The following is a 72,089-nucleotide window of genomic DNA, read 5'->3' on the forward strand; positions in this document are numbered from 1 at the left end:
CATTCACTCCAAGGCCCCAACATTTTCACGTAAGAGATCAAAGGAAAGGAATACTATAAAAATACTATAAAAAAGAAGAAGAAGGATGCTGGAAAGGGGCACTTGAACAAAAGTCATTGGAAGTAACTAGAAATTAAATAAAAATTGGGGGGCACCTGGGTGTCTCAATCAGTTTATTGCCTGTTTCTATTCTTACTAGGACTTGAATCCCCACTTTACACATGCCTCAGAATGCACACAATATATGTCCTGCTTGTAAGGGGCAAGGATTTAATGATTTTTTTAGAATAGAGAACATCTAAGGGAGGACCAGGTAAGAATGACCAGATGAGACCATCATAGGCTATTCCAAACCACTGGAACTAAATATCTCGATGCCAAGATCCCCTGGCTCCAAGGAGTAACACCAGTTCCTGGACGCCTGAAAGGACACAGACCATGATCTTCAATAAAAAACCCTAGACCCCAAGCAAAGGAAAGACTAAGACTCCCTACCTTCCATTCTGAGTCTCCCGGCCACTTTTTCTGTACCTGCTTTCTCTCTGTACCTTCAATAAACTCTGCTTTTACCTCCTGCTGGCTCACATTTTATTTTATCCTGCGTATAATCAGGAACCCTCTTGACTGGTCCTGCGTGTTCCCCACTGGATCCCGACCTGGCCTGCTGGCGTCAATGATTTCTCACTGGCTGGGTCATGATAATTTATTTATTACTTTTATTTTTGATAAGTACTTTATTATCTTAAAAGGTAAGTTTTTAAAACAGTAGTAGTGTGCCAATAATACCTTTTCTTTGGTAATTTCTTTTTTTAAAAGTTTTTATCTAAATCTAGTTAGTTAGCAGATACTGTAATATTGGTTTCAGGAGTATAATTTAGTGGTTCCTCACATTAATACCAAGTGCTCATCACAACAAGTGCTCTCCTTAATACCCATCACCCATTTGGTCCATCCTGTACCTCCCCTCCAGCAGCCCTCAGTTTGTTCTCCATAGTTAAGAGTTTTTTATGGTTTGCCTCCCTCTCTTTTTTATTCCCTTCCCCTATGTTCATCTGTTTTATTTATTAAATTCCACACATGAGTGAAATCATATAGTATTTATCCTTCTCTGACTTGTTTTCCTTAGCATAATACATCGTAGCTTCAAGCACATCATCACAAATGACAAGATTTCATTCTTTTTGATGGCTGACTAATATTCCATTGTATATATATACAAACCACATCTTCTTTATTCATTTATCAGTTGATGGATGTTTGGGCTCTTTCCATAATTCAACTATTGTTGATAATGCTGCTATATATATCAGATGCATGTATCTCTTTGAGTTAGTATTTCTTTATCCTTTAGGTAAATACCTAGTCATGCAATTGCTGGGTCATAGGGTAGCTCTATTTTGAACTTTTTGAGGAAACTCCATTCTGTTTTTTTGAGTGGCTGCACCAGTTTGCATTCCCACAGTGTGAGAGGGCTCTCTTCCTCCACATCCTCGCCAATATCTGTTGTTTCTTGTGTTGTTAATTTTTGCCGTTCAGACAAGTGTGAGGTGATTATCTCATTGTAGTTTTGATTTACATTTCCCTGATGACGAGTGATGTTGAGCATGTTTTCACATGTCCATTGGCCATCTGTATATCCTTTTTGAAAAAGTGTGTGTTCGTTTCCTCTGCCCATTTTTAATTGGGTTATTCATTTTTTGGTGCTAAGTTTTAGAAGTTCTTTACACATTTCGGATACTAACCTTTTATCAGATGTCACTTGCAGATATCTTCTCCCATTCCAAGGTTGCCTTTTAGTTTTATTGATTGTTTCCTTCATTGTGCAGAAGCTTTTTATCTTGAGAAAGTCCCAATAGTTCATTTTTGTTTTTGTTTCCCTTGCCTCTAGAGATGTTTCTACTAAGAAGTTGCTAAGGCTGATGTCAAAGAGATTGCTGCCTGTGTTCTCCTATAGGATTTTGATGGTTCCCTGTCCGATAGTTAGGTCTTTTAATCTATTTTGAATTTATTTTTGTGTATGGTGTAAGAAAGTGGTCCAGTTTCATTCTTCTGCATGTAACTTCCCACTGTGGTTAATTTCTTACTGACTGAGCTTACTGCTGGGCAAGGAGAAATTCTTCCTTAGTCCTACTGGAGTAGTAAAATAAGCTTATTCTTGTTGGAGTCTACTACTGAGGAGGAGTAGTGGGGCAGGAAAGCTCCCTACTTTGTCCTCCTGACTTCATTTTCACTGAGGTTTCCTTTATTCACTTATACAGTAGTATAGATGGAAAAATACAGTAGGCCACATTGCAAATAGCCTTGTAAGCTAAGACTTGTCGTATGAATGCCATTAGATAGACAATGTGCAGAAACAAAGATGGACATTTTCAGTGTACTTAGGTCAGGTCCTGCATTAAAACTCAGCATAGGTTAATTCGCTCAAACTCCCCATATCACTGTAAAGTAAAACTCATTATAACCCGTTTGCCATAAAAAAATCTGAAAATCATAAAGTTTATATGACCAGTGCACAATTGGTATTTAAATACTTCTCTCTGCAGAACGCAGATCTGACTGATTGTAAAACTCAGCTCTTCCTATGTTGTGCAGCAGACTTGAATAGTCTTTTAAGCAGGGGAAGGTGGCTATGAAATGTCCTCATGAGGGCGCCTGGGTGGCTCAGTCAGTTAAGCATCTGCCTTTGGCTCAGCTCGTGATGCTGGGATCCCAAATTGATCCCCATGTAGGGTTCCCTGATCGGGTGGGCGTCTGCTTCTCCCTCTCCCTCTGTAACTCCCCTATCTCGTGCTCTCTATCTCTAACAAATAGATAAATAGAAAGATTCTGGTGATTTTACAGGTAAATAATTATACTGCATAGATGCTATGAATATTGCACAGGTGATGATTTATTATTATTCAGAGCAATAAAGAGAACGAGAGTCCCACATTTCATAAAACATAGGAATTAGGCTGGATGCCTGATGAACTTGTAGTTCTAGTGAATGGATTGAAAAGCAACGTGGGAGATGGTGTTAGTTGCATCTGTCAAAGTACAAGAAGAAGATGATGAGCTCGAGAAAGGATTAACTTGCTGGCAAGCAGAAGTAAAAGGAATAGAGAAACTTCAGGAATCTGTGGACTTGTAATGTAACCAAACGCACTTGGTGATTTTGCTCTTCAGAAGATTGGTGCTCTTTGACCTTAGGAAAATGTTAACCTTAATCAGTTGTTGAGACTGGGTTTGCCAAATAATCTGAAGAGAAATCTGCCTCTCCAGGTATCTCCTTCCTGAGAGTAAGTCCTGGTTCAGAGAGGCATAGTTCATATACAAGTATAAAAAATATGGAGTCCAGGTTTATGTGTTTCTTTTCTGTGATTTGTTTGTGAAAGTCCGCTACCAGGAGAGAGATAGCCTCTGGAGGAATAAGAACATTCTCTCCTGTGGACTGGAGAGACTCTTTCAGGTTTTATTTCACAGCGATCAGCAGACTTTTCTTCTAAGGTTGGCGTTTCCTCTTCTTCGGCTGAGGTAACTACAGGGTTGGAAGGACCCCGAGCTAAATGCTACAAGACAGGCTACACAGCACAAGTTTAGGCATGCTCCTTAGGAAGAAGATAACAGGATCAGGGAAAAACCTGCTTTTGTACAGACATGTACTTTGGTAAAAATTACAAGCCAATAAGTGAAGGCATAGTAATAGGATGACAAGCACCTCAGAGCCCTGATATCCAGCAGCCTTCTGCCAGGCAAAAAAAAAATCACCTACTCTTGACAGGTGATCTCAGATCAAGAAACTACAGATGGTGTTTCACAATAAAGTCCTTGGCTGCATACAAGCTTTCATAGAATATATATATATATGTACATACACACATATACATATATATACATATACATATGTGTGTGTATATACATATATATATATTCTTGTGAAATGTATGACATCCATACAAATGTCATGGTGAAGACCAGAATCCTGACCCTAATTGGGTAGGTTAGGGAAACTATCATTTGACCCTTTAACTCTCAGTTTCTGCATCCAAAACACAGGGGACAGAGGTGGAAAGGAATATATTTTTTTCCCCAAAGATTTTATGTATTTATTTGAGAGAGAAAGGCAGAGATAGTGAGAGAGAGCATGAGCAGGGAGGAGAGAGAAAAGTAGGCTTCCCGCCAAGCAGGGGCCTGACATAGGACTCGATCCCAGGACCCTGGGATCATGACCTGAGCAGAAAGCAGCTGCTTAACCAACTGAGCCACCCAGGCACCCCAGAATACAGATATTTTTTAAAACATGCAGAATTGTAAGGATTCAATGAGATGATAGATATAAAGTACTTAGGAATGGATGGTCCTGATAGGTATTAAATTTCAGTATTATTTCAGTCTATACTCAATTCATTAAGAATGGAACCACTGCCATGAACTCATGAGACCTAAACTCATTCATTCGTTTGTTTGATGGAACACTCCTCAGACATCACCCATTGCTACTAGAGGAGCGAGGATAAATCGGCCATACTTTCTACCTTCCAAAACTTGCTTTCTGTCAAGAGAGCAAGACATGCAAGTCAGTAGCTGTAGGCACTATGATGGCACCCTAACGGTCCACATATGGAATGCTATGGAAGTACAGACAGAAGGCTTGAAGAAAAGCTCCCCAACACCGTGGTCACTGGCTCCACTTTCCCTTGTGGCTGACCCTCAAATAACACAGGTTTGAATTGTATGAGTCCGCTTACACGTGGATTTTTTTCAGTCAGTAGAATACAGCACTGTAAATGTATTTTCTCTTCCTTAGGATTTTAATCACTTTTTCTTTTCCCTAGCTTACTTTATGGTAAGGATATAGTACTAACACATATAATGTACAACATATGTGTCAGGCAACTGTTTATGTTATCGATCAGGCTTCTGTCAACAGTAGGCTATTCGTAAAGTTTTTGGGTAGGGGTCAAACTTATATGCAATTTTTTTACAATAAGGGTCGTTAATGCCCCAATCTTTGCATTGTTCAAGAGTTAACTTTATTTAGGTAAGGCCTGGAAGAGCAGAAAAAAAGGTACAAGTTCCTCCTTTCTACTTTCTTGTCTAGTGATTTCTTGTCCTTTGTCAACTGTTGCCTATGATTTCTGAGAAAGGGGACAGGGACATGAAGAAACTAGTATGTGTTAAGCATTTCAATATGCTATTTACTTTATATATAATTGAATTTATGGGAGATATAGAAACATATGACTTCAAATGAAGAAAATAAAAAATAAATTAACTCTGTGAGGTGCCTGGGAGTCTCAGTGTCTTAAACATCAGACTCTTGATTTTTGCTCAGGTCAGGATCTCAGGGTTATGTGGTTGAACCCCATGTCAGGTTCTGGAAGGACATAGAACCTGCTTAAGATTCTCACTTACCCTTTCTCTCTGCCCTCTCCTCCCCTCACTCTCTCTAAAATATTTTTTAAAAAACTTAACCTCGTGATAGTTACTGTGTTTATATACTTCGCTAATTCCTACTATTCCCATCCTTCTGGTGATGTGTCTCCACTCTCTGAAAGTAGGGATATACCCCCTGACTCATAGTAATTGATTGATTGGATAGAAAAGGATAGAGCATTTGAAATAATTTCACTGGATATTTTTGTTGGAGGTATAAGGGGAGACTTCCTTTTCTTTTCTTTTTTTTTCCAATTTATTTATTTTCAGAAAAACAGTATTCATTATTTATTCACCACACCCAGTGCTCCATGCAAGCTGTGCCCTCTATAATACCCACCACCTGGTACCCCAACCTCCCACCCCCCCGCCACTGCAAACCCCTCAGATTGTTTTTCAGAGTCCATAGTCTCTCATGGTTCATCTCCCCTTCCAATTTACCCAAAAGCACATACCCTCCCCAATGTCCATAACCCTACCCCCTTTCTCCCAACCCCCCTCCCCCCAGCAACCCACAGTTTGTTTCGTGAGATTAAGAGTCACTTATGGTTTGTCTCCCTCCCTATCCCATCTTGTTTCATGGATTCTTCTCCTACCCACTTAAGCCCCCATGTTGCATCACCACTTCCTCATATCAGGGAGATCATATGATAGTTGTCTTTCTCCGCTTGACTTATTTCGCTAAGCATGATATGCTCTAGTTCCATCCATGTTGTCGCAAATGGCAAGATTTCGTTTCTTTTGATGGCTGCATAGTATTCCATTGTGTATATATACCACATCTTCTTTATCCATTCATCTGTTGATGGACATCTAGGTTCTTTCCATAGTTTGGCTATTGTGGACATTGCTGCTATAAACATTCGGGTGCACGTGCCCCTTTGGATCACTACGTTTGTATCTTTAGGGTAAATTCCCAGTAGTGCAATTGCTGGGTCATAGGGCAGTTCTATTTTCAACATTTTGAGGAACCTCCATGCTGTTTTCCAGAGTGGTTGCACCAGCTTGCATTCCCACCAACAGTGTAGGAGGGTTCCCCTTTCTCTGCATCCTCGCCAGCATCTGTCATTTCCTGACTTGTTGATTTTAGCCATTCTGACTGGTGTGAGGTGATATCTCATTGTGGTTTTGATTTGTATTTCCCTGAGGCCGAGTGATATGGAGCACTTTTTCATGTGTCTGTTGGCCATCTGGATGTCTTCTTTGCAGAAACGTCTGTTCATGTCCTCTGCCCATTTCTTGATTGGATTATTTGTTCTTTGGGTGTTGAGTTTGTTAAGTTCTTTATAGATTTTGGACACTAGTCCTTTATCTGATATGTCGTTTGCAAATATCTTCTCCCATTCTGTCAGTTGTCTTTTGGTTTTGTTAACTGTTTCCTTTGCTGTGCAAAAGCTTTTGATTTTTATGAAATCCCAAAAGTTCATTTTTGCCTTTGCTTCCCTTGCCTTTGGCGATGTTCTTAGGAAGATGTTGCTGCAGCTGAGGTCGAAGAGGTTGCTGCCTGTGTTCTCCTCAAGGATTTTGATGGATTCCTTTCTCACATTGAGGTCCTTAATCCATTTTGAATCTATTTTTGTGTGTGGTGTAAGGAAATGGTCCAATTTCATTTTTCTGCACATGGCTGTCCAATTTTCCCAACACCATTTATTGAAGAGGCTGTCTTTTTTCCATTGGACATTCTTTCCTGCTTTGTCGAAGATTAGTTGACCATAGAGTTGAGGGTCTATTTCTGGGCTCTCTATTCTGTTCCACTGGTCTATGTGTCTGTTTTTGTGCCAGTACCATGCTGTCTTGATGATGACAGCTTTGTAATAAAGCTTGAAGTCCGGAATTGCATTCCAAGGCTCAGTACTGCTGGCTACTCTGTCCATGCCACATTGTGGTAGGAGATAAAGAGATAAAGATGGAGAGAAAAGACATCCCAGTGAGATCAAATCCCCTGTGTTAGTCCCTGAGATTTCTGAGTCAGGTCTAATAGCTTTGGCTTCTGGTTTCCGTGAAGCATCAATATCTTTCTAACCAATGTTCTTTTGTAGAAAGTTGATTTTATAATACTTGCCCCTGAAATAGTCCTAAATAATGCAGATTTTATAGCTACTGAGAACGGAGGCAGATTTGCACCCAGGTCTGCCTGATGCCGTAGCATGTCTCATGCCCATATATTGGATTTTCCTACAGGTATGTTGGCTGTTTGACTTGCTCACCCTGGTTTCCTTCTGAACATTTGCCTTTCAGTTCTCTTTCTTACAAGTGATACACTTATCTAGATAATGCTAAAGTGAATGATGGAATTATTTATTCTCCACACCAAGGAGAAAGAAAAATATTTTAGATCAATTAAAGGAAGGCAATATAGATATTGACTGTGTGTGTGAGTTCTTATATTCATCTGCCTGAGTTCAGATCTTGGCTTATTACCTAGGTAGCTAGCGTTCCTCAAATTTTCCTCAGCTGTAAAATGGGGATAAGATAGAACCTACCTAAAGGTTGTTATGAAGATTAAATGAATGAATGCCTTTAAAGCATTGTAACAATACCCTGTGCATGCAAGTTCCTCAATAAACACCAGTTATGATTATTATTACTATATTACTATGATTTTTTATTTGTCTTTTATTTGCCTGGGATGAATGCCTAACAATACATTTGTTGAGTCATACGATAATTACGTGTTTCTTTTATAATTAACTGCAAAACTGTTTTTCAGAGTGCCTGCTTGATTTTTACATTCCCATTAGCTATATCTTACCCTAGCCAACATTTGCCATCTTGGTACTTCAGCCATTCTGATAGGGGAGTAGTGATATCTCACTGTGGTTTCGATTTGCATTTCCCCAGTGGCTAATGATATTGAGTATCTTTTCATGTGCTTATTTGCCATCTGTATGTTGTGTTTGCTGAAACATCTGTACATGTTCTTTGTTCACTTCCTAAATTTTTTTTTTTTTTTACTGTTGAGTTTTGAGAGTTCTTCATATGTTCTAGACATTAGTTCTTTGTCAGATATATGGTATGCAAATGTATTTTACTAATTGGTGGCTTGTCTTTTTATCCTTTTAATAGATTCATAAAGAAAAAAATTAAGTTTTAATGAATTTAAAAGGTTTTAAATTCTGTTTTATCGGTTTTTCTTTAACAGTTTTTTTCAATCTAAGAGCTTTTTGTCTGGCCATACCTAGGTTACAATAGTTTTCTCACATGTTTTCTGCAAAAATTTTAATAGTTTTATTCTTTACAAAGACTCAAGTCCCTAAGTTGAGGTATATTTTGTATCAAATATGAAACATATCTGAAGTTCAGTATTTTTCCCATGGATATCCAACTACTCCACACCATTTGTTAAAAAAGACTATCCTCCAGGGCGCCTGGGTGGCTCAGTGGGTTAAGCTGCTGCCTTTGGCTCAGGTCATGATCTCACGGTCCTGGGATCGAGTCCTGCATTGGGCTCTCTGCTCAGCAGGGAGCCTGCTTCCCTCTCTCTCTCTCTGCCTGCTTCTCCATCTACTTGTGATTTCTCTCTGTCAGATAAATAAATAAAATCTTTAGAGAAAAAAAAAAAAAGACTATCCTCCATTGATTGTTTTGCACCTCTGGCAAAAATCAGTTGAGAGTATTTGTATATGTATGGATTCTCTAATGTGTTCTCTTTATCTCTGTGTCTCTTTCTGACCCTAATGGGCTGTTTTTTTTTTTTTTTAATATTTTATTTGTTTATTTGACACACACAGAGAGAAATCACAAGTAGGCAGAGAGGCAGGGAGAGAGAGAGGGGGAAGCAGGCTCCCCGCTGAGCAGAGAGCCCAATGCGGGACTCAAACCCAGGACCCTGGGGGGGGACTCAAAATCATGACCCAAGCTGAAGGCAGAGGCTTAACTCACTGAGCCACCCAGGGGCCCAACCTAATGGGCTGTTTTTTATTTATCATGAGCCTTAATATCAGGTCAAGTGATCAGGTCAAGCTTAAGGCAGATGCTTAACCAACTGAGCCATCCAGGAACTCCAATAAATAAAAGCTTTTTTAAAAATTAGCATTTTAGGGACACCTAAATGAAACTTTGGCTCAGGTCATGGTCCTGGGATGGAGCCCCACATTGGGATCTCTGCTCTGGAAGAGCCTGCTTCTTTCCTTTCCCCCTGCTTTTACTCTCTGCTTCTGTGCCAAATAAATAAATAAACTCTTTAAAAAAATAAAAAAAATAAGAAATTAGCATTTTATAATTTTTAACAAAGAGATACTGGGCACATTTTAACTATATATGCAAGCACTTTATTTTCTTTTCTGTGATGGTAATGGTATTGTACTTTAAAAAAAAAAAAGATTTATTTATTTATATATTTTGAGAGAGAGAGAGAGAGAGTGTGTACACTCGAGAGTGAGAACAGGAGGAGGGGCAGAGGGAGAGAATCTCAAGCAGACTTCCTGCTGTTCCCAGAGTCCAATGTGGGGCTCAAGCTCAAGACCCCAAGATCATAACCTAAGACAAAACTAAGAGTCGGTCACTCAAACCACTAAGCCCCCAAGCAATTCCTGTCATGGTATTGTATTTTTAATTTCAATTTCTATATGTTTACCATATGTTATTATATAGAAATGTGATTGATTTTTATGGGTTGACCATGTTTCCTGTGACCTTGCTAAGTTCACTTGGTCACTACAGGGTTTTATTTAAAATATTTTGAGATTTTATACATTTAGACACTATAGAGATCAATCACTTGCCTGGGGTCACACAGAGGATCAGGTGGAATGTGAATCCAACTCCTGTGAGTACAAAGCTGGAAGCTTAGCTGCCAGGCTAAGATGCAACATTGTTTCTTCATGAGAGGCCTACCTGGGTTCTGAGAAAGCAAAGATGTTGACTTAGTAAATGGATTTATGCCTTTTTATCTTCTCCACCCCGCCCTTCCTTCTTAGTTCCTTTCTTGAAAATTAATTGACCATCTATACATGGATTTATTTTGAGTTCTCTATCCTGTTCCACTGATCTTGTATGTCTTTAATGTCAAGATCATTCTGTTTTTTTGTTTTGTTTTGTTTTGACTATAGGTTTGTAATATAGTTTGAATAACAGAAAGTGTGATACCTCCAGCTTTGTTCATTCTCAAGATTGCTTTGAGTATTTGGGTCTTTTGAGGTTCAATACAAATTTGGAGATTATTCTATTTCTGTGAAAAATGCCTTTGAAATTTTAATAAGGATTGCATTGAATCTGTAGATTGCTTTAGGTATAATGAACATTTGAAAGATATTAATTCTTCTAATCCATGAATGTTAATATCTTTCCATTAATTTTTATCTTCTTTAGTTTCTTTCATCAATGTCTTATAGTTTTCAATGCATAGAGCTTTTTACATAATTGGCTAAATTTATTCTGAATACTTTTAAATACTATTATAAGTGGGTTTTTGTTTCTTAATTTCTTTTTCTGATTGTTTTTGGTGTATAGAAATGGACCTAATTTTTGCATACTGATTTTGTATGCTGCAACTTAATCCTTTTATTAGTTCTAACAGGTTTTTTGGTGGAGTCTTTAAGGTTTTCTACATAATCTCATGTCATCTGCAAATAGAGGCAATTTTACTTCCTCTCTGGTATGGATTTTGTAACTTCTTTTTTATTTTATCATTATTTAATATCTCTCTTTGTATCTAATAACTTTATTTGCTCTGAAGTCCTCTTTAACTGATATTAATATAGCTAATCCTGCTTTTTTAAAAAAGATTTTATTTATTTATTTGACACAGAGATCACAAGTAGACAGAGAGGCAGGCAGCCATCTTTTTATTTCTACTTACCAGCATTGTTATATTTCAACTGAGTTTCTTATGAGTAACATATAATTGAGTTTGTGTGTGTGTGCATGTGTGTGTGTGAGAGAGAGAGGCAGAAAAAGAGATTTATCCACTTTGGCAATTTTTGTCTATTGATTGATGTATTTAAATAATTTAAATTCAAAGTAACTATTGATATATTAGTACTTAAGTCTATCATTTTATTTTTTGCTTTCTCTTTGTCTAGTTCTTATTTCTGTTTTTCCTTTCTTGCCTTCCTATACATTACTTCAAGATTTTTTTATTCTATCTTTATTTTTTTTTAAAGCTACACATTTCATGCTAACATTGTTTTATTTTTTTTTTAAATTTATTTATGTATTTATTTGAAAGAGAGAGAGAGTGCACAGGAGCGGGGGGAGAGGCAGAGGGAGAGGGAAAGGCAGACTCGATGCTGAGTAGGGAGCCCAATGCAGGACTCAATCCCAGGACCCTGGGATCATGACCTGAGTGGAAGGCAGACAGTTAGTGGACGGAGCCACCCAGGCATTTTTAAATGTATCTCTTTGTATACTTTTCACAATGGTTGCTCTGGGCATTACAGTATACATTGTGACTTAAAGCAGTCTATAGTGACAATCTTTTATCACTTAAATGAAATGCAGAAACCTCATTTTCATGTAGATCTTTTTAGTTTCCTCCAATTTTAAAGATTATTATCTTAAGAATTAATTTTTGTTTCAGCTATAAAATGTGATTTTTAAAACTCATAAAGAAAAAAATTCAGTGTATAACATGTACCCCTATTCCTGCTCTGTTGTTTCTTCTCTCTTCCTGATGCTTTAGGATTCTTTCTTTTATCATTTCCTTTCTGTTTAAACTGTCTTTAGTCACTGCTTAAGAGTAGTTCTGCTAGTGACAAAGTCTTCAGTTTTCCTTTGCTTTGGCCATTTCCTGTCCCTGATTCCACCCTTCAGTTTTATATCTCTTGGTGAATGTAAGGATTCTCAGGCCCAAATAGAAGAACTTTTACCCTCCTGGTTATTGTTGGTCATTCCCATTTGTTCTATGGGATAAATGAGCTTACTTAGCAAATGAGCCAACCTCCACCTTTACTGCTAGAGTAGGAGTCAAGAAACAACTGGTGTGGGTCTTCTGTTGTGTGGAGGGACATACGATGTTGTGCAACAGTGTTCTCCAGTCCTGCAGTCTCATCCAGTTCATTTTTTCCTTACCGGCTTTCAGATTTCTCCTTCAGTCCTCTTGAATTTATTTGCTTGATTTATGGTTACATGTAGAAAGGAAAAGGAGGGAGAAATAGGCCTATAACATCTTCTGAAGACCAGAGTCACAAATTTGACTCAAAGTCCTTACTAGCTTTAATGATGCTCATTACTAAAAACAAACAAACACAGCACTGGAAATATTTTTAAAGATTTTTTTTTTTTTTTTTTTTTTTATTTGACAGACAGAGATCACAAGTAGGCAGAGAGGCAGGCAGAGAGAGAGAGAGAGAGAGAGAGAGAGGGAAGCAGGCTCCCCGCTGAGCAGAGAGCCCGATGCGGGACTCGATCCCAGGACCCTGAGATCATGACCCGAGCCGAAGGCAGCGGCTTAACCCACTGAGCCACCCAGGAAATATTTTTAGGTTCAGCCTCATGTTAAGTCCTTAAATCACTGTGCCCCCCACACACACACACACATTTCACAGAAAATGGGAGGGTTCCCAAAAGTCTAAAACACACTGACCATAAGGAAACTGCTTTCTTTACCAAAATTTGACATACAAGTTTTGAGGTATCTTAACCTTATTCCCAGATACAAATTGTAAAGTTTACCTTATTCACCAGCTGCTCTTCATTTTCCCTTCTGGATGTTGTTTCTTTCTTTATGCTTGGAGTCTTTCTTCTCTAGCAAGCAATATACATGAGTATAACCTTGTTAGTGATTGCAAATCCTGGTGATAGTGGTTGCTGGGAACATTGATGTTCCCTTTGCTTTTCCTGTTAGAATGTTTGCATTCCACATTCTTTCCTTTTGTGTTATTTCTGGTTGACTGTAGCTCAATCAATTAAACTAAAGTATTAGTTTAAATTATGCTTACCTTTCAGCTAAGGTATTAGTTTAAGTTAGCTTTAATTGTGTACACATTGTGCCTTCTAGAAAAGATTTGTATTATAATAAACCTTTTCAGTGTCTCAGCCTCAAAGAATAGTTAATGCAGATATTTAGTACTTTGTGACCAGATAATGGCAAAAATTTGGGGGGTCTCTGTTTTCTTAATTATAGAGAAAAGAGTTGAATTAATTGCTTTGTAAAGTTATTCCAGTATTATGATTCTAATTGAATAGATGTGAATGTGCATAATTAATCACATCATTCTTCCCATTCTTACAATGATAAGAAAAACTTTAATCTCCTTCAAATTAAATTAATAATGATTAAGGAAAGGCCCAGCCATGCTGCATCTGCTAAGGATTTAGCAAATGAATGCTTCTGGGGTATATTGTGGATGCTGTTGTTATAATGTGCCAGGAATGACCAGATGGATAGGAAGATGGATGATCCTCTGTGCTTCTAAGAGTATTTTATGTCTTTTATTTTGCTTTCTAGCTGATACATGACCACATTCCATAGTTAGAATATACTTTTGCCAGAGAAACACGTTGTAATAGCTATCCTATTTTTCATGTTATTAGTACCTAGAGTTTGCCACTAAAGTATTAAGTACTTAATTAAGTATTCAAGTACCTAAGTACTTAAGTTAATGTAAATTTAATTAATTTAAATTAAGTACCTAAATTAATACTTTAAGTACTAAAGTATTAAGTACTTAATACTGAAGTATTAAGGAAATGCTAGTACCTCTTTGGCGCTTTCCACTAAGTCTCAGATATGCAGGAAATTTGTTTATTGTCATTCAGTTCATAAATGTCTCATAATATTTGAAGACATAATTGGTAGTCTTATGCTATTAATTAAATTTATTGTATGATTCTTATCCTTGCATTTTTTTAAGACAAAGGGGGATTTAAAAAAAGAAAAAAGGAAAAGGGAGGGACACCTGGGTGGCTCAGTTGGCTAACTTTTGCCTTGGGCTCAGGTCAAAATCTGAGTCCTAGGAGAGTGCCTCACTCAGTGGGGAATCTGCTTCTCCCTCTCCTTCTGCCTCCTCCCTGCTCATGCTCCCTCTCTCTCTTAAATAAATAAATAAATAAATAAAATCTTAAAAAAAAGGAAAAGGGAGAGAAACATGATCAGGAAAGAGGAGGTAGACAATTCTATCTTCTCAAGGTGAAAGCAACCTTGACAAGCTAAATGATTGAGCTCAGCTTTCTGACTGTGAAATGGAAGAACAATGAGGCAGAAATTCTGGACTCCAGTGAATGCTCCATAATTCTCTCTTGTGATGGGGTCAAATCTGACACAAATGGAAAATGTAGAGAACACTATCTTCCTTTGTTTTCCTCATCTAATTGGATGCTTTAATCTAGGTGATCTAAACCATAGATCTATTTCTGTCTGTTATCTAATTTCTTTAAAACTTCAGAATCTTTTGGTTTATATGACTTGGTTTGGTGCAACCACAAGGGTTACAAACGATGAAGATGTCGTCTCTAGAACCATGGTGATGAGCTGTTTCCTCAGCAACTGCAGACATAGCAAGGGGGAGAAAATAATTGAGTCTAACTAGATATTTAAATAGGATTTTGAGCTTTTATTGAGTTCTCAGATGTCTTCTTCATTCAGTTGTACAAATATTTAATTGCATTTTCCCCTTCTCTGAATTTTAATCTTTTTTGTTTTGCAAAGCTTGAGTGATTTCTGAGCATCACATTCTACTTCTGCATAGATAAGAGCTACTTCACAAAGTTCTATGAAGGGACATTGTGTAATATTTCTCTCAGTTTATTGAATGCTGGGAGTGGACAAAAGTAGCTAGGATTGCTTTTCAAATCTTTAGCTGGCTAATATTTCATGGTGTACTTTGTTTTTGTGTTTTACTATTGGCTGTTTGCCCTTATAAACAAACCACTTTAAAAATCCAATTTGTTTAAATCTTATTATTCCAGTCTCTTTATTATATTAACAAAACTCAGTTTTGCACGCTAGTCTCCAATTAAGACACCCTGAAGATGTATTTAAATATAAACTGTTATCAAGATGATTATTAAAGCAACGTAGAAACAACATCAAGTATTCTTTTTTGACCATAGTATAAATACGCTTTCTTTCTATATATTTGCTTTTAATTGGCATGTAAATTTTAATATTCGTTTAGTGAAGCAGTTTCTTTTATCATTAAAAGAATCTTCATATAGCAAATTAGAGACCTACAGAGACAAAAAGTGAATTACTTTTTCTATCCAAATAAAATTATTTTGTTAGCACATGTGAATTTTTATTCACTTTCCACATGCAAATGCAATTGACAGAATTGTAGTCACTAAGAAACTGCTTTTGAAATCCTATTGTAAACATTTCTCCTTCTCTTGAGAGACTCCATAATTATGAATTCCAATCCTATTCTGTGTTGTCATGCCGTAATTTACTATGCTGTTCCTTCTTTTAAAACATTTGTGTTATTTTCTTTCTATCTGCTATCTACTCTCTATAGTATATTTTTATATACTTATTTATATACATTTATATATGTTTATATTTTTATCTTATATCTATCATATACTTTTATATTTTTATGCTAAGATTGTATTACTGAAGGATCCTGGGCTTCTATGTATGTATGAGTATGTGTGAGTATCTGGGTTTTCTGTTTAATTAGTTCATTGTTAATTAGTTCAATTAGTTCATGAATTCCTAGTTGATGAATAACAGAACCAAAATTTATAAATTCCTACATCACTTCTGCTGTATATTTTTGTGTTTTTTTCTAGAAAAGATTGTATTTTTAAAGAATGTTTTTAAAACTTGTATGATTCTGGAGGTGTTGGCAGTATATAAAAACAATAGTACTGCCTTGCAAATGTAATTTGAGTCTGGCCCAATCTCAGTATATGTAAAAGTTACCCAAGTATTTTTCTTTGAATCAGAACATTAGTCTTCCAATTTTTACTTTCATTAATCAATTATTATTTAATTTCATAGTTAAAAAAATCAAGAAATCAAGTTGTAGAAGATTTTGAAGAAGTTTTTCAAATTCTCATTTCTACTTGTTTTATGTCAAGAGATTCACAAGCTTAGAAAGAAAAAATTGCTTTTAGCAAGGTGCACATTATGCTATTCTGAATATTATCATATCTTAATAACTTTGCTGTACGTAATCTTGTAGAAAGACATTTTTATAGAAAGCTGGCTAACTAAACACATACTCAGATAAATCGAGGTCTTCTTCTGACAGGCCATAACGTCTTTGTTGTTACTGTTCTTTATCTATATTGTTGTGATTCAAGAGTGTCTAAAATTATATTTTACCTTTTGTGGAGACTTTGAAGAATATAAAAATCAACCTAACCACAACATATAATTAAGTTGGGGCCTCATTAGTGGTTTCTTAACCTTTATGTACACTGAGGATGGCAAACAGATTTCATCTCCTCTACCAAGTCAACTCAACTGCTGGTGGGTGTCTGGAATGTGTTTTGAGGACAGAGAAGACCCATCTTTTTCAGCAGGAGAGTATTTGGATGCTGACACTCTGTGCTTTGTCTCAGGTATCATAGGAACAGGAACAGACTATATTTGCCACAGTCTTGCTATCCAGTACTTACATATTTTTTTAAAGATTTTTTTTTTAAAGATTTTATTTATTTATTTGACAGAGAAAGAAAGCACAAGTGGCAGAGGCAGGGAAAGAGTGGTGGAGGAAGAGGGAGAAGCAGACTCACTGCTGAGCAGGGAGCCTGACATGGAGCTTGGTTCTGGACCCCAAGATCATGACCTGAGCCAAAGGTAGGTGCTTAACCAACTGAACCACCCAGGCATCGTGAACCTTCATATTTTATAGTAATCCTTCCTGTTGACCAACATAGATAAGCGGCTATAAGAATACAAAGAAAGGTGAATGTGCCACTTAATAGTTGTAATTCCTTGGAGAAATTGTTATGTAGGAAAAAAGAAAGAAAGAAAGAAAGAAAGAAAGAAAAGAAAATCAAAATCAATATGCAGCAGAATTCCTCTGTTGTCCAAATATTCTGCTTACTGTTTCACCTTTCTAGGGCTATGCACCAAATGCTGCTTAGTCTAACAAGCCCATAGATTCAAATGAAGTCATGCCTACCTGGGTTAAATTGTGCCAGCTCACCTCTCACACATCTGACACTAGGGGATTGTATAACAATAGCAGCAACATCTCCACCCAGGAGACGTTTTGGAAATATGTAAAAGGCTTTATGGTTCTCACAGTGATTGGTAGATGTTATCAGATTTGGGTAGGTAGGGATCAGAAATTCTAGAAAACTGAAATGCACAGCGTAGTTCTATAGAACAAGAGACATCGCTGATGTCCACAGAAATCACCAATGCCCAGCAAGACAAGCCTCACTGTGGATACACCCCAAGAACTGGAAAGGAGGTGTCCTGCTCTAGCCCCACCTATCACAAACACTCGGAAATGAATAGCTTTTAGAACCCTAAACATCTTTTTTTATCAGGCCCCAGGGAAGTACTTGTTACTGTCTTTAAAACAAAGGATGACTATGTGTGAAGGTGGTGTCACTGCTGAAAGGAGTGCAGGAAGTATTGGAAAGACATTAGTGCTTACATAGAGAAAAGAAAAATTAACTTGTCAAATTCTGTCTTTCAGGTAGCATGAATGCAATCAATTCCTGCATAATTAAAAACTGCAAAAACTGCTGAATATCCATTTCCTTGTTTCTCTCCATGTTCGGGCTTATGTTTCTAAAGTTATTCACAAGTTTATGTTATATTCGGAACACTTGCACTTGGTTCTATAAGGAATATTTTGCAATATTAAGTAATTCATATGATTCTTAAGTCTGTGTATTGCCTGGTCTAACTGTAATGTGCAAGAAACGAGATACAAATTCTTTACATTGGCCCCAAAATGGACATTGAATGTGCAATGTTGAGAATGGTTTTATTTTATAAACTTCTTTGATATGACAAGTAATAAGCCAATAAAATAAAATGTTGACTTTCTTTAAATATTTAAAATTTAATATCAATTTTATAAATATTATTAGCCTTTTAATTTAGTAAAGCATTAAATAAAACTTCATTGGAAAACATACATTTTAAAAATCAATAACTTAGGAGGAGGTCATTATTGAGGAGGAGACTTAAATATTAATTAAGGTTTTGTCTGAAATCATTAATTTATCACTTACCCATATTTAATTGTAATTGTGTAGTTTAGTAGAGCAATTACTAAAAAAATCAATAAAATTTGATTTTAGACAATTAAGAGAGATTTGAGACAACTTTTAACCGGTTTTAAATCAAATAATGTTAAATTGATATACATGAAACATCAAGTTTTATTAGTAAATATGGTTTAACATTTAATATCATCATGTTAAGTATATTTCTATATTATTGGTAGGAAATGATAAAAAAATCTATGTTGTAGAAGTTACATATTTAATTTATGTGTTTGCTTGTAGGCTACTTGTTCTCATTTTTACTTTGACACTATTCTGAGAGGTCTACCACACAGATTTCTATAAGTCTTTCATTACTATTTATTTTTCTAGTCCATTCTTCAACTCAAGTAATCTCCTAAAAGAGATAGTCTCCATTGATCTTCTCTAAATACTGAGGAGTATTTAGCATGTGGAGGGATTTCTAGAAATGTATTTTCTGCCATACTTTATCAAACCAAATTATGTTGACATAGGTATAAATATGACCTCGTTTGTATGTAGTAATATCATATTTCCTCAATTTTCCACTTCAGTAGCCTAGCTAACAAGATACCTACTTCAATTAAGGTTACTACTATTTTTTCTTGAACGACTGGTAGAATAGGGTTGCCATTTATGAAGACAGGAAGAACTATAGGATGAATATATTTGGAGGTGGGTGAAAATAAATAATATAGATTTTTAGGTGGCTGTTGGGTATTTGACTTGCACAGCTCTAGAGCACTAGGTCATGTTCTCTTGGTCTTTTCTTTATTTCAATAATTGAAATGACAACCATGTAGGGATAACCTAGTAGTGTCTGACACGGATATACTTACTTCTGGGGTTCTCTGATGCTGGATATGCAGCATCTACTGAATACCACCCAAGCATGAGAAACTTCAAATTGAGGCTTAACACCTCATGCTGTAACACTTAACCGATTATGGATGGAAATCAGTGGGCATGTGGACTCCTCACTGCTCAGATGGATAATATTGAGGCATAATTTTAAGAACCATAGAAACTGGTGGAAGAATTAAAGGCCTAAAGTCCTTGACCTAAACCTATTTGTTGGCTAAAACAGACTATAAGTGATGTGTAGCTATTTATAATCCTTATTTATCCACTTAGTATTCTTGTTGGTGCTCTTAAGCTGTAATTTTAGATTATATTTAAGCTGAAAACAGTTCTCCCCAATGAGCAGAAATATTGATAACATTACTCTTCACATTAGACTATTACATAGTCTATGAAATATTGTGTTCAGTAGGGGAAAAAGTTAGCTAAAATGTTTTAGAGTTAGACTGAACAAAATAAATGTATTTTTCCCTTTTTAAACAATTCTGACATTCTATAATCAAATTACACCATACTAAAATAAGAATAGTTTTTTAGAGATCTATGCTAAAATTTTACAACCATCTATTTTCCTAAATGTTCCTTTGAGTAACAGAATGTGGTTTTATTATGATACATGCCTGTGGTTTTCTTCTGGCTATAGTCTATATTTAAGCAAAATCCACCTGAAAATTCATACTCTCTAGTATTTATCTAAGCATCCATATTATGGGTAGAGTATAGCAAGCCATTCAAATAATAGATTGCATTTTCTCCTTTCCCAAACAGACTTTTTGTTGTTGTGTGAGCAATTTTGTTGATTAACTTCTCTCCATTGGGTTTCAGTGCTAAATGACAATAACTAAATATTTGCTGTCAATAATTCTTAAATACCTCTGACTTATCAGAGAAGTGTGATTTGCAAAAGACTGAAACTTAAAAAGAGAGGCACCTTCCCACTTCCCACCTATAAAGAGGTCTCTAACTAGTCAGATGAACATGTAATATTAGCATACTGATAAGAGACGTTAGGGGCAGGAAAACCTGCTGACCGCTTATACATTCCAGTTGGCCTCCATATGTAGAACTGAGAAAGTTTTAAAAGAGTGAGATAAGTATTTCCATTTTAACTTCATAAAACAATGCTCTTTTACTAGAAAAGCTATTAAAAAATTAATGTAGAACTTTTTAGTTGGATTTTAAGAATTTTTTTTTAAACAATTTCTGGATTAGTGTTCCCTGTCCAAAAGATTACCACTTTCATCTACTAGTTTGGCTCTGTATATAATAGTTCATCTTGTTTAGTCATGTGTGGCTAGGCCTTTCAAAGCTCATTTTTCAAAATGAAGAGACATTAACATTTATTGAAAAGATTATTTTTGGTTTGGGAGTTCTAATTTGGCAAGAAACCTTCCCAACTCACCCCCTTTCTCCTTAAAAAAGTGTACCTCTCCTTCATTCCCCTGACTTATCTATGGTTTTGCAACAGCTTGTTTGTCCTGGATTTCAGGTCTCTATTATTCCCCAATATATCTGTCTTTTGCTGGTAAAATAACTAGCAGATATACAATTAACAATATCATAATTGCTTAATTTTTTTATATTCAAATATCGGGTTCCTTTCTTAATCTTAAAGATTTATCTGCATTTCATCAATTCTAGAATGAACTTCTGTGCAGCTTCAAGTTATAAAGACCTGACAAATAAAAAACAAAATGCAGTTGAAGAGAGACTCCTTTCTTTCACCTCAAGAATATGACTGTCGGGTCACCTAGGTAGCCCAGTGGGTTAAGCCTCTGCCTTCAGCTCGGGTCATGATCCTGGGGTTCTGGGATCAAGCCCCTCATTGGGCTCTCTTCTCAGCAGGGAGGCTGCTTCCCTCTCTCTCTCTCTGCCTGCCTTTCTGCCTACTTGTGATCTCTCTTTCAAACAAATAAAAACATTTAAAAAAAAAAAAAAGAATATGACTGTCATGTACACTGCCATTTTGGGCTACACATTTTTCATCAGTTTTGAAAAAAAAATTGCACAGCATAAGGATTAAGAATGTGCTTTTTTGGAATTAGATAAATAGACCTACTCCCTAATTTGTAAGATTTCTGGATAAGAGAAATCAATGGACAATGTACAAATGACATATGTCTAAATGTTTGAAAGTTATAAATCATAAAACTTCTGAGTTATAAATTATTAAATAAATATTTATTTTTCTTCTGTTTTGAAGAAATACGCCTTCATAATGACCTGCAGGAACAGATTTTTATTGAAAATATTCAGTTATCATAGAGTTCTGAATAAATAGCAGAGGGACCTGGCCGTTGGCTTTTAGACTTTGGCCTCCAGATGTGTCCATCTCTTTCTTTCCATAGTCCCTTCTCTGTCCTGTTGCAGGGGAGGGCTGAGTGGGCGTCTCAGCCTGCACATCCACACTCAGTTCACGTCTCTGCAAGTTGTTCTTGACCACTCTTCAGGTTTAAGGTTGTCTGTTTTGGAAGTGTGTGCATGGTTGAGGAGGACCGGAGATGGGTTTCTAGGAGTGTTTGCCTTAGCTTCATGGACTTTGTGCCCTATGGAGCAGTGTGCATCAGGACAAGGCTCAGAGCTCCTGGGAAGTGCATGCCTCCGATCAGGGGCCATACTTGCCTCGTTCCCTTTCTGGTATTGTGGGTAGTCTTGTGGTTAGAACTCTTCCCCATTAATGACTACTTGTGCGTCCTTCATGTGAGAGCCAGAAATGCATGGGTCTGAATGCAAACTTCACCACTTGATAGCTGTGGAACTTTGGGGATTTGATATAATCTCTCTCTGTTTCCTCATTTGCAAATGGGGATAATGATCTCTAGCTCAAGGGATTGCTTTGAGAAATAAATGAGTTAAGACTTGTGGAATGTTTAGAAGAGTGCCTGGCACATAGAAAATTCTTGAGAGCTGTTTGTTTAAGAAGCAAAGTAAATAGTCTTCTTATTTGTGAAAATGGTAATTTTAATAATAACTTCATCAGAAGGAGCTGAAAAAATACACAAGATAATTCCTAAGAAGTGTTATTCCAGAGCTTGGCACAGAGTAAGTGTAGCAGATTGTTGAATAATAATAGGGTATAAAGAAGTAAATAAAATGTAGCTCTTGATATATACATTATAAGATTAAAAATTAGAGCCTTTTTGCAATGTTCTTGTTCTTTGTACATTTTATATTTTCCTTGACAGTCAGTGATGCTATAGACATTTTTCTTGGCTTTGTAAGTTTGAGGACACAAATATTCCCCCTTTTGATAAATTTGTATATTTTTATAACCATTAATCTCAGAAATTGGAAACTCTTATCACCTATTTGCCATTTTAAGCTAATCCATTCATTTAGTTGATAAGCGATATTTATTATATGATCTAACTGTGCAGAAGTAATAAACATTTAACTTCATGTCTAACATTGGGACTAGTAAGACATCATTGGTCAAAAGCAGGAGTTTACTATGTTTTCTTTAAAGCAGTCTTTTGCCCAGAATGACAAATATATAATGAATTAATTTTAACTTCCCCAAAAAAGATGTACATATGGTTGAAGTACATATCTACTGTATCCTTTTAAAATATTGCTTTAAGTATGGATGTAAGAGCTGACAATTTTATTTTCTCCAGTGTTTCTCAAAAATAAAGGAAAAGAACAGTTCTTAACATTACCCAATGGCAAGAAATAGTTGATGTGATTCTTGAGTTTAGGTAATAGAAGATGGCAATGTCTTCTTAAAGTATCTGTTTCCCATTTACACTAAAATAAGTGGGCACATTCATAAAATGATCTATAAAGCTATACTTGAAAGTACTGTGTTCAGATTATTGACGCTTTAAGACTAAAATTCATTCATAATGCATTAGAGAGAGTTAAAACGTTATGCGGTCATTTAGACCTATTTTTTGGGGAAAAGCCTAATTTTGAAATTGAGTTACTCAGAAGGATAATAGTTGCTGACATGTTTTAATAATTCAATGGTGTAAATTATTAGTAAGGTTGTTTTAAAATATTTATTGCATCTATATGTGCAAATATATATATGCATATATGTATTTATTCTTGCCTTTAAATATGAAGTGGTTTTAATTATTCATAGTGTAATGGTCTTCCTGTAAACTACTGTACCCAACTAGAAAACATGCATTGATTTTCTACAGTTTACCGGCTCCTTTTGAAGTCATGAAATGTTGAATATACAGAATTTAGAAATATGAGGTTCTCTAAAGGTGATAAAGATAAATTTGAGACAGTAAGTCCATTTCCTATAACCATGTGTTGACTTGAATCTTAATCAGAAACCTTATGAAAAGGTTAATCTCTTAGTTAATATCCTTTCTTGAAGGACGAACATATGCTTCTGAGTTTAAACATTTTAGCGATCTCAAAATTTAAAGTATCTTTCAATTTCAGACTTGTGTTACAGAATATTGCTGAATGGAATGAAATTTAGAAAAAAATGTCATCACATTTTTAGTTAGCATAGAAAATATGCTAAATATTATTATTCTCATTTATCCATTTGGTGTTAAAATGTTATCTCAAAATATATTACGTCTTAGCTAATGTAAACAACAAACTATTTTAAGTATTTAACTCCCCTACTCATAAATATGAAAGGTATGATAATTAAAATCTCAACTGTAACCAGATTAGCTTTTTCCTTACTTTAAATATTCTAATTACCTTTAACTATTTTTTTAGTCAGTTGTAAATGGGTTTTAGATATTTTCTAATTGTAAACATGTCAGTGACATATCTCTGTCCATTATTCATTTGTGGCAAAACATTCTTTTTTGATATTTTAAAAAATAATAAAGCAAGCTAGGTCTTTCACATTTGAAAGGCAACTTTTGAGTAACATTACCACTAACCAGTCTGTAAGAAAATTTTTTTTCTATTTTACTTGTTGTGTATATTAAATTTCCTTTTCATTACACTTAAAAAAAAAAAGAATAAAATAAAATGGTTTCAAGCACCTAAACCTACCATAGTGCCCAGTTAAATAGGTCCAAGTTCCCATTCACTATGCAACAACCTCTTAATTTCTAATAAATCTACTTTTTTCAGTGTTTTAGAGCTTGTTTGTCTGCTTCCTCCTTCTTTCTCAAGGTTTGGTTAAATTAGATAATTTACAAATAATTATAAAATTCAAAAATATGCTTTCAGTAAAACATCTTGAGACATACATAATTTCGTTTGCCCATTTTAAAAAGTTTCTGCTTGTTTTCTTGAAAGATACTTATCTTTCTATTCTGATATTCTGATCTTCTCTTACTCTAGTCTGACATTCTCAGTGTAAGTGAACATCATGTGTTAGTCAAGTCAGTTAGCATCAGTAACAAGCATACCTTAAAATACATAGTTTCTCAAACATGGTTAAAACTGATTTCTTGGTTACACAAAATCCAAAACATGGGCTCCTGAAAGACTGGTGGCTTTACTCCTATAAGTACGTGATTCTGAACCTGAGGATTTTTCCATTTTGTGTTTCTGCCTTCTTCAAATGGCCTTTAAGTTCCCAGTTCTTGCCTGGGTCACATCAGTGAAAAGGAAAGAGCATCAAGAAATGACGAATGGAAGGTTTTTATAGTCCATGTCTGGAAATGGCTTGTTTCACTTCTTTAATATTACATTTACCAGAATTTGGTCTTGGCCACAGCTAAGGGCAAGGGTGTGAAGGAATGTAATATAGCTGATTTACCTGAAGAAAGGAGAAATGGGTTTAATTTTATAATTTCATGACATGGAATTATAAGATGATTTTAAAGTTATAAACCACTATTATATAAATTCAATTATTTATTTTTTAAAAAAATTTAATTTATTTGTCAGAGATACAAATAAACAATTAATTTGTCTTAATTAAATACATTTGCTTATTTGCCAGAGAGAGAAAGCAGGGGGAGCAGCAAGCAGAGGGAGAACCAGGCTTCCCACTGAGCAAGGGGCCTGACACAAGACTCCATTTCAGAACCCAGAGATCATGGCCTGAGCTGAAGGCAAATGCTTAACTGACTGAGCCACCCAAGCATCCCTCAATTCTTTTTTTTATAAGCTATTCTAATATGACATCATAGTTTCCCTGAGCACATAGTGAATAACTTTAAGAATAAGGATTGACTGTGTAAGTTACGTCTGTAATGTTGATCTGACAATTTTGATTTAATCAAATTGAGAGGAATGAAAAAAAGCATAGTATGAATTTGGTCAAAATAATGTGATTGACTGTTAACTAAGTTAACTAACACAATCAGCAGAGTGATTTTGTTTGCTATAGAATTCAATTTTATTTTTGTGGCAGAGGACCTCCATGGTCATATCAATGATTGGCGCGTGTTTAGTTGCAGGGTCACTAGGTGCCTGGGAGCTGGAAAAGGGGGAGCAGAGATTCCTGTGAGGCGAACTTCACCACAATTCGAATTGCAAGGGGCTAGATGGGCCAACTAGAGCAACTCTTGTTAAAAACTGTAGGGGCCAAGGGAAAGCTCGCAGAATGTGACAACTTATTATATTGGTTATTTTAAATAAATATTACTTAAGAAACAACCCAGGGGCACCTGTCTGGCTCAGTTGGTGAAACATGTGATTCTTGATCTCTGGGTTATAACTTCAAGCCTCAGGTTGTGTGTAAAAAAAAATTTTAAAAATTAAAAAAAAAAAAAAAAAAGAATAAAAAGGAAGAACTCGTACAAAGACACTCATACCCCTCCTCCAAGCCTCTGAAAGCAGGAAACGAATCTCCCATATGAAAAATATCCTTCTTATACTAAGAAGTAAAAAGACATCCTTATCCCCAGAGTCCCAGAGATGGGGACTTTAAATCAGAGAAAGCTATAAAAATAAACTTTGTTGCTTTTTACTAATTTACTATTTCAGGCCAAATTCCATTTAGAAGTCCTTACTCACTAGCGTTCTCAAACTTTAGCCTATAAATTCCTCACAAATTTATCGTCTCTTTGTTTAAAATGTACAAAAACTGTCTGTAGTCAGTTCTTGGAGTCTTAATTTCATGATCCGATTTCCATGTACACATAATAAAACTTTGTTTTTTCCTCCTTGTTAAACTGTCTCATGTAAATTTAATTCTCAATCCACCTAGAAGACCTTGAGGGTAGAGGAAGACTTCTCCCTCTCCTACAAAACAAAATATAGGAAGACACCTATAAAATAGTCAACAATGCAAGTACAGTCAGCTTGAATGATTGTACCTCATGCACACTGCACTAATCGGCAAGTAGGGGTTGAAATCTTGCCTGTGCTCTGCTAAGACATGTGCCTGGGGCCAGGCCTGGGTAAGCCAGAAAGGAAGGTAGCTAGCTATTTTCTTTAAGGAAGAATGTGTTCCAGAAGTCATTCGGTGAGTACATGTCCATAGAAGCTGCTGGAGGCCCTGAATAAAAGTGAGCAAACAGAACAATTTTTAAGTTCCTGAACCTAATTCTAGCAGCTCTATACATGTGGGAGGGCTTCCCACAAAACACCAAGCAATCCTCGAATTTTTTTTTTTTTTTTAAGATTTTATGTATTCAGGGGTGCCTGGGTGGCTCAGAGGGTTAAAGCCTCTGCCTTCGGCTTGGGTCATGATCCCAGGGTCCTGGGATTGAGCCCCCACATCAGGCTCTCTGCTCAACAGGGAGCCTGCTTCCTCCTCTCTCTCTGCCTGCCTCTCTGCCTACTTGTGATCTCTATCTGTCAAACAAATAAATACATAAAATCTTTAAAAAAAAAAAAACCCGAATTTTATGTATTTATTTATTTGAGAGAGAGAGTGTGTATACAGGAGCAGGGGTGGGGAGGGTGAGTGAAGAGGGGCAGAGGGAGAAGTAGACTCCCTGCTGAGCAGGGAGCCTGACGCAGGGCTCAGACCTAGGACCCTGAGATCATGACCTGAGCCAAAGGCAGAAGCTCAACTGACTGAGCTACCCAGGCACCTCAATACTCAGACTTTAGACCAATTTGTGATAGGTCAGAGTTCCTAAAACCCCCTCTTTGGTTTCAATTAATTTGCTGGAGCAGTTCACAGAACTCAGAGAAACATTTATTTACTAGATTATCAGTTTATTATAAAATGATGTAATTCAGGAACAGCCCAATGGAAGACATCTGTAGGGCAGGGTATGAGAAAGGGCGTGGAGCTTCCATGCCAACCACCCTCCCCAAATCTCCACATGTTCACTAACCCAGATGCTCCCTGAACCCAATCCTTTTGGGTTTTTATGGAAGCTTCATGATATAGGTTTGGTTGATTAAATCATTGGCCATTGATGATTTATTTAATCACCAGTCTATCACATTCCTGGAGATCTGCGGGTGGGAAAGTTCCAAACCTCTAATCACTTGGTTGGTTCTCCTGGCAACCAGCCCTCATCTTTGAGTATGGTCCAAAAATTCACATCATAAACATAACAAGACACCCTGACTGTTCTCATCATTTAGAAAAGTCCAAGGGTTGTAGGAGCTTTGTGGCAGAAAAGGGGATGAAGACCAAATTTTATTTCTTATAAATCACAGTATCACAATGTTAGCACTAAATGTCCAGGTTGATGGGGTAAACCCAGAGGTATTCAGGCCAAATGGAGAGTTTTAGTAATTTCAGGCTTGATTTCTTTACTTCTGATATGACAGTCTGGCTAGGTCATTTTTATTATCTTATTTAAATTTAAGAATCTATGACTTTGAAAAATACATTCTACCATGTATTTTCATTGATGTATGTTAATGTTCATGGGTAAAATATTTTGTTTGTAATATCATTTGTTTAAAATACCTTGGGCCCTAATTGTTACAGAAGGCAAATCAGCATCAAAGAAATTTAATTTTCTTGACCAGAGGTAAAATTTTAATTTCTCTTTTAATTTTTCTGAAAGGTTAGGGCTGAGTTTCAATTATTTTCTTTATATGGTCTGTTTGAAGTTAAAAAGCTAATTAAATGTGTTAAAAGCTTTACTTTATCTTTTCCAAATGAAAGCAATACATTTATAAATGAATTAGTGAAGTCCTGAGGCATCAAAGAACTAAGAGACATTAAATCAGGCTGCCTTTGGTCAAAGCCACAGATCCCTTTCTTGACCTCCTCAGAAAGAACTGACCCTCATTCTTCGTCAGGTCTAGCGTGACACTAGAATATGTTTTATAGTTTTTGTGAAAGGTCTCTAAATATTTTTAGCGCTTTTGTTCATTCTGAATTAGAAAAATTTTTTCATTGCTTGAAGAAACTTGTGATCCTTACATTATTTTTTAAAGGGGCAATTATTGGGTTCCTGGGTGGCTCAGTGGGTTAAGCCTCTACCTTCAGTTTAGGTCATAATCTGGAGGTCCTGGGATCAAGCCCTGCATCAGGCTCTCTGCTCAGCCTGCTTCACCCTCTCTCTCTGCCTACTTCTCTGCCTACTTGTGATCTCTGTCTGTCAGATAACCAAACAAAATCTTTAAAAAAAAAAAAAGGAGCAGGACACCTGGGTGGCTCAGTGGGTTAATCCACTGCCTTCAGCTCAGGTCATGATCCCAGGGTCTTGGGATCGAGTCCCACATCGGGCTCTCTGCTCAGCAGGGAGCCTGTTTCCTCCTCTTTCTCTCTGCCTGCCTCTCTGCCTACATGTAATCTCTCTCTGTCAAATAAATAAATAAAATCTTTAAAAAAAAAAAAAAGGAGCAATTATTTTTGGATAAACTCAGAAATGTGAAAAGTGAGCACGTAAGTGAACTCTTAAGCTCAGTATTTCAACTGTAATTCCTTCACTCCCTACTACCCCTAGGGGGTTAGGTAATACAGTCTTTGGAAAAGAATATGTGTATTCTTTTTAATTAATTTATGTTAGAGCGGGAGAGTATCTGTAATGCAAAAATGAGGCATTAGTTACAGTCTCAAGATCAGAAAGACATAAAATGTTGCCTTCTGTCACACTTTAAGGATACAAATGTTGCCAGATAAAAACAACACTGACAAAAATGTGACCAATGTGTCACATTTTGAAGTTAATTTTAAGGTTTTTAATTCCAGAAATCTCACTACCATGCATGGAATCTTCAAGTTTTGAGATTTTTAATCAAAATTCTTTCCTTATAATTACTGTATCTTAATTTTTAAAATTGTTTATGTTTAAACTGCAATATAATTATTAAAAAAAAAAACTATGGTTCTGTTTATTGCCTGGAGATAGTTGTCTTCTAGTAAAGAGATTCTCATTTTGATCACAAGGATGTGATCTCCATGTTAAATATGTAATGATTTATGCCAACTGTTTCATTCACTCAACAGTGATTGAGTACCTGTTAACTGGGAAAGCAGCCCACCTCTTTTTGAAGTCAGGTTGACTGTGTTCAGATGTCTGTTCTGCAATAACAATGTAACCATGGTCTGAACTCCCTTAAGCAGAAACTGTAGATAAAATAATATTTACTTACCTGGGCTGTAAGGACTAAAGGATATTATTGTTTTCAAGCATTTAGTCCAATGACTGGTGTCTTACTTTGGGCTGTTGTAACAAATATACATTACACACAGGGTGGTTTAAATGTGAAAAATTTATTTATTTCTTACAGTTCTGGAGTCTGGAAAGTCCAAGATCAGGATATTGACAGATCCAATGTCTGGTAAGTGCCTGATTCCTGGTTTACAAATGACTAATTTCTTGTATCCTCAGATAACAGAGAGCAGAGAAGGAGAAAGCAAGCTCAGTCATGCCTCTTTTATTTAAAAAAAAAAAAAAAATCCCATTTACAGGGGCTCTACCCTTATGACCTTATTACCCCCCCAAAGAGTTCATTTATTATTACCATCCCATTGGAGGTTAAGAGTTCAACATAAACATTTGGGGGACACCTGGGTGGCTCATTTGGTTAAGTGTCTGCCTTCTTGTCAGGTTGAAATCCTGGGGTCCTGGGATCTAGCCCTATATCGAGCTCCCTGCTCAGTAGGGAGTCTACTTTTGTCTCTCACTCCCCTGCTTGTGATCTCTCTCTCTCTCTCTGTCGAATAAATAAAGAAAATCTTTAAAAATAAATAAACATTTGCAAAGACTGGCATATTCAGCCCATAGCAGTTGGCAGATAATAAATGCTTTATGACTGTCTGGTTGTTATTCTCATTCTAGCTTCTCATCGTGTGTCAGGCATTAGTCTGTATTGGAGATAAATGAACCTAAAGCAGAGTTCTTAGCCTCAAGGACCCTGTTGGATAAACCAACAAGCATAATATGGTGCGATGAACAATGGTGTGGAGTGATGGAAGTCGGCCCATGTGTTATTAGATCACGGTGGGAATCATCTGAACGACACTAGAACTAGTAGTGGAACAAGAGTTACATCACAGATCCACCCCAGCATACCCACTGCTCCGAGTCTTTCATCTCTTCTGCCACCTGTCCTAAATCTGACATTCCTCTCACTTGGCATGGGCCATCAGCTTCTCCACCCTTCCAGAAGTCTTCCTAACAGTGCGCTTGCAACCTCCCTCTCCTTCCTCGCCAGGATGATGAATGCTATTACACCAGGAAGTGTTTCCAGATAGATAGACTTCCCTGGACCAATTTAATATTCCATTCCCCTTGATCCTATACACTCAGAATCAGTCCAATACACACATGTGTGCTCTCCCTGCTCTCGCTGGTACCTGCTGACCAGGTCCTACAGCTACTTTAGAGTTTAGTTCCTTTCTTTCCTATCAGACCCAGGGTGTGGGTGGTTGGTTTATGGTGTGACTTAACTCGGGTTTTTAACCTAATGGTCAGTAGGAGAGTTGAGGCTTAAGCTTTTGTGTGGTGGCGTGACCTCCACATCCTCTTCAGGACAAGAGGAACACCCTCTGCTAGATAATGTTTTCCAGGGAAACAAGGCTTTGCTGTAGTTTTTTCCATAATATATCCATTCTTTTACATTTTTACATGTGTATAAACATTAGGGGGAATTTTAAAAAGCGTAAACTTGATGATTTTGTCCTTTATCATATAAGATTTACTTTTCAACTTTTAGAAAAAGATCTGGATATGTATCGGGTTGATAATTTACATATTTAATTTGATTTACCTTTTATAAAAGAACTAATTAGAAAAGAGATGAATATCACCTGATTTTAATAAAACAAATTCTTCCATGGAGGTTAAAAGAACATCAATAATTAAGAAAGATTATGTAGCATAAGAATAATCATCTCTACTCTTAAATGAATAATGAAAAGAAAAAGAAAAAAAATGAATAATGAAAATGTGTGTTGAAATGTGTTATGACCCTGAAAACCTTTCTTATAGGTAGTGATTATATAAGCTCCTGTTGTTTTCAGCTAGATGTGTGTTTTTGGCAGCCAAACATCAGTTTCTCAGATTCCAAGTAAAAACAGAAAATTGATTTCTTGTAAAAAACAAAACAAAACATACCTATTATAGATTACTATTATAGCTTTTTATCTTTCTTTGATTTTCTTTAAACAGATTTGGGATTATAATAGGTGCTTTAAGATCTACTGTAACTCAGGTTAACAAATGATGGGAGGTGGAGTTGTGAACATAACTCCTAGAACTAACGCCCAGTTCCCGCTGAGTGTTGGTGGTGGAGTAAGATGATTTAGAAGCTGCTGGGATCAATCACAGCTCACTTTTGTGAACTGGTGGGCAAGCCAGCCAAACTTAATGGCCAAAGAGCAGAAAGCATGCATGCTGGGTGTTTTAAATTATTGCTAGTGTCTATGATAATTCAGTGGTCTCCGACACAGTGACCTTTCGAAGTAAAGTAGAGCAGATGCCCGTAACCACCTCTACTAACAAAAGCAACACAGATATAAAAGCAAAAGAAATTAAATCCATTTTAGGGCATCAGACAAGCACAGGCAGATGGAACCTGATTATAAAAATAGACATGACATTTGAAGAAATACTTTTTACTAGTTTTAAGTTGCCAGAACGTCTTTATTCGTATGTCCCCTTCCAAAATTCTATTGACATCTGAAGACTCTAGAGACCAATATTAGTAAATTGGCACATACATTACTTTTTATTCCCTTTCAGACTTCCCAACTTGAGTATGGGGACTATTATTTGTACTTTCTGTTTGTAACCAAACACACCTATTTTGAAAATGTCTATTGAGCAACTACCATGAAAACCTGGGTGGCTCAGTTGGTTGAGTGCCTGACCCTTGGTTTCAGCTCAGGTCATGATCTCAGGGTCATGAGCTTGGGCCCCACATCAAGCTCCATGCTCAGCAGGGAGTCTGCTTAACAAGGACCTCTCCCCTGTCTCCTCCCATGTGTACTTTCTCTCTCTGTAAAATAAATTTAAAAGTCTTTAAAAAAAAAGATAAAACATAATACTTTAGAGTTCATAAATGACTAGGTCCAGTCAGGTGAGAGCATTTCTTTATTTAATTTTTATAAATATCCTGCCTCTTTTCAAAACTTGTTTAAAATAGCTTATACATTTATTTTATAACCTAATTGAAGTAGAGCAATTAAAAGATATTTCATTGTAAAAATAGAACTTGAAGTCAAGATAAGGCCAATGTATCAAATATAATGCCAGAAGCCATGTGGCTTTGTATGGGGGAAAATAATACATTTATCAGTGACCATCATATAGGATAAGGACAAGATTTCATAATGTTAAGGGCTAAGGGAAGTTTCCCTTAGGGTTTCTTATAATCAGGCATCATGTCTTACCATGTAATAGATCCTCAATAAATGCAGTAAATACTTCAGTGAATGTTTCTTATGAGAGGATAGTTCAGGTAGCTCAGTGAAAGCAATTTTAAGAGAAGACCAAACACTGCATTCCTGCAGTTTCTGAGGGTCATGTTGTGCCAGAGATAAATTTTAGAGCATCTAAATGTTGGGCTTTTCATCCTGTGCTAAAAACATACTTAAAGATGCTTGGTGATGTATGAGCCACAGGACACCATCACACAAATTCAATCATCAGTGTTGTTATATAAAATATTATTTTTAAGTAGTTTTCAAAATTTAAATTAAAAAATTTTAGGAGCGAAAGTGATAGGGAGGAAAGAAAGAGGAAGATGAAGAGGGAAGAGAACAGGAGGAGGAGGGGGTGGAAGAGATAGACGAGGAAGAGGAGGAGAAGGAGGAAGACAAACAACCTCAAAGAAATTTGCCATATGTTAGAGTTGGAGAATTTCAGCTCTTGAGAAATAGGTTGGAATTAAATAATGAATTGAATCTTTTTGGAATGTGGGTTCCATGGGGCTCAGACATCAGGCTGTGTCCTAATCTCTGGGTTTCTTCCACAACCCATGACTTTCTCCAACCCACATTACTACTAGTCGATTTTCTACTCAAGTGGCGGAAGAAGAGACTGGAGAGAAGTAAGGCTGGTCTAGAAGAAGAGGAATTTTCTTTGAGTAGCGGTTGAGAAGATGGTTCTGGACTCAGGGAGAAACTGACGTGAAACTCTCATGCTGCCTTTTATTAGCTGTATGGCCTTGATTAGAGTTACTTTATGTCTCTAGCCTCATGTAGTATTCTCATCTGTAAGCAGAGATGAAAATGATACCAACTTCACAGGTTAGTTCAAGGATTACATTATGTATATAATTAATTTTTCAAAAATAGGTGAATATTAAATACTCAAATGTATACTAGCTTCTGCTTCTTCTTATGATATAGGAGAAATGATGTCTTAGTTAGTTAAAAGAGTAATTTAATAGTGAGCTCCAAGCATAGATGGTGAATTGACTTTGAAGACAATTTCAAAATAAGGGTTCTAAATATGTTTCATAAATTGGAGAAGCTGGCCCAAAACATTGCTATTAATAATAATATGCATTTGGGGGCAGCTGGGTGGCTCAATCGGTTAAACATCTGACTCTTCACTTTGGCTCAGATCATGATCTCAGGGTTTTGAGATTGAATCTCTGTCAGGCTCTGCACTAGGCATGGAGCCTGCTTAAGATTCTCTCTCTCTCCTTCTGTCCCTCCCCCCTACACACACACTCTTTCTGTCTCTCTAAAAACAAACAGAATAAGATGCATCTGGCATATTTATTACTAAAAAATTCTGCCTTAGATTCATATTATGCTATTCATATTAGATCCATATTATAGTTTATAGTTATTTTGCATTCAGTTTTATTTGCTGTTACATCAATTCTAAATTGTTGAAACAATTGAAATTGATATATTAAGGAAACATAGTAACATTCAAAATGTCACTTATATCAACCAAGATTCACCTAGAAGCCCACAGCTTTCATTTACTTCTCATTTTGTATATTTGTATATCTTTAAGCTTTCCAGGTAGAGATATGTACTTATGTTTTGTATCTTTATTAAAAATGCATTGAGCCCCTCCAATGGCCACACATGGAGTACCAAGAGTAAGGGTGTCACCCCCTCTTTCCTTGGTCTCCTGGAGGAGGAGGGTGGCTCCTGAGGGCAGCTCTATCCCTTTTCTGGGGCAAGATCAGCCTCAGCTCTCCAGTTGTGCATGTCTTCCTTCCCCATTGTCAATAGTATCCTGAGGCTGGGACTTCTGTTGGACCCTGTCCCTGCATGACTGGGAGGTGCTGGGGCTAGGGGTGGATGGGTGCCTGGGGCATCTCTGGGCTTGATGATTAAGCTGGAGGATACCTCCTCTTCTTCATAACAGGCAGATATCATATCCCCAGCTTCCATCCAAGAGGAAGCTCTGTGCTGCTCATTTTCCTGGGCCTTTCTGAGCAAGTCCTTGCCTCCCTCCCGCCAGGCCTGTGTCCTTCTCTAGGTAACTGAGGAGCAGGGAGGTCTGCTGGGGCCTGACCTGCAGAGGAAGAGCATGCAAGGGAAGCAGCTGATAGCATCACCTTCCCTACCCCTACAACAAGGACAAAGCAGATATTATGATGCTCATTTTTCGGATGAGAAACTTAAAAGTTCCTGGAGTCTTGACTTATTAAAGAGCAGGTGGCAGAGACAGAACATGAACATAGTCTCAGAGCTTTGGCAATTCTTTCACTGCACTGTGCTGCCTAAATAAATAAATAAATAAATAAATAAATAAATCTCAATTCAGCCTTTTCACTTAAAAAATAATAACTTCAGGTATTAATTGTTTATTATGGAACAGACTTTATGTATTAAAAATGAACTCATCACTAGGCCTTTGCAATAGTCCTAGAGGAATATGCTGATGTCCTCTCCACTTTAGAGATGAAAGAAGCAAGGGACCTCGTGGGACATAATGTTTATTGATTCTGTACTTGATCTCTGCCTGAAGATTTTGGCTGAAATAGAGGCTGCAGTGTCTCCAAATAGTCATACCCCTGGGATACCGGAATGTGATCTTATTTGGAAGGGGGGTCTTTACAGATGTGATTAATTAAAGGTTTGGGTATGAAATCATCTTAAATTTAAGACGGGCACTAAATCCACTGGCTGTCATCTGAGTGAGAGGAGGAGAGGACACAGAGACCCTCACAAGGAAGAAGACCCTAAGGAGATGAAGGTTCAAAGGTCAAGTTCTGATGCCAGCTGGCCAGGGTTCAAATTCTGTTCTACCTCCTTCCAGATGTTGGGGCTTCAGCAAGTTCCCTAATCTAGTCAAGGTTTTATTTTCTTATTTGTGGAACCTAAGTAGAATATAAAGACAGCAAAACAGATACATCCCTATTTCATACGACCACAAAGCATGCCAATATTCCAACAAAGATTTTATTAAGGGCACCAGGGAAACTCACTAATGAAGCTGTCTGAAATTTATGGTTTTATAAATTTCTTTTTTAGAAACACTTCCATTTTGGGAGTGCCTGGCCAGCTCAGCAGGTAAAGCATGTAACTTTTGATCTTGGGGTTGTAAGTATGAACCCCATGTCGGGTGTAGTAGATTACTTAAAAATAAAATCTCTAAAAAAAAATTTTTTTTTAATCTTTAAAGATTTTACTTATTTATTTTACAGAGAGAGAGATCACAAATAGACAGAGAGGCAGGCAGAGAGAGAGGGAGAAGCAGGCTCACTGTTGAGCAGAGAGCCCGGTGGGGGACTCGATCCCAGGACTCTAAGATCATGACCTGAGCTGAAGGGAGAGGCTTAACCCATTAAGCCACCCAGGCATCCCAAAAATAAAATATTTTTTTTAAAAAAGCACTTCCATTTTGTGTGATAAAAATTGGAAAAATAAAGAAGCAACATAGTATCAAATAGTCTGGTAGATACTAATATGTAGATATATCTCTTTTTGAGTCAATATTTTTTGTCTTCACTCTGGCTATGAGTAATGTAATTCTGTGTCATAAGACTTACTGATGAGTATGAATTATGTTTGGTACATACATTCTAAGTGCTCATACACCTAGAAAGGTAAAAACAAGAGAATAATTATACTTAGTTTTCAAAATCCAATAAAATACAATAGTATTTATTTTACTTGTGTTCCACCATATTGAATTTCCTACCAACTGTGATTTAGGCAGATAAACTATCAGTAATATCTCTACATAGCCCCCCACCCACCCACCTCGTACTCCCATCTCAGTGTGAACCTGCCATTGGTGAATCTTACTTTTTCCAGGTCCTTTTATGGATTCACTTAATAAGCAGATATTTTAGATAGATTTTGCTATTAGAAGAATTCCTCAAAACACGTAGCTGTGTCCAACAACTAACAACTACAGTTGGGTCTGGTAAATGAAGCTATTGGAACAACTGACAATATACTACACTTGATCTCAGCCGAAAGGCCAAGAAGCGACAACTGACAATACAAAGGAAGAGGCACCCAGGTACGGCTCAGAAAGTGTAGCAAAGGACTAATCAGAGGTATTCATCAAGGAGGTATGTTAGAGCTGCTTCTTGAAGGAAGTGTTTGTCTAAAGGAGAAGGTGGAATGGAGTCTGGAGGCCTGGGGAAGACCGTGCACACCACTCACAAGGCAAATGCACAGGCAGAACACTTAAAGACAGAATACTGTGTTGAAGAACTTGTCTTTGGTTAACTACATTGCAAATTCACAACCTAACAGAAGTTACCGTGTTGAAGAAAAATGGTGCTGGGAAAATGGGAAGGGTTTCACTAGGAAGCAGTCTGCTCTTAAATGGGACCCATGGAAAGAGTACACATGGAGGCTCATGTATCATGTGTCTAAAGTTCCTGAAGATCTAAATTACGTTAACTGTTAAATAAAATATATATCTTCTTACATTCCATATAAACCTTCATACTGGCCTGGAAGTTTAGGCTATTATCTAGAAATGTTGGCCTCACTGGGTTTCAAGAGAATGGCCCAGTGACAAAAGACCTGGTCCACAGTTGACTTTTTTTCCCCTCACATGATTCCACCTTGCGCCAAAAGAGACCTGTTGTTCCTGCACGTGGACGCTCCAGCCCATAGCTTGACCACATTCCTGTGAACAGCAGCTTCTTAAACATTCACTGGGACTGGAGATACTCCTATTGGTGACATAGTTCACTCTTAGGAGGAAGGAACTTGGAAGAGGCCATTGTAGGCCCTGGGAGAAAGTTCAGGGTCATTTGGTCAACAAATTAGGGGAACCTAGGGATCCTGAGAGGGATCTAGGGGGTGCCATATTGTCTTCTCGCCTTGACCACACAGTCTCCTCTTCCCTTGTACAAGGGTATGACCAGAGTAGAGCCATTATTGGACCTTCTAGAGTGTGAAACTAGACCCTTATATGCTACTTTTAGAGACCTAAAGACTAACGATAGCTACTGAAGACTTTGAACCAGCGGTTCTTTTATATGTGACTTTGCTTTTTACCTAGCTATAAATTAGGAGAAGAGATGGATAGGATTATTTTTCCTTTCAAGGAGAAAAAATATTGTGTTATGTCAAACCTCTTCAAAAGGCCTCATTTACTAAAGTGTCTCCTGATAGATACAATGAGAACTGGAAAGCTACTCAAAATGTATCCATGACCATTTTCATATGTAATGTTGCATTTATTTCAAGTACCCCAAACAAAGCTTCCAAGCTGCATATTTAATCCTTCTAGTGAGACACCCTACCAGTGAGAGTAATAGATAATACTTCAAAAGAGATTTGCATATTTCTATGCTAAGCTTCATACTACTGTTCCCGACATTTTCTGTTTCCTTTGATATAAAAGAGGCAGAAGGAAGAGGAGAGTAAGAGAGCTTAATAGACATAAACTTGGAAGTGGATTCTAGGCAGTGTGGTTTCAAATAGCATCATCTGATTGCTCCTTATCTGTCCCCTAAGGAGACTGGGCACCCATTCCCAAGCAACTCATCTTTGAAAAACTATTTATCTACATGGTGACCAACACACTAAATAGATGTAAGAATAGTGGTGAATGAAAGAATAATTTTCATATAATACAGCAAAACTTTAAACACATCATACCTATTATCTCTGTGCTTAAGGATTGAAAATAAATCTAGCTTAAAAAAAATATACACCACAGGCTAATGCTTTAAACTTCTTTAACATTGATCTTCCAGCAAGCAAGGAATGGTTTGAATCTGAATTGATACCTGATATAAAAGCAAACAAAACAAAACAAGTTGTCTCTGCAGATGACAGTGATTTTCCTGTCACTTCACTCTATAAATGTAGATGTTGAGTTTTCGGTCTACGTGATACATGATAGAGTTCTAGAGATGGCCTGACTCAAGTTCTGGTATCCTCTTTTCTACTACATGGAAGCTGGGAAGACTTACACTTTGGACACAATGGAATTTGAGCCTTTTACAGGCATGAGAACTCTAGATTTTAATAACCTTTTTGGGGTATATGTGAATAGTGAATAAAGAACTCACCCAAACTGGGGAGCCTAAAAGGTCTAGCTGAAAAGCAGACTTTGGTGATGCATTTTCTCCAGGACAGTGGTGATTAACAAAATGTGTTGTCACTGAGCGCTGGAAAAAGGTGATGAAAGACATGAACCGCAGAATCAGAAAAGCACACGTATTCATATACACTCAAACTTTTGCAAGTAATTTCTGGGAGGTCCTGTTCTCCTCAGAACTTACTCATGGGACCTCTTACGTGTCCTAGACTCTTTATTCCTTCAGACATGAGATCCATGATTCCCTAATGCCAGATGATCTGTGTATGTTAGACATTAATAAGTATAGATAGGATAATTTTTTTGAGAGGTCAATTGGGGAGAAGAGATGGTTATAATTATATATTTATAAAAAAAAAACCCTCTTTTCTTGTTTCCATCAAAAAATGAAGTCTCTTGAAGAAGGGAGTCTTTAGTCATCCTAGAATTTCAATTTAATCAGGAATCATTGTGTGGGGGCACCTGGGTAGCTCAGTCGGTTAAACATCTGCCTTCAGCTTGGGTCATGGTCCCAGGGTTCTGGGATCCACCCCTGTACTGGGCTCCCTGCTCAGTGGGGAGTCTACTTCTCCCTCTGCCCCTACCCCCCACTCAGGTACTTTCTTGTTCACTCTGCTCGCTCTCTCTCTCAAAAAAATCTTTTAAAAAAATCCTTAAAAAAATAATAAAGAGTCATTGCATTTCCATGAAGTGCCCGTCCTTTAGACATGGCCATGAGGGTAAGCACACAGTCCCCTATAGCCAGGGCTTATTTTTATTAACCTCTCTGTATCTCCATTTACCTGTAAAACATAGAGAATAATGAATGTATGCTTATAAGGTTATTATGAGTACTGAATAAAATTAGACTTGTCATACATTTAGCAAAGTATCTGACATAGAAAACACTCAGTAATTTATAATTTTTATAAGAAGAAAGTTTATAAGCAAAAGTGGTTTTTGTGTGTGTTTCTGTGTTTTTCTTGTATTTAAATGTGTACTTAAAAGAATGCGACCATCAGAAAAGTTAATGTTAAGTGTTGACATTTATATTTGGACTTGGAAGTCCATTTTTAGTGAGGTACTTTATTAATAGGTATAGACCTCTTTTCTTTGAGACTGGGCAGTTCACAGGGAGTGGAGTGAGGGAGAAGATCAATATAGTAATAAATGTTTAATGTGCATAGATGTAGTAAATGGTAGCTCTCGAGGAAAAGTTTGGGGATGTTTAATAAGACCAACACAGGTTCTTTCCTTTTAAGAAAGAACATATTTTCAACTCCAGATTCCACAGGTTTAAATTGGTTGAATGGAAGGAAAAAATGAATCTTGCCAGTGAAGTCAGGGACGACATGATGAGATTTGAATGCTAGAATTAAGGAGTGTTTGATGAACAAAGCTTGTATTGGCATTAACTGCTATTTCCTTCCCATAAATCTACTTCTATTGTCTTGTTTTCCATTTTTGAATTATAATTTGAGGGTAGATTGTCAGTACATATTTGAATAGCTATTATTCCTGTTTCAGTGCGATTGAGCTGAATATGCAAATCCCTACATCCAGCCCTGAGTTTGTGAACAGCTTGAAAATGTACAGAACGGGGTTAAGGCAGCACCTGGATCTATGTTGCAATCCCCACACTCGGCCTCCAGGGGATGACACTTACCCTATCTATCTATCTATCTATCTATACATATATTTTTTTTAAACTTCATTGCTTCAGGGAATGTGCAGTTACTTTCTTCTTCAGGATGTTCTAAGGAATTGAGGCTACAGATCCTGCCCACAAGAAAGGAACAGTAACTCTCACAGCTAACATATCCAGGTATATTTATTGCAGGGATGCTTGACTATCTGTTTCTTCTGCTTCTATAAATAAGTGTCTTTTCTATCTTCTTTCAAGGAGCGGAAATCATTCTCTTTGTGTTTCTACTTGGCCTGAAGATGAAATTTTAGCAAACTCTATTCCACATATGATGGTAACATGCAGGACTATTTCTTCATAAATACTGGCGATGTCCACATAGCCTTTTTTCTTGGTGGCTCAAGAGTAGCTACTTGGAATGGTACTTGGCACGTTCAATTCCTACCTTCATGCTTTTTCTCACGTTGTTTTTCATAGCGCTAACGATTTTTCACCTGCCTATGTTTACATAAATTCTCTTTGTGGTTCAAAGTTTTATTAAAGCCTCATTTTCCCTACAAAGCCTTCTCTGACCACCCAATGTGAATCAATAGTCCTCCCCTCCCAACAGCATTGATTGTCTGTGACATTTATTTAACATTTATAAATGGCTGCCCACCCAAAATCACATTAGACTATTATATATGCAAGTGTACAAGGTAAATTTGTCAATGAGAATATCAGCTCCTCCAAGACAGAAATTATATTACTTTTTCCATACACCTCAGGAACTAGTGCTACATCATCTAAACTCCAGAACCCAAAACCATAGTAAATAAAACTTTAGCTGTAGAGCTTTCTTGCCAGAACCCCTTCCAACTCTCCATGTGTTTGTTCTCTTCCAGATATGCAAGGGATAGTGACCGCTCCAGTTATATGCCAGAATCATGGAGGGCTACCCTAGTCGGGGTCGTACTTTGCCCTGGTGTTAATCCTGTGACTGTGGTCAAACTTATGGGTTGCCTCCTCTTCAAATACCCTTTGCCTTCCTCCAACTCCCAGTGACCGCCTGTCCTTGGTAGAGCTAATCAAACTTCTGGACCCTATCTTTGAACCCAGGGAGTATGCTAGACAAAGATAATGTTCTGCTCCTTGATTGAAACCTATGAAACCACCAGACTGGTTACCATTTTCTCTTTCCGCCATTCCAGAACACATGGTACAGAGAGGAACTGTCTGAGCTGAAGGGAGGCGCATCAGGTGAGATGAAAAAGTTGGAATTCCTCTAGAATTCCTGGAAAAGAAGAAGCTCTTGAGTAAGAAACTACAGAGGAAATGACAGAGGCAGGGTATCGATAAAAAGAGACTAATTTCTAAACTATTCTAAGTAAATTTCAATCATATATGGTGGAAGAAAGACTGAATTATCTTTTTATTCTTTCAATGATAAATGATGCTATGAAGTTGTTCTTTGTTGAAGTAAAGAGTACCTAGCTGAAAATTATAAGAAAAAGAGATTATGGAGGTATCACTCAGCATATTACATTACTGAAGGGCTTACATTACTTTTGGCTTTTGTGAGATTTGTATTGTCATCTTTTAATTAAATGCAATATTACATATTATGATTTCTTCTTTTAAATTCTGTGCAAGTATTAAGCCCTTGTTCTTGTACCTGGTTTTTATTTAAGGTGGTTTTCTTTTTCTGAGAAGACTTTGCCATTTGTAAAAACTTGAGACGCCACAAAACCGTTTTCCCATCGCAGCCTGACTTGTGTATCCAGCTGCTTCTGATGCTTTTCCCTGGATCTTCCAGAGACACTTCGCAGTGACAACAAAAGCACCTGCTTCCCTGAGCCTCAGAACTTTGCTTCCTCTGGTGTCTTCTCTTTCTCAGATTTGTGACCAGTTCCACCCACTTGAGCCTCAAACTTCAGGTGAAAAGTCATCCCTAACCATACCTTTCAGCTCAATTACTTCCCCTGCCTTGAGTTTCCATAGTGTCCAGTGCCTTGTTCTCTCAGAGGATCCCCCTCACCGAACTTTCCCCTACTATTTGTCCATTTTCCTCATTAGCTTCTTATATCCTTGAGTATAGGGACTCCAATCACTTGTTCTTCCTCATAGCCTTATTCAGCACAGGGCCTGACTTAGAGGGGCCACTAACATAATACTCTTAAAAGGATGCATAAATATTTCTCCAACTCACCCACAGAATTTCACTGATTCATTTTGTTAATAAGCAAATGTGAGTTCAGGACTACATGCCAGGGTTTGTGCTGGGGATGGGTGCACAGTGAAGTTTAAGATGCAGAACTTGGTTTTTTTGGGGTTTTTTTACATTTTATTTATTTATTTATTTATTTGACAGAGAGAGAGAGAGAGAGATAGGTAGATTACAAACAAGGGAAGCAGGAGAAGGAGAATCAGACTCCCCGCTGAGCAGGAAGCCTGATGTGGGGCTCCATGCCAGGACCCTGGGATCATGAACTGAGCCGAAGGCAGACACTTAACCAACTGAGCCACCCAGGCGCCCCAAAGCAGAACTTGGTTTAAGTTACCTTTAAAATGTATTAAGCACTTTCTCTGCACTGGGCACAAGAGTTCTATGAGGTAAATATTATCATTATTATTACTATTGCTATTACTCTTACTACTACTACTACTATTATTACTATGTCTTCTAGTAGATTGGGAAACCAAGTCATTTGGAAGTTAGTGTTGCAGTAGGCGGTAAGTGGCAAAGAGTGTTTGAACTTAGGCAGATTGGCGTCATTGAAGGGTTCCCACTGAACAACCTTACTCTCTCCTAACTGTCTGGTATCTGATACACAAATGCATTAGTTACAATTCTAGTCTTCCACAGCGCTCTATGAACAGGCAGAGTTGCCGCTTATTATAAGCTATTACTAAAGGTAAAAAAGGGATGTTTAAACAATAAAAAGTTTATATTAAGCTAAAGGAAGACATCTCCTATAAATAATCTTTATCATTGTGTTAGCCAGCCTTTTTTAAAAAATCACATCTTGGTCAAAGTGATGCCTGTGATACAGTAGTGCAGAAATGTCTGTGTCTTCCATGCCTGCAATTTCAAGTTCAAGCCTTTCGCTATCTTTCTGATCTTTTAAAAAATATTTAGTAAGCATTCTCTAACATTTATAAACAACAATATCACTAGATACTGTTCCAGCATTTGTGAGGGATGTAAGGGGGAAAAGCAAACATGTTCTTGCCCTCAAAAAAATGTAGGCATAAAAACTACAAAGAAAGGGTAACTGAATCTCAGGGAACAAAGATGAGAGTTACAAGATGAGGCTTATTGGGAGGCTGGGCCAGATGGAAAAGAGATGTTAAGATTTTCTCAAGAGAAAGGGAAGGCTATTATTAATGGGGTTTCAGCAAAGCAGCAATAGGATCAAATGACATTCTTTCTTTTTTCTTAACATATAATGTATTATTTATTTCAGGGTACACGTCTGTGAATCATCAGACTTACACAATTCACAGCACTCACCATAGCACATACCCTCACCAGTGGCCATTACCCAGCCACCCTATCCCTGCCCCCCACCACCCAGCAACCCTCAGTTTGTTTTCTGAGATTAAGAGTCTTAAGTTTGTCTCACTCCCAATCCCATCTTGTTTCGTTTTTTCCCCCTCCCTACTCCCACAACGCCCACCCCTGCCTCTCAAATACCTCATATCAGAGCGAACATATGATTGTCTTCTCTTTGTCTTTCTCTGATCAACTTATTTCACTTAGCATGATACCCTCTAGTTCCATTCACGTCATTGCAAATGGCAAGCTATCATGTGTTTTTGATGAACTGCATAGTATTCTATTGTATATATATATACCATATCTTTTTTATCCATTCATCTGTTGATGAACATCTAGGCTTTTTCCATAGTTTGGGTATTGTGGACATTGCTGCTGTAAACATTTAGGTGCACCTGCCCCTTTAGATCACTACATTTGTATCTTCGGGGTAAATACCCAGAGGTGCAATTGCTGGGTCATATGGTAGCTCTATGTTCAACTTTTTGAGGAACCTGCATACTGTTTTCCAGAGTGGCTGCACCAGCTTGCATTCCCACCAAACAATGTAGGAGGGCTCCCCTTTCTCCACATCCTCGCCAACATCTGTCATTTTCTGACTGGTTAATTTTTAGCCATTCTGACTGGTGTGAGGTGGTATCTCACTGTGGTTTTGACTTGTATTTCCCTGATGCTAAGTGATGTTGATCACTTTTTCATGTGTCTGTTGGTCATTTGGACATCTTTGCAGAAATGTCTATTTGTATGTTCTGCCCATTTCTTGATTGATTATTTGTTCTTTGGGTGTTGAGCTTGATAAGCTCTTTCTAGATTTGGGATACTAGCCCTTTATCTGATATGTCATTTGCAAATATCTTCTCCCATTCTTTCGGTTGTCTTTTGGTTTTATTGAGTGTTTCCTTTGCTATGCAAAAGCTTTTGATCTTGACGTAGTCCCAATAGTTAATTTTTGCCCTTGCTTCCCTTGCCTTTGGCAATGTTTCTAGGAAGAAGTTGCTGCAGCTGAAGTCAAAGAGGTTGGTGCCTGTGTTCTACTCAAGGATTTTGATGGATTCCTATATCATACTGAGGTCTTTCATGCATTTTTAGTCCCTTTTTGGGTGTGGTGTAAGGAAATGGTCCAGTTTCATTCTGCCTGTGGCTGTCCAATTTTCCCAACACCATTTGTTGAAGAGACTTGTCTTTTTTCCATTGGACATTGTTTCCTGCTTAGTCAAAGATTAGTTGACCATAGAGTTGAGGGTCTGTTTCTGGGCTCTCTATTCTGTTCCATTGATCTGTGTCTGTTTTTGTGCCAGTACCATACTGCCCTGATGATGACAGTTTTGTAATAGAGCTTGAAGTCTGGAGTTGTGATGTTGTCAACTTTGGTTTTCTTTTTCAACATTCCTCTGGCTATTCAAGGTCTCTTCTGGTTCCATATAGATTTTTGGATTATTTGTTCTATTTCTTTGAAAAAAATGGATGGTATTTTGATAGGGATTGCATTAAATATGTAGATTGCTTTAAACAGTATAGACATTTTCACAATATTTGTTCTTCCAATCCATGAGCATGGAACATTTTTCCATTTCTTTGTGTCTTCCTCAATTTCTTTCATGACTACTTTATAGTTTTCTGACTATAAATTCTTTGCCTCTTTTGTTAGGCATATACATATATATATATATATATATATGTATTCCTTATGGTTTGGGTGCAATTGTAAATGGGATCGACTCCTTAATTTCTCTTTTTTCTGTCTTGTTGTTGATGTATAGAAATGCAACTGATTTCTGTGCATTGATTTTATATACTGACACTTTACTGAATTCCTGTACAATTTCTAGTAGATTTGAAGGCGAGTCTTTAGGGTTTTTCACATAAAATATCATATCATCTGCAAAAAGTGAGAGTTTGACTTCTTTGCAATTCAGATACCTTTAATTTCTTTTTGTAGTCTGATTGCTGAGTCTAGGACTTCTAGTACTATGTTGAATAACAGTTGTGATAGTGGACAGCCCTGCTGTGTTCCTGACCTTAGCAGAAAAGCTCTCAGTTTTTCTCCATTAAGAATGATATCTGCTGTGGGTTTTTCATAGATAGCCTTTCTGGTACTGAGGCATGTACCCTCTATCCCTACACTGAAGAATTTTGATCAAGAAAGAATGCTGTACTTTGTCAAATGCTTTTTCTGCATCTATTGAGAGTATCCTATGGTTCTTGTTCTTTCTTTTATTAATGTATTGTATCACATTGAGTGATTTGGGGGTGTTGAACCAAACTTGCAGCCCATTAATAAATCTCTCTTAGTCGTGGTGAATAATCCATTTAATGTACTGTTGGATCCTATTGGCTAGTCTTTTGTTGAGGATTTTTGCATCTGTGTTCATTAAGGATTTTGGTCTGTAATTCTCCTTTTTGATGGGATCTTTGTCTGGTTTTGGAATTAAGGTTATATTGGCCTCATAAAATGAGTTTGGAAGTTTTCCTTCCATTTGTATTTTTGGAACAGTTTCAGGAGAAGAGTATTAATGTTTTAATAGTAATAGTAATAGTATTAATAGTATTACTATTACTATTTATAATAGTATTACTAATTACTATTAATAGTAATAGTATTAATAGTATTAATGTTTGGTAGAACTCCCCTGGGAAGCTGTCTGGCCCTGGGCTCTTATTTTTTGGGAATTTTTGATAACTGCTTCAATATCCTTACTGGTTATAGGTCTGTTCAAGTTTTCTATTTCTTCCTGGTTCAGTTTTTGGTGGTTTATATCTCTAGGAATGCATCCATTTCTTCCAGATTGCCACATTTGCTGGTGTATAGTTGCTCATAATATGTTCTTATAGTTGTTTGTATTTCTTTGGTGTTGGTTGTGTTCTCTCATCTTTCATTCATGATTTTATTAATTTGGGTCCTTTCTCTTTTCTTTTTGATAAGTCTGGCCAGGGGTTTATCAATCTTATTAATTCTTTCAAAGAACTAGCTCCCAGTTTCATTGATCTCATTGTTCTACTGTTCTTTTGGTTTCTATTTCATTGATTTCTGCTCTGATCTTTATTATGTCTTTTGTCCTGCTGGGTTTAGGCTTTCTTTGCTATTCTTTCTCCTGCACCTTTAGATGTAGGGTTAGGGTGTGTACTTGAGACCTTTCTTGCTTCTTAAGAAAAGCTTGTATGGCTATATACTTTCCTCTCAGGACTGCCTTTGCTGTGTCCCAAAGATTTTGAACAGTTGTGTTTTCACTTTCATTTGTTTTTTATGAATTTTTAAAATTCTTCTTTAATTTCCTGGTTGACCCATTCATTCCTTTAGTAGGATGCTTGTTAGCCCTAATATATTTGAGTTATTTCCAACTTTCCTCTTGTGGTTGAGTTCTAGTTTCAAAGCACTGTCGTCTAAAAATATGCAGGGAATGATCCCAATCTTTTGATACCAGTTGAGACCTGATTTGTGACCCAGGATGTGATCTTTTCCAGAGAATATTCCATGCACACTAGAGAAGAATGTGTATTCTGTTGCTTGGGATGGAAAGTTCTGAATATATCTGTGATCTCCATCTCATCCAGTGTATCATTTAAAGCCTTTATTTCCTTATTGATCTTTTGCTTAGATGATCTGTCCATTTCACTGAGGGGGCTGTTAAAGTCCCGCACTACTATTGTATTATTGTCAATGTGTTTCTTTGATTTTGTTATTAACAAAATAATATATAAAATATATTTTATATAATTGGCTGCTCCTATGTTAGAGACACAGATACTGAAAATTGTTAGATCTTCTTGTTGGACAAACCCTTTAAGTATGATATAGTGTCCTTCCTCATCTCTTATTATAGTCTTTGGATTAAAATCTAATTATCTGATTTAATGATTGCCACTCCAGCTTTCTTTTGATGTCCATTAGCATGGTAAATTGTTTTACATTCCCTCACTTTAAATCTAAAGGTGTCTTTGGGTCTAAAATGAGTTTCTTGCAGACAGCATATCAATGGGTCTTTTTTTTTTTTTTCTTTTTTAATCCATTCTGATACTTTGTGTCTTTTGATTGGGGCATTTAGCCCATTTACATTCAGGCTAACTATTGAAAGACATGAATTTAGTGCCATTGTATTGCCTATAAGGTAACTGTTACTGTATATTGTCTATGTTCCTTTCTGGTCTTTGTTACTTTTAGGGTTTCTCTTTGCTTAGAGGATCCCTTTCAATATTTCCTGTAGAGCTGGTTTGGTGTTTTCAAAGTCTTTTAGTTTTTGTTTGTCCTGGAAGCTTTTTATCTTTCCTTCTATTTTTAATGACAGCCTCTCTGGATATCGTATTCTTGGCTGCATATTTTTCTTGTTTAGTGTTCCAAATATATCATGCTTGTCCTTTCTGGCCTGCCAGGTCTCTTTGGATAGGCCTCTTGCCAATCTAATACTTCTACCATTATATGTTACAGACTTCTTGTCCAGAGTTGCTTTCAGGCTTTTTCTTTGTCACTGACACTTGTTAGTTTTACTATTAGATGATGGGGTGAGGACCTATTTTTATTTATTTTGAGGGTGGTTCTCTGTGCCTCCTGGATTTTGATTCTTATTCCCTTCACCAAATTAAGGAAATTCTCTGTTATAATTTGCTCCAATATATCTTCTGTCCCTCTCTTTCCTCGTCTTCTGAGATCCTAATTATTCTAATGTTGTTTCATCTTATGGTATCACTTATCTCTCAAATTCTACCTTCATGGTCCATTAGTTGTTTATCTCTCTTTTTCCCAGCTTTTTTATTCTCCATTATTTGGTCTTCTATATCACTAATTCTCTTTTCTGACTCATTTATCCTAGCAGTAAGAGCCTCCATTTTTTATTGCACCTCATTAATAGCTTTTCTGATTTCAACTTAGTTAGATTTTAGTTCTTTTATTTCTCCAGAAAGGGATTCTCTAGTATCGCTCATGATTTTTTTAAGCCCAGTTAGCACCTTGATAATCATCATTTTGAACTCTAGTTCTGATGTTTTAGTAATGTCCATATTGATTAGGTTCCTAGATGTCAGCATTGTCTCTTGTTCTTTTTGGGGGGGGTGAGTTTTTCCACCTTGTCATTTCATCCATATAGGAATAGATGAATGAGAGAACAAAATACTGAAAGGGTAGCAATGACTTCAGAAAAAGATACACTAACCAAATCAGAAGAGACCCCAAATCAGGGGGAGAAGAAAGAAGGAAAAAAATTATAGACATATATAATATTATATATTATATTCATATATTATATATGCTATATATAATATAATGATATATAATGAAATATTATATATTAATATAGTAATAAAATTATATAATAAAATAATATATAATAAAAATTAATAAGAATAATATATATACTGGTGAATAGAACAGGACCACATACTTGCTTTTGGGTGTATTTTGGTCTGTTAGAAGAAACTGTCTCCCAAAATTTGAAAGAAAGAAAAACTTATAAATATATGCAAAAATAAGAGTAAACATGATGAAGGGTTGGAATATGACTGTAAAGATGAAAATTAAAAAAGATTCTAAAAAAGGAATTGATAAGATAAGGAGTTGGTTGAAAAAAGAGGAAAAAAAAGAAGGAAAGAATGTGATCAGGCTAGAGACCAGAACAAAGCTATGTGCTAGATTTAGGGTATATTTTGATCTATTAGAAGAAACTGTATCCCAAAGTTTGAAATAAAGAAAAACCTATTTGTATACAAAAAATAAGTTTATATACACTGAAGGGATAGAATATGGCTATAACAATGAAAATTAAAAAAAATATTTTTAAAAAGGTATTAATAAGATGGAATCATTAAAAAAATTCAAATAGGAAAGAGGACAAATTTTAAAAATAGGGGAGGGGGGTTGGAAGAAGTGGGGTAGGGTTATGGACATTGGGGAGGGTATGTGCTTTTGGGTAAATTGGAAGGGGAGATGAACCATGAGAGACTATGGACTCTGAAAAACAATCTGAGGGGTTTGAAGAGGCGGGGGGGGTGGGAGGTTGGGGTACCAGGTGGTGGGTATTATGGAGGGCACAGCTTGCATGGAGCACTGGGTGTGGTGAAAAAATAATGAATACTGTTTTTCTGAAAATAAATAAATTGGAAAAAAAAATAAATAAAAATAGAATAAGAAAAAAATTAAATTAAAAAATTTTAACTGTGAAAAGCAAAAGATCATGGGGAAAAAGCAATGAATTCTATATATTGCATTCCCCTAGCTCTGGAGTTCCACAGTTTTCATTGATTGGTAAACTTGGTCTTAGCTGGATGTTCTTGTTGATCTTCTGGTGGAGGGGCCTCTTGCAGTGATTCTCAAATATCTTTGCCTGAGGCAGAATTGTGCCACCCTTGCCAGGGGCCAGGCTAAGTAATCTGCTTGGTTTTGCTCTCTGGTAGCTTTTGTTCCCTTAATGCTTTCTATACAGCTTTGGAGGAGGAGAATGAAAATGGCGGCCTCTCAATCTCTGGTCCCACAGGAGCTGAGAGCTCAGGGCCCTACTCCTCTGTGAGCCCTCAGACAAAAGCAGTTAATCACTCCTGCCTGCCTGGCCTCTGGCTGCTCTCCATGCTCAACTGCTCTGTGACCGAGCATTTCTATTTCTGGCACATGGTTCCGTTTGGAATATCCAAACCTAGCAGATTCCTGTAGCATGTTCCTGTGCCACTCCTCCCAGAAGAGGAATGAGGGGGTCTCCCCAGATCTGCCACTTCTGAGGTCCCTGCTCAAAGTGTAGTGGCCCGAGTGTGCTTTGGATCACGGTTTATGGCAACCTCGAGCTGGGAGCACACTCCTTAGCTCTGTCTCTGCAGCCGGCTTCCCCACTCCAATACCTGGGAGCTCTGCTACACTCAGACATCCCTGGTCTTTTTGTGACCCCGGGGCACACTGTCCTAGTGAGCATTCCACCCCACACTTAACCTCTGGAGCAATGTTCCTCAGTGGAGCAGACTTCTAAAAGTTCCAATTTTGTGTTCTGCCGCTCTACCACTTTCTGGTAGCTGGCTCCTCCCCCTACAGTCTATCTTCCCAAATATCACCTCGGATTCACTTCTCCACACACCCTACCTTCCAGAAAGTGGTTGCTTTTCTGTTCATAGAATTGCTGCTCTTCTTCTCTTTGATCTCCTGTTGAGTTTGTAGGTGTTCAGAATGGTTTGATAGCTATCTAGCTGAACTCCTTGGACCTGATGATATTTAGGTTTCCTACTTTCTGCCATCTTGATCCTCCCCCCAGATCAAATGACATTCTTAAGAGCATCACCCTCATTATGAAAATGAATTAGGGATACTAGAGACTGACTGAGCAGAAAAAGATCCTGAGACCAATTTAGAGATAACAGATTTGAATAACACTAGTGACAACCAACCTGGACAGGAGTAGAATTCAAGAAATATTTTGCAGGAATATTCAACAAGACTTGGTCAACCAATGACCAAGTACATAAAGTAGATGATGATATCAAGGATGGTTATAAGGCTATTTGATGGTGGTCCTTATTTTATAATTCCATATTATTTCTTTTTTTCTGTGTGGATGCTCTTTCTTCAAATGAACTGGAAACCACTTACAACAGTAGGCTACAGTACAGTTTTATATATATTTCCTAAGATTAATGCTTGGAAACAAAACAAAACAAAACAAATAAAACTAATTGAAAGACTGGTGTGGTTGTTCAGGGACCAGGTGCCCTCTGTGCTATTAGCTAATTATTTCAATCTCATTAAAAAATACCAAGTCTTAATTACTCACATCCATGGTGATAAGAATGACTTTAACAAACCTCTGAAGAATCACACATCTTCATTATACTCAATTTAACTCCTCTTCTGGAATTGTAACAAGCTGAAAATGAGCAAGTAGAACTTCCTTTTTTTCCCCCTTTCTTAGTAGTGACATGTGTGCATAAACAGTGGGTTGTTATTGAAAGCAGGAAGAAAAGAGAAGTCTGGTTTATTTACTAAAAGGACAGTCACCTGCAGATTTCTTAAATTCTAAAACTATATGATAAATGAATGTATTGAAATACAGAAGTTATTTTTTACACTGAGGTGCCTTGATAGTTTGTTATTTAAAATAGATATGCGTGAAGAAATGAAAAAAAAATATGAATATGTGTATATATACCTATGTTTTTAAAACTATTAATTCAGTCTTTAAAATATTGACACCCTGACCTTGGAAGAGGATATTAAAATGAAAATGGGTTGGGGGTGAAGGAGTGAGAGAGGGAGCTGGAGAAAGAAGTATTTACATATTAATAGCAAGTATGAGGATCCAACAGATTAGAAATGCAGATATAATAAGTCCTCAATTAGGAAATCACAGAGGTCATTTCAAAAAGAAACAGAAACACTGTTAATTATACTGGGATTTAAAACACACACACAGAGAAGTAGAGTTGAATGAAGAATGAAAAAATCCCTGGCCCCTTTAAGGCAGCAGGTAGAATGAGTTGAACAAAGGGGAGTGTGTGTAATGTAAATCCTGACTCTTAGTTTTTCTTGTTTGTATTGCAATGCCTGACATAAGCTTCCATTGCTGAGACTTTCACTTCAAAGGGACGTCTACTCAAAGGATGGCTTAAATAAATACAATGCCAGCCACAGGACTAAATGGATGAAGAGCCATCCCTCTCCCCACCCCTCCTTTTGGTTGATTTCCAAAACTGACAATTTGAGCCACTTGTTTCTTCCTTCTCCTGTCACTTTAACTGTGTGCTCTTTTGCTTAGAACTCACCAATTAAGAGTGGATCCATGAAACCCCAGCCTCACACCCTTGAGCCCTTTAAAGCAGAACCCTGGGTTCTTCTACCCATTTCTCTACTCCCAAACACACCTGGGTAGGATCTCACTGTGTGGTCCTCTGTGTGCCGTGTGCTTTCCAAAACAGTAATACCCCTCCCCCCACACATTTTTGTTCCCAATGTTTCCTGACGGTAATCGCTGAGGACATCTCGCAATCCTAAGAACCACAAGGGCCAGTCTGGCCACAACACTACTAATAACACAACACTGGTTATCAGTAGGCTGAGACTGGCACACAACAGCGTGAGTTGTATGTAGTTCAGTCATCACATGTACAGATGCTTGATCTTACCTTCAGAAAGAACAGAAATCCACCCACGTCACTGTTTGATTTCTTACCTTTCAATCATTCATCAAAGGGAATAGTAAGTTAGCTATTCTGCCTTGGCTATTGATCAAATAAAGGTAAGTTAAATACAGCCTCTCTCCTGAAGTAGTAAATACCCAGGGATGACAGGCATATAAACAGATGATTATAATATCATATGATAATCTTGACTTCTGTGCAGAATTGGCATAAACCCATGCCCGTCTGTTGCCCACAGCAGACATCACTATCCTTGTTGGACACTTATTCCCGAGAAGTCTGGACATGACTTCACAGTCCTTCACAAGACCCCACTCCAGACACCTTCTACCAATTATTTGGTGCCGGTGTGTGCATTAAAGTCTATTTGCCATTGATGTGGGGTTCTTATTATTGGTGTTTTGAAGAGTATTAAGGAAACTCAGGGCTCCTATAATTGAGGTTAGCAATTTTGTAACAAAACATTTTGACTATTGATTCTGTTTTCTAAGTTATTAGTTGAGTAAATAATAGAGGGAATTCTCAGCTGTAATAGCATAAATGCCAACCCCATGAGTCTTGTCCTTTGCAAACAGAGGAAATCTATTAATGAAGGATTTCTACTAAGCAAGTTGAGACACAGATGACTGAATGCTACGGTACTTACTCTATTCACTGCATTCTCTGTTACGATACACTTAACTTCTCAGTCCCTGACTCTGAATTTTTCTCTGCCAGAAGCTACACTGCTTTTGGCAAATGAACATTTAGCATTTAGTATTCACTCCGTTTAGCATTTCTGAGTTCTTATTGTACTTTTGGATTTTCCTCACAATCATCCTTAACTGTAAAGCATCCAGAAATGATTTTCACGGGTACATGAAGGTGAAGTAAATGCAGTACTGAGCCAGGGAGGAGAGAAGCTCCTGATGCTGGGTGGTCCTGGAAGGAAAGGTGTATGTGTGTGTGATGATGTGGGCAGGGCCCAGGCCACAAGTCCTGCTTAGAGACATTCCCAGAGAGACAAGTGTCCAGCCTGGGAGCAGGTTGTCCTCCTTACTCATGTTTTTATATATTGAAAATATAATGTTTGACTTGAAAGGATCACTTGATGTGTTCTACATTTCAGTGGCAGAGTACATATGACCGTTGGAAATGTTAGAAGTCTAAGAATTTGAAGAGCAATTAATTTAGGGGGTCAGAGAGTAGATGGGAAACTGCCTGGGAAATTAGATGCACAATCTAATTTTTATTGATTGTATAGAATAAAAATGTAATTGCAGCATGAGCTCAGTTTGTTTTCATGGAGGGCTGGAAACTAAATTGGCTCATCGATCAGAAGGAAATCAGTAGGAGCAAAGAAACTTATATTCTATATTAATTTTAGCAATACATTTTGTAACTAAGAAAAACCTGTCTAGATCAGTTGTTCTCAAATGTTGTTCAGCTACTAGATTAGAATCACATGGAGGGTAGGGGTGGGTCCAAAGTTTCCAATCCATATTCTTAGCTCACCTTCCCTTCACACTTAAATTTATTAGATCTAAGTTGGGCCAAGTTACCTGAATTTCCTGAAGTCCATTAGGTAGTCCTAATTTGTTTCAAGATTGGAAATTATTGTTGTAGCTGAATCTGTCAACCCATTCATGACTAGTGTCCCAGCAAGGCCATTTGCCACTGCTGGCTGGTATCGCTCTTGTGATAGGGGACTCACTAATTTAAAAAAAAAAATACATATAAGAAAAAAGGAAGGGAGGGAGGGAGAGAGGAAGGAAAAGTAAAGAAGGCAGAAAGAAAAGAAGGAAAGATTGGCACCTGGATGGCTCAGCCAGTGAAACATCTGCCCTTGGCTCAGGTCATGATCCCAGGGTCCTGGAATCAAGTTCCACAGAAGGCTCCCTACTCAGTGGGGAGTCTGCTTCTCCCTCTCCTTCTGTTCTTGCTCTCTTTTTCTCTCTCTGTCAAATAAATAAGTAAAAAAAAAAAATCCACAAAAAACTTAACTATGGATTAGGAATTTAGAATAGTCACTTTGCAAGAATACTTATACAAGTAAGAACACTTAGGTGATAGATCTAAAGTGTTATACAAAGCAAACACATTTGAAATGTCATTTTCCATAGGATTAAGTAGAACATAGAGCCAACTATTCAACAGGTGTTTCTGCAATTTCTTTTAACCTTCCTTTTACACTCAAGCCCCAGCCTGAGACCTTTGCAATTTATCTTATTTGTTTTTTCTAAACTTACCTCTCAGATACATCTAATAATTTTACATGGAAAACAAACTAAGTCTCAGAGAAATTAAATAGCTTTTTCAACATCATACAGTTAAGTAAATGGAAAAAGTAATACCCGTCTTCTTCTCAGACTAAATATTTCTTATAATTAACCATTAGTTTAGCCTGGTTTTTTTTTTAAAATATTTTATTTATTTATTTGACAGACAGAGATCACAAGTAAGCAGAGAGAGAGGGGGGAAAGCAGGCTCCCCACTGAGCAGAGAGCCCAATGCGGGGCTCAATCCCAGGATCCTGGGATCATGACTTGAGACAAAGGCAGAGGCTTTAACCCACTGAGCCACCCAGGCACCCCTATTTTAGCCTGTTTTATCATAATAAATAATAATGGAAAAAAAACAAACATTATGTATTCGCATGAAAATGTATTATGGCTCAGGTAGGAACTATAGGATGGCCTGCAAATCTGTACCTACTCAAGTACAAAAATGTTAACCCAGGATATTGGATAATAACATTTCTAAAAGTTTTTAATTTGAAAAGAATGATAGTTAGGTTAGGGTTATAAGAAATCAAAAATTTTCACAGATCAAATTATTTTTTCATCTTATTTTTCCTAGGAATCAAGTCTTACTTAACTAATTGGGATGTTGTTATTAGGCAAGCAGTTTTCTTTCTGAAAGGTTATTGGATACACCTGAGAATAGTAGCAAAATACCCTATTGTCTAAAAGCAAAGAATCACATTTCCCATGTTGACTATTATTTACAGGGTGACATCAGAAAAATCACTTTAATTTTTATACTTGTTTATAGAAAATGAAAATTGTGTACTTTTTTTTTTTTAAGATTTTCTTAGTTCAGAGAGAGTATAGAGGAGGGGAAGAGATTCTCAGACTGACTCTATGTTGAACGTGGAGTCTGATGTGGGATGTGAACCTACAACCCTGAGTTCAGGACTTGAGCCAAAACCAAGAATTGGACACTTGACTGACTGCAACATCCAGGTGCCCTGAGAATTCTGTGCTTCTTTAAAGAGAATTCCATCTCATCATATTATTTCAGTTGTATTTCTTAAAAATAATTACAATGTATACTTCCTGAAATTAATCCGAATCCCTGTTCTAATATTTTGATACATCAATATTCAGGGTTAAGATAGAAAAGTAGGGTAGAAGTTTTAGTTCAGTTCATACCTACTTGCTGAAGTTGACAACTTAAAAGTATGTGTCTAGACTTAGTGCATGTTGTCTGTCATTTTAAAGTGCATAACCTGATGAATAAAGAGGTTTAAAGAGGATAAGTATATTCAGTAAATAAATATAATTTTAACTGGACAAATTTGCTAATTTCCTTACCTTTGGGGTTTATTTCTTGTGTTGGGCTTATATGAATAAATGAACCCTAGACACCTAGGTATTGTAATAAACAAAAAGAATTCAAGTAGATTATGTATTAGTTTTTATTTTTTTCTCTGCTTAGGGAAAAACAACTTTTCAGGACTTAAAGAAACTATATTTTAAATGGTCATTTCATAATGTGAAGTTTAATTTTTGATGTTCACCTCCATGTCACCAATATTTCAAATTTTCTATTATTCCCCTCATCTGTTCACTCTTAAATTAGGTTCATTAACTATCAGAGTGCATTTGAGTCCAGAGAAAAACTTATCAAAATCCTTCAAAGCAAAATGGCTTCATCTTTGAAGTTACAGAGGTGATTATATTTCATTTTTAAAATTCACGTTTTTTTTTTTTTTTTTACGAAGAGGATGGAAAAGGAGAGAAAAGCTCCACATTACTAAATCATAATTTAAATGAGTTGCTTAATAGAGAAAAAAATAATCTGATAAATTAGAATTTCATAAATCATGGAATAAACTATATTATAATATAAAAGTTTTTTGAGATAGAAAATGAGCCATGGTAATCATTTTAACTGTAGGTTAATAACAGCAGTCCCTCACCACAATAACAGCAATCATTAGGAAAAACACTGTTGTTTTCAAATCATGCTTGAAATCTGTGTATTACTTATTAGGATGAAGGTCTAACTTTATTGTAGAATATCTAGAAAGTATCTATTTCAAAAATCCACTTAGATCACATGTATTAAGTAAAACTGTGCTTTTTGAATATTGGGAACAACATGGGTCCCTTTATCCTTTTATTCACATATGGTTTTACTACAAAAGTCTTTTTTAGAGACAAGTTCAAAAATCATTTCAGGGGCGCCTGGGTGGCTCAGTGGGTTAAAGTCTCTGCCTTCTGCTCAGGTCATGATCCCAGGGTCCTGGGATTGAGTCCTGAATCAGGCTCTCTGCTCACCAGGGAGCCTGCTTCCCTTCCTCTCTCTCTATCTGCCTGCTTCTCTGCCCACTTGTGACCTCTGTCTGTCAAATAAATAAATACAAATCTTAAAAAAAAAAAAAGATTAAAAAAATAATTTCAGTGCTTGGTTATTTTACTATGGTAGTAACTAAGTTGCCATCAAAATCCTTGAGGAGAACACAGGCAGCAACCTCTTCGACCTCAGCCGCAGCAACATCTTCCTAGGAACATCGCCAAAGGCAAGGGAAGCAAAGGCAAAAATGAACTGTTGGGATTTCATCAAGATCAAAAGCTTTTGCACAGCAAAGGAAACAGTTAACAAAATCAAAAGACAACTGACAGAATGGGAGAAGATATTTGCAAACGACATATCAGATAAAGGACTAGTGTCCAAAATCTATAAAGAACTTAACAAACTCAACACCCAAAGAACAAATAATCCAATCAAGAAATGGGCAGAGGACATGAACAGACGTTTCTGCAAAGAAGACATCCAGATGGCCAGCAGACACATGAAAAAGTGCTCCATATCACTGGGCATCAGGGAAATACAAATCAAAACCACAATGAGATATCACCTCACACCCGTCAGAATGGCTAAAATCAACAAGTCAGGAAATGACAGATGCTGGTGAGGATGCGGAGAAAGGGGAACCCTCCTACACTGTTGGTGGGAATGCAAGCTGGTGCAACCACTCTGGAAAACAGCATGGAGGTTCCTCAAAATGTTGAAAATAGAACTGCCCTATGACCCAGCAATTGCACTACTGGGAATTTACCCTAAAGATACAAACGTAGTGATCCAAAGGGGCACGTGCACCCGAATGTTTATAGAAGCAATGTCCACAATAGCCAAACTATGGAAAGAACTTAGATGTCCATCAACAGATGAATGGATCAAGAAGATGTGGTATATATACACAATGGAATACTATGCAGCCATCAAAAGAAATGAAATCTTACCATTTGCGACAACATGGATGGAACTAGAGCGTATCATGCTTAGCGAAATAAGTCAAGCGGAGAAAGACAACTATCATATGATCTCCCTGATATGAGGAAGTAGTGATGCAACATGGGGGCTTAAGTGGGTAAGAGAAGAATCCATGAAACAAGATGGGATAGGGAGGGAGACAAACCATAAGTGACTCTTAATCTCATGAAACAAACTGTGGGTTGCTGGGGGGATGGGGGTTGGGAGAAGGGGGGTAGGGTTATGGACATTGGGGAGGGTATGTGCTTTTGGGTAAATTGGAAGGGGTGGTGAACCATGAGAGACTATGGACTCTGAAAAACAATCTGAGGGGAGTGAAGTGGTGGAGGGGTGGGAGGTTGTGGTACCAGGTGGTGGGTATTATAGAGGGCACGGCTTGCATGGAGCACTGGGTGTGGTGAAAAAATAATGAATACTGTTTTTCTGAAAATAAATAAATTGGAAAAAAAATTTTCAACTGGGTATTTAATGGATCTTTATTCTCCTATTTGAGCACATGCTTTATCATACTGACCGGATAGTGTTTAGAATTAATTGACAATAGGAAATTTGGGGTGGGAAGAGAAAAAAGGAATGAGAATGTTAAAAACACAAATGTATATATTTGTAAGGCAGCCTATAGATAGGTAATATGAGTTTAAGCAAAGTACTTTTGTCACACTAGGAGGAAAGAGTCAAGCATTGTATGTAAGGAGCTGATGCAGATTCTAGAATGTATTGTCTGGTTTTGTGTTCTGCCATGAAGTCATCATGGCATTAAATTTTTTAAAAATCTGTCAAGTAGGAAGTGAGGTTGAGATTCACCTCTGGATGATGGAATCTTTCTCAGTGAACAGGCTCACTGACTATAAGAAGAAGAGTTACTTCTATCTCTTGAAATTCTGTTCATTTTTGGATGCACAGTGATGAGATTCTCTAAGTGAAAGCTAATCAGGAAAAAAAAAAACTATTCTGCACTTCTCTTAACTCCTTTAATAGTTAAGATTCAGGAATGAAAACAGAAACCACTCCAAAATGTTCAAGAAGAGATGTAGCACAGGAATAACACTGGAAGTGCTGATAGAGGAATTAGAACAAACACTATTAGCCCTCAGTCTTGGTAACAGGATCCAGATGTTGCTAGTGTTAACAAGGTCATGAAAGTGTTTCAGAGTGACCGAAGCATGCAGAAAGGTGAGATTCATGGAAAAAACCCAGAAGCTGGTGTTAAATGCCGGGTGTGATAAAATCTACTGGTGTCTACCTTTGCTGCAGCAAGAAAGTTCCTACTTTCCAAATCTTGTGACAATGCCTGAAGTTGGTGGATTCCACTCTGGAATCCTGCATCAAGGAATTCTGAAAAATGTGTTTCCTAGGTTTCTAGGTGTCCTTATGAGGGACAATCCTAAAGAGGTAGAAATGATCCTGAGTGTAGAAAATCTGACATAGCTCCCTTCTTCAATATTAAAGATGAGGATTTTTAATGTACTTTTGTTACAAATTTGTCTCTTTTAGGATTCTTTCAATACTAAGTATTTATTGACTCATTCTTTGTGGAACTAGATACGTTCAGGACATATGTGTTGAGTCCTATTTTATGAAAATGTTTCCTTGTGATATGAAGCAAGTTATAATGGAGAAGTGATTTGAGAGCAAATAATTATACAAGCAGAAACCATGAACTTTAAAGACTTGGTGTAATAATTTACTAGGGCTGTCATAACAGTATCACAGATTGGGAGGCATGAAAAACAGAAAGAGTAATTTATTTCCTTCCAGACTAGAATTTCCAGATCAAGGTGTCTGCAGGTTAAGTTCCCTCTGGAAGCCCTAGGAGGAATCTGTTTCATTTGTTTGTCCTGGCTTCTGGTGTGTTGTTCTAAACCTTTGGCATCCCTTGGCTTATAGGCACATCACCCCAATGTCTGCCTTCATGTTTCCATGGTATCCTCTCTGTATCTCTTCACATTATCTTCTCTCCATGCATGTTTCTTCTATCTCTGTGACCATATTTCCTCTTTGAATAGGGATACCAGTCATATTAGATTAGGGGTGCACACTGCTTCAGTATGACCTCATCCTAACTAATTACTTCTGGTTATTTTAAAATAAGGTCACATTCTGTGGTGCTGAAGGTTAAGACTTTAGCACTTAGCATTATAGAGGGAACATAGTTTAACACATATCACCCAGGTCCATTACTTACTAACATGCACAAAACACTTGGCACTTTGTAGCTTCAGTTTTCTCCTACATGGAAAAGTAATGATTTATAATCCATTTCAAATGGTTGCACGAGAATACTTTTTTTTTTTTTTAATTAGAACATTTTTTTTTCACATTGACAGAGCAGGTACCAACTAAATGTGGGGGTCTTTTATTTTTCTCTTAAAATGGCAATTCAACTAGACTTCCATGAACTGGGCCATAATGGGTAGGTATGCTGTCAATATCAAGGAAATTGAGGAAGGAGAGATATGGTTTCACCAAGTTGCTCTAGGTTTGCAATATGAGTTTAAATTAATGAGCAGTTGAATTTTTACCCTGTCAACTGATGTGTTGGGACCTAAGAAAGAACCAGGTTTGAGAAGTTTGGCAGAGTCTCTTGTCTTATAAATATGTCACTGTTCTTTAGATCAGAATCCCAATTTTTCAGGTAACATAAACACAAAAGGCAAAATTTAATAACAATAATACTAGCAGGAAAATTATTCTGTACATCAGAAAAAAATTCTAGAAATTGAAAATTTGTGCTATCACAAGGAAAAATGTTAATAAATTAAAATGTAAGAATACTTATGTTTAATATCTTCCAGGTTTTGTTCTGTGTTAAAGAAAAAAAAAACTGATTAAAATGTGGAAATGTTCATTTTTTCCCAAATAATTACTTTTTCTTAAAGTTAAATAATAAATGTAGATCGAGAAGTGAAATTATATATTTTTGAGACTGCTTTTGAAAGGTCCTTAAATAGTACTGAGTTTACTGAAATGCAGATAATAGCAGTTTTGCAAACCACGAAATTAGTATTGGCTGTAGGAAGAAAGAAGAATCTATTAGTCAAATTGTTCTTTAAAGCAAATTATTCATTTTAATAACATAATTATGTTAGCACTTACACAAATAAAAATATTGAATAAGCAAAGATATCTATGAATAGCAAAACATAGTTCAATGCAAGGATTAAACCTTTAACCCTTCCTACAGGCATCTCACACCAAAAAGAAAAAATGAAAAAAAAAAAGAACCAATGACGGATTTACAAATCAATTCTATAAAGAATGGTAACAATGAGAATAGTAATATATAATATTTATTGATTACTTGCAATGAACTCAGCATTACCCTTAGCACTTACACATGTTACTTCAAATAAAAATCTTTAAATACTATTTTTTAAAAATATTAAAAAAAATTTTTTTGTTTGACAGCCACAGATCACAAGTAGGCAGAGAGGCAAGCAGGGGGGGTGAGGGGTGGGGGACCAGGCTCCCTGCTGAGCAGAGATCCTGATGTGGGGCTAGATCCCAGGACCCTGAGATCATGACCTGAGCTGAAGGCAGAGGCTTGACCCACTGAGCCACCCAGGAGCCCCTAAATTCTATTTCTGACAGTGTTAACATCTCACAAATTTCAACTCTTGGAAATGAGATTTCTCACAGATTATTGAGACCATAGAATGTACACTAAATAGTTTAAACTTATAACGCCATCAATTGTCTACAAATTTTAGGATATCTCAGGCCCAAAGCAAACAGACAATGTCGTGAGAATGTACAACAGGTGGATGAAATTCACAGAGAAAGGGGGCTTCTCGCTCTTGGATGCTGTGCGTGCCTCCCTTCATGTGCTCATTCCCTATTTCAGGTCTAGGTTGCCCTAAGTGGGCCACTCCTGTTCTATGACTGATTTTTCCCCTTGTGCTGGACTTAATTTTCTTACTTTTGTCATTCACATTCAAGGCTTTCGGCGGTTGCTTTTCTGTCTGATTTCATCACAGCTGGAGAGCTGTTTTTTCCCCCGAAGAAGCTCCTAGCTGTCATAGGAGGGGAAAATGAGTGTCTTCCCAGCAGAATACACAAGGGCAATTGATGCCCTGGGAACAAGTGCATAAACTCTCTCCAGGGTGTTCTCTTTCTCTACTGTAAAGTACTATTAGGAGAAGGAAGTCTTAAAAAAAATTGTCCAAGACAGTGTTTGGAGTTTTTAACCATTTAGTGGACATAGGTTAATGTTACAGGTATTGCAGAGATTATCTTGGGATCAGAGGGAGCTCAGCATGATCAATTTCAACATCCCAATTTGAGAGTACCGAATTTACATGAATAGATCAGAAAAGTGGTAAGATAATTTCAAATTGTTTCTTTCTTGAATATTTTAAGCCAGTGACATGCTCTTTAAACTTACCAGGGGCACAAACAATCCAAAGGTCCTGAGCAGATCAGGTGGTAGAAAACTAATGTTTAAGGGACCGGGATTATTTTTGCTAAAGAAGAAAAAAGTGGTTCTCAAAAATGTTAACAGAGACTGGAGATCATGAACATTTGATAATGCTGTTTCTGACCATAAAATACAGTGACAACTTTGGTGTGCTATGATTTATTTTCCCCGTGATATGTACTCGGGGAACGAAGATGAATGTGGCATAGACTCTGCCCTTGAAAACTCAAATTTAGAAAATTTTATATAAAAAGTTACATATAATAAGTATACATTTTTGTCTTGGATATTTTTATTTTGATGTATTTGCAATTGATTTCAGATAAAATATTTTAAAGAACACCTCCAGAACTCTGGTTTTATGGAAACCTCATATATGCATTACTATTTGTTGCAGCCTGATTTAAAAAAGAAGTCATTCTTTATAAGCTGAACTGAAAATTCTCAGTGGCTTTATGGAGTTTCCAGAGGGAATGTCTATATTCCTATGTTCATCAGAAAAAGCACTAATTCTCTATCTTTATATTGCATACTTTACAGAGAAAGCACTTAAAGAAAACATTAATGGTTTCTCAGTATCGAGTAGATACTGAGGTATTCTCAGACACTGGCATCAGAAATTTACAAGCATTGCATATTTAAACAAATGCAGGAGGTAAGTCTTATTACCCATACTTTGTACGTGAGGAAGGAGAAGATGCCGTACCTTTAATTGTGGTCCCTAATGTGATTGCAGAATTAGTTATAATGAAGGACTTCTGCAAGGATCACTGAGCAAATGTGGGAAGGCTCTCCTTGTCCTTTGGCATGTAGGTTGTAATTTGGCACCAAAAGGAATGTATCATACCACTTTCATCTAGTAATTGCTGTGCTAAAATTGCCAAATACTGTTTTATACTAATTGAAACTCTTATTTCAACTCTATGACAAAAATGTTCATAATATTAAGGACAGGTAAAAACTTTGCCATGATCATCGCTATAGATATTCGTGAACTGAGAGGTTAGTTAAAGTTTTTAAAAAGCCTCATTCTTAGAAATCTGGCTTCCCTTAAAAGGAATTGGACTTCTGCAGTGTTCCATGGTGATGTATCACAAGTCATTGCCTATGGTGATCAATCCTTGTCAACCCCAGGGTTCAAAGCCTGTATCCTCCTCATACCAGTGGGGGGGCTGGTGGCTACCCCCAGCTCTGAATGCCCATCTTATGGGGTGGGGCTGGCGTCCATGTTCCGGCATGAGACATTGCCAGTTTATCCTGGAGGGTCACGATATCTTTAGACATTGACAAAGATATCGTCATCCCTTTAGTAATTGTTAGTGGAAATATTTAAAATTATAATATGAAAGACTTTCATCCCTGGCTGCCTTTTTGACCCAATAACTACCAGCCCACAAGCTTATTATTTAATGAAGACTGGAATTAAATGAATACCTACAGTCTACCAATAATATGAGTATGAACCCTGAAATGTCTGTACCAACTTTTTTGTGTGGTTGGGGAGTAGAGGGGGGAGGAAGGGCAGAGTGGAAGGGAGAGGGAGAATCCCAAGCAGGCTCCACACCCAGCATAGAGCCTGACGCAGGGCTTGATCTCACAACCCTGAGATCATGGCCCGAGTATGCTTATGAGGAAGTAATAAACATTTGTATGTGCATCTTATTTTGTCAATACCTTTGTCGATTTTATCATTTTGTGGAGGTGACCTAACCTGCCTCCATTCTCTGTCAGTTTGCTTCCACTCAGCTGACCCCATCTTCACTTCATTCCCTGATATTAGGGATCTAATAAGTACTCTTACACTTTCAGCAAGGATTTTCCTCCAAAGATTGCTCTTTTATGCTCACCTAGATATTAGCAGGACTTTAATCCAAAATAAGTGGCAGCCGGGGCACCTGGGTGGTTCAGTTATACATCTGCCTTTGGCTCAGATTGTAATCCCAGGGTCCTGGGATCGAGCCCTGCATTGAGCTCCTTGCCCAGCAGGAAGCCTGCTTCTCCCTCTCTGTCTGCTACTCCCCCTGCTTGTGCTCTCTCTCTTTCTCTGCCAAATAAATAAGTGTATAAATCTAAAAAAAAAATATTCCAAATAAGTGGCAGCTATAAATTTATTAAGTCTTTTCCTACTCATATTATAAGTATGAGCATTGATTCATCATCTCTATGTGCATTCATTTGTCCTCTTTCATGAATATAATTGTTATACCAAATATTTAGAGATTTTGATAATTTTTTTTGGTGAAACTAAAGGCTTTTTGCAGAGATACTATCACTGAAGGAAGATGGGCCTTATCTCCATTAGCGATTACTAACAATTACTATAATTCAAGCTTCGTAAATAAATGAATCCCTTTTTAAAAGCTAAACAAATGAAATCATTTGCTTAAACTGCAAAATCAATATAGTTGGAATGGAGGTCACATTTATAATACATAAACAAATCATTTAAAACCACACGATAAAGAAGGAATAAGTTACTTGCAGCTTATTTTAAAATAAGTAATGAAATAAGAGATTACATCTCTAAAAAAGAGAGGACTTTTGAACTTTATTAGCAACTGAACTTCTTTTTTTTTCCTATTTATTTATTTTCAGAAAAACAGTATTCATTATTTTTTCACCACACCCAGTGCTCCATGCAAGCTGTGCCCTCTATAATACCCACCACCTGGTACCCCGACCTCCCACCCCCCCACCACTTCAAACCCCTCAGATTGTTTTTCAGAGTCCATAGTCTCTCATGGTTCACCTCCCCTTCCAATTTACCCAAAAGCACATACCCTCCCCAATGTCCATAACCCTACCCCCCTTTTCCCAACCCCCCTCCCCCCAGCAACCCACAGTTTGTTTCGTGAGATTAAGAGTCACTTATGGTTTGTCTCCCTCCCTATCCCATCTTGTTTCATGGATTCTAGCAACTGAACTTCTAACCAACACTCCCACTTTGGGAAAAACACTAAAGGTCTCTGAGCTATATGGAAAAATTGAAAAATCTCAGCTCTTTTAAGTTTATTCTCACTCAAAAAAAAAATGTCAACAACACATAGTTATTTTGAAACAGCCTAGTGATCTTCACTTGAAATAATGGAGATTTTACTTGGATTGGATTTTTTTTTTTAAATAAAGGAGTTGAGAATAGATTGGAGAAGCAAGAAAACCAGTTGAATTTCATGTTTCTCCTAAGTACTGTTCCAAGTACTCCTGTTAATACAGAAACATAAAAGATGGTATGAATCCAGCTAGTACTTATCTAGTTGAGAAGAACCAAGATATAAATTCATTCAGTGTAACTAGTAAGATTCGAAACTGTAAACAATGTAGGCAATGGCATTTTTCATTACTAACAAAAATGGACAGATAATAAGAACTATAACTTCAGAGTGGGAGAAATCTCTATGAGAAATATTGGGCCACTTTTTCTTTCTTTCTTTTTTTTTCTTTACAGATTTATTTATTTGAGAGAGAGTGAGAGAGCGGGATAGGGGGCTGGGCGTGGGGAGGGCAAAGGGAGAGAGTCATAAGCAGACTCTGTGTTGAGTGTGAGCCCAGCGAGGGGTTCCATTTCATGACCCTGAGATCACGACCTGAGCTGAAACCAAGAGTCTGACACTCAACTGACTTTGCCAGCCAGATGCACCCACTTAATCTATGATGATCGTCTACTGTCTTTGGAAGAAACAAAATCAAGGGTCACCTGGGTGGCTCAATTGTTGAGCATCTGGCTTTGGCTCAGGTCATGATCCCAAGAATCCTGATCCTGAATCAGACTCCCTGCAGTCACAGGGTGCCTGGGTGGTTCAGTCAGCTAAGAATCTGCCTTCAGTTCAGGTCATGATCCTGGGGTCCTGGGATAGAGCCGCAGGCAGGCTCCCTGCTCAGTGGGGGTCTCCTTCTCCTTCTCCCTCTGCCGGCTCTCACCTGCTTGTGTTCCCTCTCTCACTGTGTCTCTCTCTGCCAAATAAATAAAATCTTAAAAAAAAGAAAGAAGAAACAATATCAAATCATATTATTTTAGAAATCAACTTACATTTGAATGGTTCTCTCTGCCCCAGGAAAAATGTATGTTAGGATTATTTTAAGAAAAAAGAATCACAAAATTCTTTAAATCAGATGCAATAATTATAAGAACTGTATTAAGAAAAAGAGAAAAAAAAGGAAAAATGAAGTACTCCTAAAATGCCACTATTTTCTACCTAATAAACTCTCCATTAAGATTTTATTTGCTTGTTAGTATTGACGGGATGGAAGTAGATGGGGTAGACAATACTCCACAAGTAGGAGAAAGAATTTATTATGGGATAATGAGCTAAAATTAGAAATTTAGCCAAAGTAAACAAAAATAATATCTCAGGTTATATCTTGAGATAAACATAGTTTGAGTTCTGGATCCTTGTAGTTCTGACTTTCTTACTAGAAATAGTAGTCACAGGGTTATTATAATTCAAAAGTCTAAAGAAGGAATCTTCACAAAGCTTATAATGCTAGCTAAGACTTACGTAGTACTTATACCGTATGTGAGGCCCTGTCCTAAGTGACTGACATTTAAAAACAACTTTTTCAAAGATTTTATTTATTTATTTGGCGGAGAGAAAGAGAGCAAGGGGGGGTGCAGCAGGCAGAAAGAGAAGGGGAAGGAGACCCCCACTGAGCAGGGAGCCTGCGTGCGGCTCAATCCCAGGACCCCAGGATCATGACCTGAACTGAAGTCAGATGCTTAGCTGACTGAGCCACCCAGGCGCCCTGTGACTACCGTTTTTAATTAATTCAGTCTTCTCAACAGTCCTGTGAAAGAGGTAACATCACTGCCCACCTTCAGTTATATTATACAAACCAGGAAACAAGTACAGACTGCAAGTTTGAAAATCTGATTTTTCCAAAATAACTGGGCGGTTTGGCTCTTACAGTTCTGAGATGATCATATCTAAACCTTCTCATGCACTTAACATTTTAGATAATTTTTATGATTTATGTAAATTTGGGCCAAGAAGTACTTTTGTGGGAAGATGCTAGGGTCTAACCTTTCTCTCTCTTGGTTAGAATCTTGCTATGGTATTACAAGCCATAGGCTATTTTGTGATTATTGTTTTGAGTTTCCCCGATGACTATTACTGGAATGGGTCTCAGATTAACATAGGTATTGTCATTCACAGCAAACCTACCAGGGCATTAGTTTAATGTAAAGTTGTCAAGATTGTAGTATATTTGGCATCAAACTACGATGTGCTAAGAATGCAAAGGTGGGGAAGCTTGCAGTAGACAGAATTCTAATACGCCCCAGAGACTTCTGGCCCATGTTGTATATATACTTTTTCCCAGTTATTTAATCAAAACACTAACTCAGGTGTTTATTTGGAGGGATCTTGCAGATGTAACTAAGATGCCAAATCATTTTACTTTAATATAGGCATATTACTTGGGTCAGTCTAAATTAATCACATGAGCCCTTTAAATCTGGAGACAAAGGGAAGAGAGAGGGAAGTCAGAGATTTGCAGCGTGAAGAGGATTCAGGAAGTACATTCTGGCTTCAAGATGGATAGGGCATGGGGCAAGGAATGTTAGTGGCTTCTAAGAGGTGAAAGGGGACCCCAATAGACAGTCAGAAAACATATGGAACCACAGTCCTACATCTGCAAGAAAGCGAAACTTACCAAACTTACCCCAAGAAAGAATTTAGAATTCTGTTGATTTTTATCCAGAGTTTACCCATGAGAACTCAGTCTGGCAGATACTTTGATTTTAACCTTGTAACACGCTGATTAGGGACCCCAGCCATGCCCTGCCAGACTTCTGACCTCCACAAAGATAAGGCCTCCCTGATTTGGAAGGAGAAACTACATGCACAGAGCCATGCTTCCTCCTCTGTCTTTCCTTTTTGAATTGATTCCAGAAATCAGTCTGTGATTTTGGTTAATTTGGTTACTCCCTTGTATGCCATTCATTTTAAAGGGCTCTCCTGTGGGATGGTGGTAATATTAAAAGAGTTTGCCTGGGTCCCTGGGTGTCTCAGTCAGTTAGGCATCTGAGTCTTGGTTTCAGCTGTGATTGTGATCTCGGGGGTCGTGGGATTAAGCCCGTGTCTGAGGGGCTCCACGCTCAGCATGGAGTCTGCTGAAGATTCTCACTCTCTCTCTCTCTCTGCCTCTTTCCCTATACCCCTCCACACTCTCTTTCTCTCTCTCTCTATCAAGTAAATAAATATTTAAAAAAAAAAATAAAGGAAATGGGAATGGGAAGTCAAAGAAACCAATAAGGGAAACATGAACCAGACACCTTAAGAAATATATAGTGCACTTCTAAAGAACAAAGTAATTAATGAAAACTTACATCTTAAATTTAAATCTTAATCAAAGATTTAAGTTTAGTTGGTGCTTTATTAAGCATAGATTTTTTCCCTTGGTAGTGTGCAGCCTGTATTTCCAAAGTTGCGATGTTTTTATTTATATGCAATTAGTTGTCTTCTAATATTTGCTGCATGATAAAAGATGTTAAATTTAACTCATGATTTTTTTTTTAAAGGAGACTGCATTTTAGGACATCTTACTTTATAAAAGATGAGATATATAGTGGCTATTTCTTTTTTTTTTTTTTTTAAGGATTTTATTTATTTATTGGACAGACAGTGATCACAAGTAGGCAGAGAGGCAGGCAGACATGGGGAAGCAGGCTCCCTGCTGAGCAGAGAGTCCTAGGCAGGCTGGATCCCAGGACCCTGAGATCATGACCTGAGCCGAAGGCAGAGGCCTTAACTATAGTGGCTATTTCTATAGAAGCAAAGCTGCAAATACTGGGCCTTAGGAAAAGTAAATGTCTTAGGCTAGATGCTGAACTACTAACCATGAAGACACTAATTAGACTGACCATATACGGGGGAGCATTAGGACTCGGGCCACTGTGCGATGACCTTCAATTCCCTAGGCACAACTTACCCTCAGCAAGCACCAGGTATTAATACATTCACAGGGTTCATTAATGCTGGTATGGGAGTATGTTCAAAGGAGAAATTAAAATTAAGAATCATTAATATGCTGGATAGGAAATTAATACACATCAAACATACTATACCTAGTACTCTCTAGTATTCAAAGTTGCTTCTGTTTTTTTCTGATTTGCCCCTTTAAATATTTTTTATACTAAGGGTATCTCATAACCCTAAAAATAGTAAAACCATTTTGTTGTTAAAAAACAACCTACAAAAAAAACAAAAAACAAAAAACAAACAAACAAAAAACCAACCTACAGAATAGACATCAAGTATGACAATCAATGAATATAAAAGTAATGGGAAAAATAGATATCAGTCATATCAGTTATTTAGAAGTCTCGCAAAGTCACAAGACGTCTTAAGTATGTACCAAACAGAAAAACAAGGTATCATCAAGAATGTATCCAATATAACAGTGAAAACAGAAACTAGAGAAAGGAGCTCTCTGGTGAAGGAGAGGAGTCCATATTTTCTTAATTGTTTATAATATAATTGAAGAATTTGGGTTTTAAAAGACAAGTATTCTGTTCAGAGTCATGTCCCATTACTACCCCTGTTGTCTTTCCCAATTCAATTCAGTTCTTCTAGTTTCCTTGCCCATCAAACCGGGAGAACACGAGCATCCTGTTGTAATTCCGAGGATGGATTGACATGAGGTCATGAAACTGCTCTGTAAATTTGCAAGAACATAGAAATGTTAGTTAATATTCGTTTCTTTCACAGTCAGCCCATCTGGTCCTACTAAAAAGCCCAAATATTTAGTCCACCTTTTTTGGTCTCTTTTCATATAGAATTTGATTCGTCCCTTGGATCATTTGTTAGCCTTTAATCACCTTTCCAATCTCAAATGCATCTTTCTTAAGTTGTGACTACATATACATATATATATGATTTTTCAAAAATGTTCTTTGGTTAAGTAATGCACTTTGGAAGTAGTTTGAAAAATACTACGTAAGCTTCATTTGCAAAAGGCATGGGCAGGGGAGGAAAAGGCAACAATATATGTAGATTAGACAAACCAATGTATAAATATGTGAACATTAACATCATTCCACGATCACTTCTTCATTTTACAATCACTTCTTCATTTTATTTGCATTTTAATAACTTCATTTACATGCATGTAGAATGATACTGTTTTTAACATATTTTGATTGGATTCGTCGATGGTTATGTTTCTTGTTTTATATTTAGAGTTGGTGAGTTTTGGGAGTATTTCTGTTCCTGAATAACCTCCAGCATTACCCTGTAGTGAATCTCCAAGGTTTTGGCTTTTCAATTCTGAATTAGCATATCTTGTGAGTTGCCCACATTTGCACCAGAAAAACACGGCAAACCTCATTGAAACCTGAGTTGGCAAAGTGTTGAACTTTCAGTATTATATTCCAAAAAGGGGTTGTTAAAATAGAAAAAAAAAATGTCAGAACTAACATACAGCATCTCATCCTACCTCTGAGGGAGACTGACTTATATTCTTTTAATAGTAGATAACCCGTTTTTTTTTTTTTCCGATTTATTTATTTTCAGAAAAACAGTATTCATTATTTTTTCACCACACCCAGTGCTCCATGCAAGCCGTGCCCTCTATAATACCCACCACCTGGTACCCCAACCTCCCAACCCCCCGCCACTTCAAACCCCTCAGATTGTTTTTCAGAGTCCATAGACTCTCATGGTTCACCTCCCCTTCCAATTTACCCAAAAGCACATACGCTCCCCAATGTCCATAACCCTACCCCCCTTCTCCCAACCCCCCTCCCCCCAGCAACCCACAGTT

The sequence above is a fragment of the Neovison vison genome, chromosome 7, assembly GCF_020171115.1.
Source record: "Neovison vison isolate M4711 chromosome 7, ASM_NN_V1, whole genome shotgun sequence".
NCBI classification, from domain to species: domain Eukaryota; kingdom Metazoa; phylum Chordata; class Mammalia; order Carnivora; family Mustelidae; genus Neogale; species Neogale vison.